Genomic DNA, 72,089 nt, shown 5'->3' with positions numbered 1-72,089 from the left:
CCACTGCCTTCCTCCGTCACATTTTACAATTGTGATTATTAATTCATTTCATAATTGTAACCCAACAACATAATAAGAATAAGATTGACCATTCCATTCCATTCCCAACTTCACTCCATTCTATTCAATTTTATTATACCAAACTAGGCCTATATGTATACATATGTGTGTGTCTATATATATATATTCTTAAAACTTTAAGTAAATGCACTCATTCATTATATATTTTTCTAATATTCAACGTTTTTCAAAAAAGAAAAAGAGCTTAATATCTGAGGTTAAAGACCATTAATAATTCCACTATATTTTAATTGCCCAAATTCACATAGTGAAATTGTTTTGAACATATGTCCCTTAGTCTTAGAAAAGCTTTGCTCACGTAATTATGTATGATTGTGATATTCAATTATTCATTATTATATTCATTATCTAGCTCTCTTGTCTACACTTAATTTGATTTTCTTTTTAAATGACATGACAAAATTACTTCTTAAAATTGAATTATAATTGTATTTTATTTAATTATACTTTTCAAAAATAAATTATAAGAGTATTTTTAATTAAATTTAAAAATGTATGTATGACCTTAAAGATAATGAAAGTTGTATATTAAACGAATTAATAGTACATAAGGATATGTATTTATTAACATTATATATATATATATATATATATATGTAAGTGAGAGTTAGTTCTATACAAATAAGCTATGCTAGATAATTGAATTGGTGGATGCTATACATGTATAACCTAACATGTTCTTACAGATAATTATGTCTTTTTTTTCTAAAAAAATGTAAGAAGAATGATAGCCGCATATGATTCGAGCATTGAGATCATTAGACATTGTTTATGTAAATTGATGACGATTATATTATTTTTTGTCTCACAAAAAAATGTCACTTTTTGAGAATTTAATTTTTTAAATGTGTAATTTTAAATTTTATTATATTATAGTGACTGGAAATGAATTTTCAAATATACTTTAATTGTTTTTATAATTTCAAGTTAAAAGGGTAAATTAGAAATTAAAAGAAAAAATAGTTCACTAAAATTTGAATTTGGACAATTATATTTTAAAATAATAAAAATAAAAGGATAATTTATTTATTTATTTTGTGTGAGAGAGAGTGAGTATGTATTGATTCGATAAATTATTTTGGGAATATTTTCTCTTGTTTCCAATTTGGGAAACTTATCACCGACGTATTGATTTGACAAATCTTTGAATTGTAAGCTGCCTAACAAAACATGGAAAATTTTCTCACGTACAGACACATGAATTAATTTCACAATTTTCACTGCTACAGTCTACAGTACTGTATTCTGTAGTAACTTATATATATATTATTATAAATATATAAAAATAATTTTAACACCAAATAATTACAATGAATTACTTAGACAGACTTATTTTTAAATTACGGGAGTTGAGTATCACTACTAACGCAAACATTACCTTTCTTGAAAAATTAATTTAACAATTAACAAAACAATTAGCTTTTTTTGACACCGTTATGGGTGAGTTTTTGACTTGGGGAAAAACCAAGAAGACCTTCTAATTTGACTTAAAAACAGGTTTAAATATTCTGAAATGTCAACTTGCCAAAATTATTAATATTATTTTTAACTTGACAATATGGTTAGTACATACTTTGGAGTGATCAAGGGCAATATAGTCATTATATACTTTTGCCGGCCTGTTACCAAGCTAAGACCTTGTTTGGGAGCTTACTAGAGACTTAAAAAGTCCTTCCAAGTTTAAAAAGTCCATTTGAAAAAATTAATCACGTTAGTTACACATTTTCTTTGAAAAGCTCGTGGCGGGAAACAAAAAGTAAGAAAATATTACTTTTAAAACCTCCTTTTAAGAAGCCAATTTTTGTAAAGGATAAATTTATTATTTTATTAATTTGTCCATATATTTTTCATAGATTAATAAGATTGTCTTATATTATTTCTTAGTCTTTCGTTACACCACCACCTTCCGCCACCACCACTGTGACCATCCATCCCCACACCCACTATTGCCATCGCCACCACCACCACCCTCCACCACCACCTTTCAGTACTACTACCTTCTGCCACCGCTACCATGACTTTTCACCACCACCACCATTGCCACTAACACCTTCCACCACCACCACTAATATTGCTACTTCCATCTTCCACCATTACCCTCCGCCACCACCGACATCAACCACCACCACCACCATTGCCATTGCTATTGCCACCGCCACCATTGCCACTGCCACCTTCCACCATAACCATAATCACCCTCCACCACCACCACCACCACCACCACCTTTTACTACCACCTTCTGCTGCCAACACGACACCTTCCAACACTGCCACCATGACCTTCCACCACCATTGCCACCACCACCGCCATCGCCACCATCACCTTCTACCACTACCACTTTCTATCACATCCGCCACTGCCACCTTCCACCACCGTGACCTTTTATAACCACCACCACCTTCCACCACTACCGTCGCCGCCGCTCTCAATTGTGACCTTTTTATCACTGTTACCACCACTGACATCGTCACATTCCACTGCCACCATCCTCAACCACCACCTTCCACTACCACCACAATTGCAATTGCCTTTTGCTACCACCACCACCAACATTGCCATCGCCTTCCATCACTGCCGCCTTCGCCCTTTTAATAAAGGCTTACAATAAATTGTCATTTATAAAGGATATTATTGTCAGAAAAAATAATCTAAAAGGTAAAGTAAATTTGAAAAATGTACTCGCTAAACGTCTTTTTCTTATGAATTCCTTCCAACAAAATTTCTTTCATGAAGGTCTCGTCAATGAAGGACTTTTATTATGTAAAAGTTCCCCCAAACGAGACCTTAGTCCTTAGCATGTAAACTATATGGCCACCAGACGATTATTTTTGGACTTGTTTAACAAATGCTACTAATAAGAAAAATAAAAGGTTAAATTATATTCATATCCTCTTAAGCTTTGGACAAATTATATACAGGTAATTTTCAATATTTATTATTTTGACATTTATTAAACTCGTTAGTTTGAATGTAAAATGTTAAAGTCATTTTATATTATAATATAAAATTTAATATATTATAATAATATTTTATATAAGGGAATAATAAAATTATTATTTTAAAATTTGGTTAATAAATATGTCCTAAAGAAAATACTAGCCCTATTCATAATGACACATTTCAAAATTCAAGAGGGGTCAAATAATAAACGCTAAACAGTTTGCTGGTGTATAAACAACAGGTGGCCATTTTAATTTATCAAAGATTAAAATAATATTATCAAGGAATTGTTGTGTTAATCGGAAGGCTGTAATAGGAAGGTGTTGGGTAATGAGATGATTATACCCACTTCTTATCCTTCCCCAATGTATGGACTGTGGACGGCAAGAGAGAGAAAGAAGAGAGAGAAAGAGACAGACAAGATCATGGGATCTGCATGTTTTTATTGCACAAGCCCTGCAAATATGGATCATGCAAATCCTATTCTATATTGGTTTTCTCTCTCTAATATAACATTTATCACCCCCTCAACCCCCATTTCTTTACACCCTTAAATTAGGCAACTTGGTTAAGCCTCAAGTCCCTCGTTAGCTTGAGGACTTTCCTAGTCATACAAGTTACCCACAAGATTACACTTTCTCTCTCTAAAACAAACAAACACCCAGTACTGTGTTTCTCTCTCTAAAACAAGAATAAAGGGGGATGTTTGGGTTAGTGTGCTATTAAGGGTAGGTTGTCGTAAGACTAGTAACCTCATAGAATCAGAGGAAAGAAAGAACAGTATCTTTTCTCTAACTTTGCTTGCTGTGCCAAACAACATGGGTTTTGGTTGCGTGAAGGGAATCTCTCTCTGGTTCTATACTCTTTAATTTCTCTGCCTATGCTATGCTAAAGGCCTAATTACAAAAGGGGAGCAAGAGAGAGAAAGAGGAGAGAGAAACGGGAATAATCCCACTCACTGCTAGTAAAAGAAATCAGAAAAAAAAAAAATCTATTATAGCTTTCTCTTTCATTGTCTTTGTGCTTTCTCTATCACTTGGTCTGTCTGTTATTAGTGTTTTTTGGTTTTTAATCCTTTGGTGGGTTGAGACTTTTGAAGTGTTGTTGGTGTCTTTTGAAACTAGCTAGCTCTGTATATTTTCTTCTTGGTGGTGCTTTTGAGGGTTTCTATCAATTCCTTTTTTTTAATATATATATATATATATATATATATATATATATATCTGAGTAGTTTTTGATTTTGGGGCTACAGCAGCTTGTTCTGTTTTTTTTTTTTTTGATGATTCGAAGATGTGGGTGTTCAAATTTTCTTGATTTGCTTGTTTTGTTTTGGTTTTAAGTTGAAGATTTGGGTTTTTTTTTTTAAATATTTGTGGTGTGTATAATCTCTACAACTCCAGGATATTTTTGTCATTTCCAGTGAGGTTTTCTTCTACCTTCTTCCTCATTTCTGGTGTCAAATCTGAATAGTGAAGCTGATTTTCCATTGTTGGTATTTTAAAAAAAAAAATGGAGGGTTATTCAAGGAAGGTTGAGAGCAGTCCTCAGTTGCTAGATTTGATGATACCTAAAGACAGAGAGTGGCTAGTGCAAAGAGATGATGAACAGAGAAAAAACAGGCATGGATGTTCAGAGGAGAAAAAGCTTGAGCTAAGGCTGGGCCCACCAGGGCATGATGAAGAGTGGGTCATCAAAGAAAGAGATGTTCTCTCTGTTGGCTACTTCTCTAACATGTCCTCCTCTATCACTTCTGGTGCAAAGAGAGGGTTCATGGACACAGTTGATCATCATCACACAAGCCAAATCACCCAAGAAATGAAGCATCACACAAAGGGTACTGGTCAATTTATTCATCAATACCCATCAACCCAACAAACCTTGCCTGTGATGGCAAAGGAATCATCACAGCCCTGTTGCCCTAAAGTGGTGGTAGACTTGCAGCAGCAGCAGCAGCAGAGGAGTAATGCAGAAAAGGAGGCATTTTCACCACCACCTTCTGCTGTTAATACAGCTGTGACCAACATCTCTCAGAAAAGGTAAAACAGCTTTTTTTTTTTTTCTCTTTCTTTCTGGCTTATTGTTTTTGTTTTGGGAACAGAGGATATGAGGATATTCAATCACAAATGCTAGATGTTGTGGTCCATACATATATAAATCTTTTTCACTTTTTTATGTTTATAATGTTATAATGGATTTCAAATATTGTTTCTTTGTTTTATGCCTTTTATATCTGTTTTTGTGAAAGACGAGTTTTTTGTATTAATTGTTGGTACTTACCTAGATTGTCATGTCTTTTTGCGACTGTTAATGTCCATCTTCTGAACAGCTGTTTGTTTGTTTTGGCTATTTAAGCTTTGATTCCTATCCTCTAGTGTTTGTCTTGATGTTTCTTCTATCTTATCTTATACTACATTAAACATCCACACATATATATGAAAATACAGATTTTTTATTTTTTATTTTTTATTTTTTATATGTAAAATAACTGTATAATCTCATCTATCATTTTTTCTATTGTCTTCCCTTTTTTTTCTTTTTCTTTTTTTTTTTTTGTGAATAGTTTTAATATATTTATTATAAAAATTCTTCGATATATAACTTGGTGTGTGGGTTTTGGACAATTTTACTTTCTGTTTTTTTTAGTACTTTGTTTTCATTGGGCAACATGTTTACTGTTTTGTTTGTGGAGTGCTTTGATTTTATCTTCCATATTCAAAGGACAATAATAATTAATAATAATGTTTCTTATACTTAAAAGAAAATGATAAATACTTGAGTAGTGTCCCTTAGTTTAAAATGAGTATTTATGAAATTTAAATTTCAAAGAAACTTGGTCAATATTTGTGAAATTAGAGAGAAAATTTTCCAATTAAATGGTGTTACTCATTTTAAGTTATGTTGTTTGGGAGCACCAAATCGGCGGTCGGATTTGGAATTGGAACAAATTGTGTTTTGTTTCTTTATTTTATGACTAATTGGGTAATTTGTCATCTAATTCTCTCCAAAAACTTGAAAAAAAAACACAATAGAACTGCTCCTGCTCCTGCTCCTGCTCCGGCTCCTGCTCCGGTTGTGGGATGGCCTCCAATTCGTTCATTTAGGAAGAATCTTGCAAGCAGCAGCTCTTCAAAACCTCACCCGGCATCACAAAATGAGGAACCAAGCAAGGTTGCGAGCGAAAAACCGGTGGAAAGTTGCCGAAAGGGTATGTTTGTGAAGATCAATATGGATGGAGTCCCTATTGGAAGAAAAGTGGATCTCAAGGCCTATGACAGCTATGAAAAACTGTCCTCTGCTGTTGATGAACTCTTCAGAGGCCTTCTTGCAGGTTACTACCATTACTTTATTCAATCATTGTACCCATATGGTATGGCTTGTTTAAACTAATACATGCATTGGCTAGAGGGAATGATTATGCGATTTCTATTTTTATAGAATTATAAAATGGCGCCATTTGATTGCTTACTCATAACCACATGGTCATTGCATGCATACAAGTAATTCTAATCCAGTAAACGTTTCTTTCATGTTGTTAATTCTACAGTTTTATCTATGAATAAAGTAGAATTGATAGTCATGTCCTATGGTAAATCTATGGACTGTGAGAAAGAAGATTTACTCTTAACTTAGTGTTCCGAACACCATCAATCAGTGAACATTGAGGACTAAGGTGGACTTCTATCACACGGTAAATATGTTCATACCAAGTAATTTAACTTTGAACGCCTTGGAAAGAAAAAGAGTCTTCTTCATTCGCATTCTAAAGGGGTTAGGGGCAGTAAAAATTATAGATAGCAGATGGAGATTTGGTTGTCCATCTCATTATGTTTGTCGTTTTTTAGCCCAAAGAGATTCCTGTGCCAATGGAATCCAGAAGAAGCAAGGGGGAGAGGAAGCCATAATTGGTTCATGTGATGGAAGTGGGGAATATACCCTTGTTTATGAGGATAATGAAGGAGACAAGTTGCTGGTTGGGGATGTGCCATGGCAGTAAGCATCTTTTACCTCATGCTATGCAGTTTACTTTATTCTAATCCCATTTTATATTCTAAAACTTTGATCATTCAACCTTTTAAAAGTAACCATGTGTTTGATTTATTTATTCTTTTCCTCGATTTTAACCTTTCAGCCATAATTAAATTCTTATATCATATGCTCTCTGTGCAGCAGATGCCATGTTTTGTAATGTGCTTTTTTATTTTTTTTATGTTACTTGCAGCATGTTTGTATCTACAGTGAAAAGGCTGCGTGTGTTGAAAAGTTCGGAACTTCCAATGCTATGCGGTAAGTTCACTTAGAAGTTGTATTTTGTTATGTTGCATAAGATCAGCTCCATCGGTCTGAACTTGCTCTAAAGATCCGAAACTGGCGAATTTGTTGCTGCAGTTGGCAGTAAACAAGAAAAGATTCAACATGGTGCTGCGAAGCAGTGAAGGAAGAGTGTAACTTCTATGAAAGATTCTTGGCTGAAGTTTGGAATAATGAAAGGAAACTTGATTTGTGTTTTCTCATTTGACTACCCTTTTTTTTTTTGGTCCTAATGATGTGTGGGAAAGCATATTTAGTTTACAATGGCAGCTAATTGTTGTATGTATTGGATGTGGACTTGTTTTCCCTCGGTTTTTCCTTGTTTTTGCTTCCTCTTGGCTTTATACTATGTAGAAAGAAGAGGAAAGATTGAATATATGATTAGGCTTATGATTTCGAAGGATATGCTATGTCATAAGGTTGCAAGAAGCTATTACTCTATGTTGTGTTTCATTGATACAATATTCGAAAATACAATAATGTCAGTCATCATGATTATCTCATCCATCCCTCACCTAAAACATAAAACAGTGGGAAGCCTCCGAAAGTTGTATGCTAGTGTATATTTTTGTTATGTCCATTTCCTTTGGCCCTGTTAACACCTCCTCCTCCTCCTCCTCCTCCTTGATTTTTTGTTTTTTTATTTTTTTTCTTCTTCAATCCACAATGTAAACATTCAAAAGTTCTTAAAAAAGAGGCCAAAAATGCTTCCGTACTGCAACAAAAACTATTAAACACACTCCAAAGCAGAAATGTTATTTCTATTTCGGGTCGTACTAAAAATACCAAACAAAAATGATTCTCAACAGGCTCTTTGTGTTTTGTTCCGAAACTAGTCCTAGGGTTAAAAATATCAAATCAAGAACAAGGTTTAAATTTTTTAAGAGATAATGTATTTATTATTAAAATGTAGTTTCTTTCCCAACCACCTAGTAAGTTTTTAAGGTGGCCATTAGTATTTAAATTTTTTTTTTCTTTAATTGATACTCAGACGCATATACCTCTAGTGAGGTTCGAACCCCTGACTTCATTTTTCTACTGAGGTTTGAACCTCTAACTTTCCTTTAAAAATTAAAAGTTTGGTACCACTAGGCCACAGACCTATTGCTATTAGTATCCAAATTTAAAACCAAAACTTTTTTTTTTTTTTTTCAATCATTGCAAAGAAAATCATACGCACCTTCAAATAGAAGCTTTTAATGAAGAAAATGTTGAATTCAAAGTACTTAAATATCTTTAAGCACTAATGGACCATCAATTTCTCCTTTGATGAAAACGTTTTTAATCACCGACTGTAACCTAATTCAACTCAACCTCAATCCATTACTAATTTTCTAACGGCAGATTCAGCTCTTCTCTAACTTCTTATATTTGTTGGGTTTTTAATTATTAGCTTCATTCTAGCAATTTGCAAATTTGCAATTGAATCCATGTTTTTTATTATCCTACAGTAGAAACAATAGATTAAGTTTTCACTGAAGACTGAAGATAAAATTTGGTCTAAAGAATTATGCTTTAAATGCTCACTTTAGACAATCCAAATAACAGTTCGGTTAGACAATTCACTGCAAATGTTCTATGTTAGTATCACTAATCTTTATTTATTTATTTCCAGAAGGTCAAACAACTGTATATAATGTGTATGGAATTTATTCATTTATAATGTTGGGATGTTGAGGCCTGGACTCCTTTAGTGATAACCCAAGGAAAAACAAGCTCATTAGAAAGTGAATAATAGACTAAAGTTAGATAAACAAAAGAGGCTCAACAGTTTAGGCCCAAGTCATTAAAATAACTGAAGCTCAAACCCAAAAACAACTTGTTTTCCTACACACACACACACAAACACACACAAAAAAAAAAAGAAAAAAAAAAAAAAACAGAGGTTTTATTTTCCAATGGTGCATGCCCACTAGTGTTTATGAGGCCTATAAATTGGATTGAATTATAATCTCATTCATATTTAGAACTGTGCAGACACTTATTAGACTTGCTTTCCAATTTTTGTGTGAGATAATATTTTGCACTTTTTACTTTTTAATTTTTTTATAAGCACTCTGATTTTAAAGTGAAATGATATTATTGTATGAACATCAAGTATTTGACATTTTTTTTTTTTACATTTATATTATTGATTAGACCTCTTCGGTAGCCACAAAAGGTGGATCATGTAGAAAAATAAATATTTTTTTTCTCTGTATCACCTCCCTATTTTTTTTTGGTTACCTGACAATATAAAGGAAGCGCTAAACATGAACACAAAAGAGGTGATTAATTGTGCCACCGCAACTTCCACACCCCCCTCTCTACATCACTGGTCCTACTATCAGGAACCCACTTGGGAAGCTCATGGGCCATTCTGTTACAAACTCGTGGGGCCCTTTACTATACACGCATGTGGGTTAATGGCTAATGTCTTTTTCTCATCATGTAGGTCCATTACATGTAGGTCCATTATTTGCATTATTGGCTAATGTCTTTTCCTCATCATGAAGGTGGGTTGGCATAATTTATGTACTCTGTAGCGGTCGCAAAATAATTGTACAAATTGAAAAGTGAATGAACTAATTTTTTTTTTTTTTTTGGTAACTTTACTAATTTAATCTTCTTAAATTAAATTTATAAACAGTAAATTATTACTACCTCCATTCCAAAAAAAAGTGTCGTGTTTTGGGAACCGTGACTGTTCAATTTGTGAGAGTCACGGTTCCTTAAAAATAACACTTTTTATGGGACGGATGGAGTACATTATTGTGGACTTAGAATGGATAAATTTAGTAATTCATTCACTATCAATACAATAATAAAAAAAATACTAAAAATCATCTTTAAAAGTTAGATTCCGAAAGGGGACACGTTATGGGACGGAGGGAGTAATATATAGATAATGTATTTTCTCATTGTAATCGTCCCTCTTTTTATTTGGGTAAATTATACTTTGACTCCTATGTTTTCCTTTATTATAGTCAAACTCCCTACGTTTGCATAATTACACTATTACCTCTTACTTTTTTTGACACATAACAAATTTCCCCTCATGTAATGGTAAAAGATGGTTAAACGGGTGTAACGACCCGAATTTCCATAACCCGACGCTGGCAAGGCCTGTCAGTCGACCGACAATGCATCTCGAGGCCTGGCAGAGAGTTGAGTTCTCAGAACCATTGTTTCGGTCGGTTAACTAACTCAGTCAGCCGACCGACCCTGCAGTTTCAATCGGCCAACATAAGGCTGTCAGCCGGCCGACGCTATCTTGCCATCAGCATTTGTGATCCTCTAGTCATGCTAGTAGTTCAGTGTGTTATGACCTTTGGGATGATGTGTATACAGTGCATTGACGTTGGAAATAACTTCTTTGCCCTTAGATGACCTCGGGTTCATGTAAGGACTCGGTTAGGGATTCTGACCCCTGGGTTCAGATCGTTACAGTATATTTTTTTAAACTCTTATTGAAGTTGAGCCCATGTAGTGATTGAATTGACCGGTAGGGAATTTAACCAATACTTTACTTTATCTTTGAGTGATAATGGGAAGAGATGCATTCTTAAACCATTTTCTATGAAGTTTTGCAATCAGGTAGTGGAGCAAACTTCATGGAATTCATTAAGATGTTTGTACGGATTCTCCTTTTCCAAGCCATAAAAGGATAGCAACATTTGGATTGTGTTGGCCTTAATTTTGAAGTGCATCAATGCGCAATCCAAAAAACGAATGCATGAGGGAGAATTATATGTAGATGGAATGTAATGCTCCCTCAAAGGCATAGGAGAAGGTGTCGGTACTACCGTTCTTAGCGGAGTAGTGTTTGTATTGTCGCCAGTCATGTTTTTAGTTAATTGTTCTCCTAACAAGTTAGGGTTCCTATTAGTTCTCCTAAGTTCTTTGAGAGTTCTTTCAATTTCTGGGTCGTATGTATTCAAAGGAAATGACCATACATGATGACCTAACATAAACCAACTTCACCACAAGTAATAAAACAAAAGAAAAATGTTAAGCACAGAAATAAAACACAAAGAACTCATAAAAGGTCCCGAAACTTCAGCTTTGTTCCCTAATCCGCACGATCATTGCACCTATATACTTGCATTTGAAAAATAAAACAAATAAAGAGAAAAATATATACAAGTCCTAAACTAAGAATCAAACTAGAATTAATCTTCAACTTAACAATATAATTGTTACACGGTCCCCGGCAACGACTCCAAAAATTTATGTGTGTTTAAATGATAAATCACTTACAATAGAACGAATCCTTGTAGGATAGGGTTATATTAAGGGTGTCGAATCTCAAGAACTATATTTGCATTGTTAACTATAAAATTATTCCTGATTTGATTCTAAAGAAAATATTGATATTGGTTTTTCTATCTCTAATTGTAATGAAACTAAAACTGAAATTAAAACTAAATTAAGTGAGAATAGGTATCAAGAGAGAAGGGACTTAGGGGATTCATTTCACTACTAGCCTCGTAACAATGGTCAATCATATTAAATCCTAAAAAATTCATTATATGTGTACTACAGATCATGTGGCTACAAGCTCACGATGATGATGTCAAGAAGATAAATATATTAGCAATCAATAAGTGTAGCTTATCTTCAGTTTGTAGGAATTTTTTACCTAACTACACTAATCTAAGGTGTAGAACAACCCATCTTTCCATAATCATGAATTATCAAATTATTTGCTAACAAAAACAATAAATACTACTGCATAATAATCATTCTCACAATCACATAAAATAAGAACGATATGAATTTAATCAAAATAAAACCAATTTCTAAAACAAGACAATGACTCATTGAGATCAAGTTTAAACATTGAAATACAATTGCAATTGGTACAACCAAAGCAATTCCCAAAGTTCTGCAATTCATACACATATATATAGAATTTCCTGAAAATAAATACAATTAAACCATATTACTTGGCTAAGGTTACATTAATTCCCTAAGAAGGAGTTTAGCTACTAATGGAAAATGTAGAAAGCTTCAATGATGTGATGAATACCATCTCCATGAACTGAAATCTGACCGGAATCACCTTCCTCAAGCTTCAACAATGGAAGATTGCTCCAAGCCACCAAAACTCTTTCTTCGTTCTTCTCTCCTTTCAATATTCTTTAATTATCACCTATAGTAGCCAAAAATAAGTCCTAAACTCACGCTCCAACTTTTTAAGGAAGTCTGGCCCAAGTAGGATTAGAAGATATCAAAAAAAAAAAAATTCCCGCATCAATTAGGATTCCCTTCAAGAGTTGGGAGATCGATCCCCCCAAGTGGGTGCTTGAGCACCCTTTTTTGGAGGCTCGATCCCCCATTCTGGAAAATATCTTCAAGCCTCGTTTGAGTCCTAACTTTCCCCCGAGCAAGCCTGTTCACTCCTTTACCTTTGGGAACATCATAGAAGGCCCATAATAGGTAGAATTGATCGCTTTTGAAGGTAAATACCTAAAAATAACCAAAATCATGAAATTGGTATAAGTAATATGATATAAGCATCATAAACGTGTTAACATATGCAAATCTAAGGGCTTGAATGCGCAACATTCAGCACTTATCACGCCACTAACTTTAACACCATTCAGCAGATCTGGCGAATCTTCATCTGCCTTATATGCATTCTTTGCAACTAAACTTGAGGCACTTCTCAACCAGGTTTTGTATTGATATATATATATATATTTATTCTTTGAATTTATGTTGATGATATGATTATCACTAGAGATTATTTAACGGAAATTCAGAAATTTAAACAATTTCCCAATCTTGTGCCTCTTAGCTATTTTCTTGGTCTCGAAATCGCTATAGTTGCTGATGGTTATTAGTGAAGCACAGACATGCCCAAGAGGGGTGTCGGATAAGTGTCCTTTTTTTTTTGTTCTTTTGAAGTCAGACACATCAAATGATACGATGGGGACACGTCGAAGACATGCGGGAGACATTCTTGTTTGGATTTTTTAAAAAAAGGATAGAGGATGAAATTGTATATATATTTTGTGTGTGCGTGTATGTGTATGTATTCATTCATAATGAGATCTATGAATTGATACAACATATCTAAAAATCTAAATATATGAAAAGATTAAGGGGATGAGAGTAACCACCAAAAAAAATGAGGAACAATGTGTAAATGAGTCAGATTTATATTTTGTGGGTGTTAGGCTTTACCGTTCAAAGTAAATGGGTGGAGCAATTGTACATACAGTATGACTGAAAGACAGTGAAGGAGAGAGAGATGGAGTAGATGAGAGAGACGTTTGGCTGAGGAGGAAAAAACTTGGGAAGTGACAATGTGTGGACGAGAGAGATGGGATAAGAGATTGCAAGGTTATAATCTAAAAAGGGATGCCTGGTTATAAAGATAACTATTCAACTGTTGGATACATTAATTTATTTTTTAGAATTTGGATTTACAATTTTTATGTTTTAAGAGAAGCATGGTTGCCTTAAGGGTGGCAATTCGTGTTGGCGTGTCATGTTCGTGTTGATACGAACACGATTAGGGTCAATACGAACACGACATGATTATTAATCATGTTTAGGACCCTTGACACGAACACGACACGATTATTACACGTGTAACATGACACAACACACGTAACCTGTTTAATAAATGGGTCAAGATTTGACACGACACGAAAAGACACGTTTAAGTCATTTTCGACACGAACATGACATGTTTATTTTACACGTTTAGTTAAATAGGTCATTTTTGGCATGAACATGACATTTATTTAACACGTTTAGTTGAATGGGTTAATCATATTATAATTGTGTTTACAAGGTTAAACATGAACACAATACGTTTAGTTAGCGGGCCAAACCATGTCGATACGATTATGATACGAACATGATTAGCCCAAACCCAAACCATCTTATCTTGTGTCGTGTTAACATGTCGTTTCAAATATTGCCACCCCTAAATTGTCTCTATAAAAAAATAAATAAAGAGAATAGTAGTTTGGATTATTTGGTTAGCCTAATTTAAATAGGTTATGTTTATTAATATAGATAAAAAAAATTGAGTAAAAAAAAAAAATTATATATAATAAAAATATATTCTTTATTATTTTATTGTTGTATCCTTGTCATGTCTGTGTCTTATGTATTTGAAATTTATCGTATCTCCATATTCGTATCGTGTCGTAGCCGTGTCCCATATCCATATTCGTGATTTATAGATAGTTATCATCTTTCTTAGGCCAAGTATATCTCAGTTATTCTTTTGAAAATTGGGATAACTGATAGTAAGATTATAGATACCCTACTTGAGTACAATGTGAGACTTAATCCACATGATGGCAAACTATTTTGTGATTGCACCTTGTATCTACAGTTGGTTGGTAGCCTAGTATACCTTACTGTCACTCATCTAGATATCTCTCATGTTATTCATATTGTTTGTTAGTTTATGGCTGCACCAAGGTCCACTCATTTTGTTGTGTTTTTCACATTATTCACTATCTTAGGGGCACTCTGTTTTATAGAGTTCATTTATCTTTTCAGTCATCACTTGTAATTTGTGCTTATACATATGCAGACTGGGTGGGAGACCCAATACATCATCATTTCACTATAGGTTTTTGCTTCTTTTTTGGTAATTCACCTTATCACTTGGTGTGGTAAGAAGCAGGTTGATGTTGTTCGATCTAGAATAGAAGGTGAGTATAGAGCACTTATTGATACGATTCAAGAGCTTTTATGTATATTGGCTTCTTCACGATATGGGGATTTTCTCATTTACTGCCACTCCTATTTATTGTGATAATTGGAGTGAAATTCATACTACACACAATGATATGTTTCATGAATACACCAAACACATTGAGATTGATTATTAATTTGTTCATCATCATTTTCTCAAAATGTCTTATAGTTGTAGTCCATTGCTTCTCATGATCACATAGTAGAAATTTTCACCAAATCTTTCTTACACCAGGCTGCTTTTAAGATCTTGTCTCTAAACTTAAGATGGCTTCATAAATTCCAACTTGAATTTAAGGGGGGCTGTTAGATTACCTGACCATTAGAGTTCCAGTAGGGTTTTGTGTGTAACACTCCTATACCTACCCAGTTACCATATGTAATTAGCTTATATATTACTCACCTATTGCCATTTGTATCTTATATATAAGATAATTGTATACAATGTAATTCATTCAATACAATATTGTTGGTCCCATCTTTGAATTAGAGTTTGCCTTTTCAAATGTCAAAAAGTTGTCACAGGGTCATTCTTGTGTGTTTTAAGTGGCTCTAGTACACTCATTGCATTATAGAGGCTTACAAGGGTAGCATTGTCATTTTATATTTATGAGATATCACTTAAGATAGCTTGATGAAGCTACATTGTATTGACAATGCTCTTTACAGGCAAGTTAGGGTTTACAAGTGTAATACCCCTAATTTTCAAAAGGATAGTCTCGGTATTTTCATTAATTGTTTTTTTTTCATTAATTTTTTTTTCTGTTTTAATTGGTTTAATTGTAATTAGTTGTTTGGTTGACCTGTTTATTGATTTTAATTATTTAATTGTTTTACTTAGTTTAATTTTGTTTGCTTAATTGTGTTCTTTGATTTTTTTTTTGTTAATTGTTTTATTTAGTTTTTTGTTAATTGGTAATTAAAATAAATAAATTAAAGTTACTTGTTTTCCTAAATTCACGTTACTGTAGGATTGGTGGTAAGTAGCCGACATGCTTTCTTTTTCTCTTAGATGGTGTTATGGGCCGATTAGGTTTCACATTAGGGCTTCAATTAGCTGTAGGTTTTGTATAACCTTATAAATAGATGTAATAATGTTGTACTAGGGTTTTTTTTAAAAAAAAAAAAACAAACAAACAAAACCCAAAACACGTCTGTGGAAATAGAGAGGAGGAACAGAGGAAGTTTGCCGTAGGAATCGCCGGAGATCGTAGAAGACAACGTAGAGATTTTTTAACAAAAATCTCAAAAGGCAAGTTCTATCCTCACTCTCTCCCTTAGGTTTCGTGTTCTTTGCATTCCTAAACAGTTTTAGGATTAATTGAATCAATTAAACCATTCTCTGTTCGTGCTTAAACTGAACTTTATCTGTATGTTTTTATGCTTTGTAAAACTGTTAAAACATGATGGATGCTTGCATAAATCTCTGTTTAAAGCTATGTATGTAATGTTAACTGGACTTAAGCATGGATTGGGAATGTACTGGGATTGGGTTACAGCCTCTGGAAATTGTGACGGTGAAGTAACAGAGGCGTAAAACGGAGACGGAGGGCGAAGAAACGAGACAGAGAGGGAGAGAGCCGGCTCTCCCTTGGAGAGAGCCGGCTCCCTTTTTATGTGGAGGCGGCTCCAAAAAGTGGAGCCGGCTCTAAGGTCTTAAGGAGGCGGCTCCACTTTTTAGAGACGTCTCCTTTGGTGAATTTTTATTTTTTTCCTTTGTTCTCCGGTAAGTTTTGCATGCAGTAGTTGTTTCTGGAGTATTCAGTTGAATGCAGGGTGATTATGGAGGGTTTAATTGATGTATATGGTTAGATTAAAGCTTCTGTTGTGGTGTTAATTAAGTCTACTTGCTTAGATTAGCTTGGACAGTGGGGACTTAATCAGGTATTTAAACTATGTTTAAATCTGTGAAGCTTGTAGTGTTTAACTATCTCTGCAATAGAAATCTTGTGAGACGGATGATATAACTGGAACTTGTTAAACTCTATAACATGAGCATGTATCTGAATTATACTCTTCTGGGATGTGTTAGAGTTGAATGAGATTAAGTCTTAAACTTGGCACTAAAGGAAATTTTGTAAAACAATTTAAATTAAGTATGTTTATGTACATACTGTGGTTTCTGCTGTTGATGCTTATCTTACCACTGCTAGTATCACTTGTTGGAGGAATGGACATAGTTAATGGTTATCTTAACTGACTGTAATACCAACTGCTGGATGTTGGATGCTAATAAGATTTAAACTTAGCACTAAATCAGATTTTGTGGAACACTATAAACTGAGCATGTGTAGAAAAATATTTTGACTGTGCTTAATTGATAGTATCAGTAATGGATATAAAACTGAGCCTGTTTATGGATATGGTTGACTGTGTTTATTGATGCTTACAATATGACTATTAGTATCAGAAAGGGAGATATGGATTGAGTTGATATTTATGGTAGTTGTCTGTATTATCAACTGCTGGATGATTGGATAATATACACCGGTATGGGACAGTGGTATACTAGGGATGGTTTGGATTCAAAATACCAAAACCTACCTACTCTGGATTAAGAATTGGATTAACTAAAAGTTAAGTCCTATTGATTGTAGTGTCATGGCAACAACTAGTTGAGCGGCACTACTAGGATTCAGGATGGATTTTAAATATATTGTTATGGTACCTCGATATGAGCTTGAGTCTCAGAATCGACGGTTAGGGAGCGTATATGTGATAAGTGCTTAAATGTTGCACATTTCAGCACCTAAGCTAGGGTATTTCAGTCTTTGCATCTATCTTAAGTTTATGTTTTAGTCCTAATTTATGTTTATGTGTATTTCAGGGCAATAAAGTTAAAATGAGCTAAGAACGGTCCAATTAAGCCTTTTTGGAGTTAAGCAAATATTTTCAGAAAATGGCACAAAACGGTCAATCTCGGGCCTTTGATGATGTTCCCAAAGATGGAGAAGCAAACCAAATAGCCCGGGGCAAAAATGGAGCTGAATAAGGCTTAAAGGAATTTTCTAACTGTGGGGGATCGATCCCCCAGGGTGGGAGATCAATCCCCCAGGACTTGGCAACATTGCATATTTTTATTTTAATGTTTGGGCTTATTTTGTAACCTAGTGGGCTTTATTAGGTTTATTACTTAAGCCCAGTGAGGCCCATTGTTTTTAGGGTTAGTATTTATTAGTTTAGTGATTTATTATTTGAGGAATGAAGTTTTGATTATTATTTTGAATCTGTATCGTGATATTGTTCTCTCTGAAAGAAAACGAAAGGAAGAAAAAAAGCGAGGGTTTCAAGAATATTTTTTGCAGAGACTTTGTCTACAATTGAAGGAAGAAGAAGAGGGAGCCAAAAGATGGAGATGGAGCTTGTTGACACCATGATCATCTTCTCCATGAGCTAATTCTTCACTTAGGGCTTGGATGAGCCCTAAGTTCATGTAACCTAAACCTTTGTTTTTCTTTTCTTGGGGAATTATTAAGTTGTAATTAAATATTTGGCCTTGTGATTTATTTATATATACATGCTTGATTTGACAAATTAGGGCTTGTATTGATTAATTCTTCCATTGAAATCTCCAAGTTGATTGTATGTCTATATATGATTAATTAGGGATTTTATTCTTCATTAGATGTTTGAAAATTAATTCTTCCATTAATTCTATATGAAAATTGCATGTCTATGTGTGATTGATTTAGAATTATACTCTACACTAGATACTTCTTTTAGTTGTGTTTAGTGATGGCCATAGCATGAGACTTAGTTGATACAATTGTAAATTAATTTGATGGATAAAGGCTTAATCTTGATGGGTTGTTCTACAAATTAGCTTATTGTCATTAGGTAATTGTAGTAAAGTAGGCAATTTGTGCTTGATTATGTTAATCCATACTTCTAATTACAATTAGTATTATCCTCTTAATTGATGTGTGCTTTTATCGAATACATTTGTGAATGTGTATGGTGGGTTATGACGTAGTCTTGAATGGGTTCTACACTTTAGTTTAATTGTCATTAGGTAAACAATTCATTCTTGATGTTGATAATCTATGCTTACAATTGTGATTTGTGATGATAATGTGACCACATCTATAATTACACTAATAAATTCCCCATTAATTGAAAGCATATGGTTAATTGCATGGGCTTAGTGGTGAATCCTAACCCTAAGACTCTCTTCCTATCTCTTTAATTCTTAGTTTAATGTCATTTCTATTTTCATGCTTTTAATTGAATTTTAGTTTAATCACTCCACCAAAATATTTTTCTCTCACACTCTTTCTCTTCTCTCTTTTACAATCTAATTAGCATTAAAATCAAGTTTAGTCCCAACACGTGTTCAATCCCTTGGGTTCGATCCCTTCTCACTTCATACTACATAGTATAAGTGTCTAGCGGTTTACAAATGTAAACTATGATGCCCGCTTGATACCATTTCCAAAACCAAAGTGTTGTGCATTATTTTGTGCACACGCTCGGGTCGCATCAATATGCATTGGGATGCATAGCTGGATACGATGGTTAGAGGTGTACCCTGTTTAGGTTTAGGTACACATGCCCACTTCGTGTGCGTTTTTAGCATGTTACCTCTATTCAGGTTGAGACCGGCCTGTAGTCCAGTGAGAGTCCTTTAGTGTGACTATATATATATACACTTACGGACTATTAGCTATTGTTAAATTGTTTAGGATGTACATGCGTATCGGGCCTCTGTTTGGATTGTAGTAGTATAGAATTTGCGCGTGGGCCTGACCCACTTCTATTTTTCAGGTACACGACAGTTCCAGGCTTAGACGTGTTCGTGCTGAACAGAGATCTCTATTCACTCTTCCGACGATGTAAGATTCTCTCCATAGTTTTATTTCTGGATGTTTATTACAGTTGTTTTATCTTCCGTTTGGATGTTTAATAGGGGTCCACTAGAGATGGGTTCCCGAGTTGTAAACTGATGGAGTTTTGGAGTTTGGGTTATCAGATTCTAAGTATTTAATTATAAAGGATTTTACTTTTAGTTTCTTCCAGCTTTAATTTCATTTCTTAATTCATTTTGTATTCCGTGTTCATTTTAAAATATTAATTGTTTGATATTCCCTCGGGTTTGGGCCTGGACCTGATCAACCCGTGTCTCGGATCCGAGGGGTATCACAACAAGGGTGGTTTAGAAGGTGATATTTGGCTACAGAGTCATTCAAGGGCAATTAAGTCTTTTCACATATGTATTCTATCATTATACATTTGTGTTGGGATACTGCATTGTATTACATTGCTCAGAAATGCACTTTGATCAAGTGTTCACATTTGTAGCTACATGATTTTGTGTATATTGACAAGTATCTATCATAGGGGTATATTGGTCATTACAATTATTAATCAAACATGTGACACTTGTTCTGTGATCTTAGTGTGAGAAAATGAGGCTTGTTATGCATTTTTTAATGGTTAAGTTTGATAGATATTGTTATATACATACATACAGAAGCTGTCAAATAGCATGCTTACTAGTAAACAAAACAGCGAGTTGTGCAAGGGGTATTGTGGTCTTTTTGCTGAGGGAATGTCAGAATATTCCTTATCTAATCATTGGCAGATGGCGCCATGTGTATTTCCTCATTAAGGTAGGAATTTGAGCACAAGGTTCACTATGTATATCCTGTTATAGCATTATGTCTCTTTGAGCTTTAAAAAAACATCCTTGTGACCTACATTGGGAGCATACTTGAGACACCAAAACAATAACCATTTCCTGAGTTAAAAAAGATCCTATAGTGAGCTAAATTTACCTAAAAAATGTGTATTGAGTGTACGAGTACTTAATGATGATGAAGATGCTTAGTTGTAGTTGTTTTCTAGTGCAAGAAGGCCTTATTTGAGTAGTCCAATTCTGTTCCAACCGTTTCCAAAGGTGGACAAGGTCTAAGGCAAGTTTGGTTCAATTTATTACATTTGCAGAGTGCTTGGTTGTGACCATTTTACTGCTGCAGTTTCATTTGATATCTCAGACCTGTGTATATGCATGTTTTAATGGTTTAACATGTTGATTTTAGCTTATAATAATTATATCTTGTTGTGAGTTGCTCTATTATCATCTAAGCAAGTTTTTATAGCTGAATCAAGGCTGTTGAAGTTGATCTCTGTACAAAAATATGGCCATTTGTGTTTTTGACCTAACAAAACCTTAGTTTTGAAGTTTGCTGCTATATAAGGCCTGTTTGTGGACTGTGATTGTGTATACATGCTATATTCATCTTGATTATCATCGGAGCATGTTTATATTGAAGATATAAGGCTTTAGAATTCATCTCTTGGACTGTCTTCACACGAAATTCCAATTTTACCCTCAGACCACAGTTTCTGCAGAATGAAGACTAAGCGTTGTTAGTTGTTACTTTGAGCTGTGTATTTTACTCCTTTCATTTGTATAAGATAAAATAGAGTTGTTATTTACATATTTTATGTATTTGGTGAGTTGTGAGAGCTCAAAGGGTCCAAGCAGGGGTGCTTAGGACAGTGGGAGTGCTGTTGAGCACCAAGTGGGGTTAGTGTGTGTGTAGAGGCTGTAAAAACTAATGTTTCGACTTGTACAAAGGTGTGTGCAGAGTGTGAGATAGTTGAGTATATAACTACTTGCATACAAGTAGTGGATTTGCATTGACTGAGGCCAAGAACCAATATTTTGGATCCCTACTGAGAGGGATTTTCCTTGTAAAACAACTTTGTACTTGTTGATGGCTATAAGGTTCTACAAACAACTTTATTTGCCATTGCATTGATTCTGAAAGTTATCTAAGTGCTTAAGAAAAGAGAAGGAAGAACCATTTAAACCCTCCCCCCCCCCCCCCCCCCCCCCCGCGCGGGGTTCAATATAAACAATTCTTCATCATGTTTAACATTAGTATTGCAAACAATAATTGTTTCAAGCTATTTTACAGTTTTGGTGAGACCTAGAATGAAATCTGATGGAATTGAAGAGAAATTGTTATTTGGCAGTTGTAAATTTTAAAAGCAATTTTGTTGAGAGTATAGGATAGAGAGAAAAAATAGCAAACTTCGTATAGAATTCAAATTCCAATATAACTTAATAATGTGAATTTAATTTCTTCTAAATCTTTGTTTGAGATCCTTTTTCATTAAATTTTCAAATAATTTAAACTAAAACATTTTCCATTAAATATTCAAATAATTAATTAAACCTTCAAATAATTTAAACTAAAACATTTTCCATTAAATATTCAAATAATTAATTAAATCTTCAAATAATTCATACTAGAATTAAGTTTGAGATGTGTAGTATTGTTAGTCGTTCAAATAGTATGATCTCTTGTGAAAAAGATAGATTGAGAGTACTAGATTAATATTATATAATATAAAATAAAAAAGAAACAAATAAATCTCTAAGACAAATATGTTTATTTTTCTTTATTCGTTTTGGTGGAATCTACTACATATATGTCATTACCCTTAAATTTGCAAATTTGGTGAATTAGCCATGTCTTAAGTTTTTATTATTTATTAGGTTAAAGTACAATAACACCTCTTGAGATTTGACATAAGGACAGATAGACACAAGTTGGTCTATTCTTGAACAATGATAACCCCTTGTCAAAAATTGAATCCAAATAGCTCCTTAAAAATTATAAAAAGTTAATATTGCCCTTTAATATTTTACTAATTTAAATTATAAAATATCAAAACTCTTAAATGACGCTTTTACCCTTACACACTCATTACAACTCTATATATATGTATGGGTGGTGGATGTCGTGGCCGATCGGATCTTTGAGGCCAATTTGGGTGTATAGTGGTTTAAAAGAAAATTGAGTTTTTCAAATGTGTTGTACTCCGTAATCCATTTAAATTTATTTGATCAAAGAGTATTTAAGTCAATTGTATTTGTCAATTTTATGTCAAACTTGAGGAGTATCCAAAAATAGATCAACTTGTATCTAGTTATCCTTATGCCAAACCTCAAGTGATGTCACTGTACTTTACTCTCTTTATTATTATTATTATTGGTCCTGCATGTATCAAGTGAAGTATTCATCGTTCAATAATGTTAGAACCTGTTTGGCGAGCTTTCTGATAGCTTCCAGGTTTCCAATCCTATGAAGCCCTTTTAAAAAAAATGAGTGTTTGGTTAACTAAGATAAAAGTAATTCCAACAAACGTCAAAGTCCTAAAAAGCAAAGCTCGAAAAACTTGCTTTTGGAACTTATTTTTAAGAAAGTCATGCTAATTTTAAGTAACAAATTTTAATTACAATTTTATCTTTATTTTAAAAGGAAAGAACACAAGACGTAGAGGATTTGCAGAAAAAAATTCCTATTGATTTCCATTTAATCTAAGACTTGGAGGATTTGTAGAATAATATTTTGATTGATTTCCATTTGATTTAAAAAATTAAGGAGCAAAAGAGTTATAAAGATATCTGAACTCTTATCCAAAAGTCCAAAAAAAATCCAAAAAAGTTCAAACTCTCCATAGAATTGTGAACGACGTTTCTAACTCTCAATATATATAAATAATAGATTTTTTTTAAGACCTTTCTTTTACTTATCAAGTTAGGGTTTTGATATAACTAGAAATAAGAATGAAAGTCAGTCTGAATAATTATGCTAAACTGTAACAATATCTCTCATCGTTTTATTTTTTTCCCTTCAACTTCTATCGATATGTAAATGTTGATCTTCACTTTGTCAACAACGTATCTACAATAAAAGTATGAACAGCATTGATGTGCCAATTAATTATTGCTCCATCATCTCTGATTTTCACTCTATTAATCTAATTATCTTTTTTTCATTTTTTTTTTCTTGCTAAATCCCGATTAATTCAACTATGCTGTCACGTTTGTACTATTTATGATAATTAAGGATAAAATTGTCCAGTTAAATAATGTTTATTCAAAATAATTTTTTTAAAAATACATCAACCAAACAAATTTTTTTTTTTTTCTTTAAATTCCTTCCATTAAAATGTATTTTGCAAAGCCCATTAAATGAAAGGAATTTGAAGATCAAGAAACTCCCCCCCAAACAGAGCCTTAATCTTTTTGGTTGACCAACTTGCGGATTTTAACTTTCATTTTCATTTTTATTTTGTCTTGCAGCTATGTCTAACTTCCCATTTGTTGTTGCTAGACCTTCCTCTGTTTTTTTTCGAAGACCTTCTTGGCAAAAGAAACGAGCGGATAAGTACGAAATAGAAACGAGCGGATAAGTACGTATTCGTTGTTGCCAAAAAAAAAAAATATATTAAACAAACGAGCGGATAAGTACGAAATATATAATGAGAGAGTAGAGAGAGACGCAAGTGCCGGAAGGTAATAAAACCCCATTTGTTTCAGACTTTTGTTTTTTATTTTATTTTTGCATTAAAATTTGTTGTCATTGACTTGACATGTGCAATAGATCGAACGATACACGTCTATGGAAATTATTGATATCCCGGCGTCAGTTTAATCAAAGATAACTAAAAAGACATTTCACTACATTTAGCAGTGGGGTGAAAATGATTACATTATCTTAATATTGCTTCAGTCTCCCAAAAAAAAAAATATATATTTTGTTTATAATTTATAATTTTTTAAATAAAATATTTAATTTAGGAAGAAAATAATATTTATAAATAATAAAAAGTCATCTTTTTACCTACATAAATAAATAAAAAGATGAAATATGTACAACTCTTTGATTAATTATTATTTAATTTTTTCATCTTTTTAACTCTCACTTTAAAATTTAAAGATATACTATATTAAATGATTAATTTAATTTTTTTTTTTGAGATCTCAAAAAATTGCTCAAATCCGATAGTTAAATAGGAAGAATACATGATTCTCTTAAAAGCAATACTTTCAAGTATTATCAAAAAATGTAACTTAATAGTTCTTCCTTGCATATTGAGAGTTTATTTGGTCCGAGGAATGGATTGAAAAAGGGAAAATTTTATTTATTTATTATTTATTTGTTTTGGAGGGAAGAAAAAAAAGAAGCATCCCACCTTGGTTTATATTTTTTTTATCCGTTCAAAAGTGGGGAAAGGGGAGAGTGAAAGAAGGAATAATTACTACAAATATGTAATTTTTATTTTTAATATTTTCAAAAATTTGAAATGAATATATATTTTTGAGTTATAATTTTATATGATGAGTGTATATTAGTAAAAAAAATATATATATTAAAAATTCTCTTTTCTTTTCTTTTAATAAAAAAAATAATTATGTCTACTGTCTATTATATTCAACCAAACAAAAGGCCTGAGACATATAACATATTATCCATCATTTTCTTTTTTTATCTTTTTTATTATTATTAGCTCCTTTAAAATTATTAGAAAAATGATTATCATCCCGTAATTTTCCGAGTCGATCTCTTAACGTAGCCACGGACATGTGAGTGCGTGCATGTATTATTTATTTATTATTTTTTACTCCGTATTTTTTTATTTTTTATTTTTATTTTTATATTTTTATCAATAATCAAAAAGAAAAATTTCTCTCAGACATTTATAGCTGGTGGACATTGTGATCTCATAGGAGTAAGGGGCAAAAGAGAGGCCAAAGACTTACACAAATCGACCTTAGCTTTGCTCTGATTCAGTTAAAATCCAAAGCATAGACTGCCAAAACTATATATGTGTGTGTATATATATATATGTATGTACTTCTAAATCCATCCATTTTCAGCTGTGATTATCTATCTAAAAAATCTGCAATTAATGGATTTCTATCTGCGATGGATCGTAGATTACACCGCCGCTTTTCTGGTTTGTTTTAGCTTCGCAATTGAAGTCTTTCTACTACATTAGGAATATATATATATATATATATATATATATAATTGTTCTCTTTTTGTGTGATACAGAATTAAAAGGGGAAGATGAATGTGTCCAAGTCTCAGGTATGGCAGCCTTGTAAGAAGAAGAGATCTTGATTTCATATATCCAATATACATGTATATATATAGATAGAGATGGAAGAGCTTAATTTTTAGTGAGAGATAAACAATGGATGGTATATGTATCCAACTAAGTGTAAAGTGAGGGCAGTTTTTGAAACAAATAATAAAAAAGATCGATCTCGAAGCTGGTTATATATATATATATATATATATATATTGAGAAAGAAAGAAAGAAAGAAAGAAAGAAAGGAATGGGTTCTCGCTCTAGCGGAAGTAGTAGGACTAGTGTGGGGAAGTACGAGCTGGGACGGACGCTTGGGGAGGGAAGCTTTGGGAAGGTGAAATTTGCTCGGAACATGGAGACTGGTGACAACGTGGCTATCAAAATTCTCCATAAAGAGAAAGTTCTCAAGCATAAGATCATCGCCCAGGTACCTACTTTTTTTTCTCTATATTAATTGATCCCTAACTTTTATTTTTTTGTTATTATTATTTTTTGGGTATAGTTTGTGTTTTTTTGTACGGAAATCCTATTTCAAAAGGTTTGACCTGAAATATCTTTTTGCTTTTCTAGTGTATTTTTGGATGTTGTCATTAATTAACGATGCTGAGAAAACCACTTCAAGCTTTATCCTTGGATAAATAAATAAACTGAAGCTTTGTTTTTTTAATCAGTGTTGTGCAAATTAGTACAGTATTGCTTAGTAATTTAGGAAACTTAGAGACTATAAGGTTCAGTTTCCTTTCTCTTTCTTTTCCCCCTTCTGATTGTCTGGTTCTACTTTTCAGCAACCAAACAGAGCTAATTAGTATTCTTTCTCCTTTTCCTTGCATTATTATGTTGATCATAACAAACAAGGCTATTTATTCTTTTTCCATATATATTGAAAATTTTTATATGAAGCTCAACTTCGTTTTGTAATTAATATTTATGGTAATTAACAATGTAATCGTGTTTGGTTATTGCAGATTAAACGTGAAATTTCAACCATGAAACTAATCAGACACCCAAATGTCATCCGCATGTACGAGGTTAGAATTTGTTCCAACGTGTAAAACCGCCCTCTTGTATAAACATCTGACATTGCTTCTGATTTGGTTTACCGCCCATATACATTTTTCATTTTTAGGGTCTGTCTTTAATGTACTTGTATCCTTAGAACACATATACTACCAATCTCATGTTCTTAACTCGACTATTATCGCTTACAACTTTTTTGCAGCCGCTTCAGAGTTTTTTTTGTTGTTGGAAATGTAGTGTCATTGTTCTATGTATGTAGCCTTGTTAGTTCTATGTATGTAGCCTTTGTGGACTCGTAAATGACGAACTTGCTAAATTTGTAGTGCTTTATTTCTCTGCTATATTTTTACGGTAGATATATCAATGGACAAGTTTCTGTTTTTTGATGACCGACCTCATACGTTTCTTGTGTGAATTGATCGAGATCTTCCGCTTGTAGGTTATGGCTAGCAAGACAAAAGTATACATCGTTATGGAATTCGTGACTGGTGGTGAACTATTCGACAAAATTGTAAGAAACTGCTAGTTCAATTCTTCATTTGCTTCCAATTCAATCCTGTTCTTTGCAACCAGTAATAAAGTGGCATTGCATATTTTAAATATTTTATCTGAACCAGGCTAAGAAAGGAAGGTTTAGAGAAGAAGAAGCTAGAAAGTACTTTCAACAGCTCATTAATGCGGTGGATTACTGCCACAGCAGAGGAGTTTTCCATAGAGACCTCAAGGTGAGAAAATTTATATTTTTTCATCCCCCTGTTTTCCCCTACATGTTTCTTCAATCGAGCCTCCAAGGTGATGAGCAAATCTGTTATACAGTGTTAAATAAACCATCTATGGTTTGTAATTCACAGCCAGAGAATCTACTGCTGGACGCAAATGGAGTTCTTAAAGTTTCAGATTTTGGATTGAGCGCGCTACCTCAGCAAGTTAGGGTGAGCGTGTGAAGCTTAATTCCTGTCATTTGGGAAATGTACTTTTTCATTAGTAAATTATTATCTGCATCCTAGTATTAGAAGATGTTCAAACTTGCATCGGCATTGCCTCATTCTATGTTGCCTCCACCTTCTTCATCTCATTAATTCAAATTGACTATAGTTGTTGTACTTTCACAACTTAAAACACACATTTCATCATCCACAAAAGAATTCAGAACTGAGTTTTTGAATCCTTGCATTCAGGAAGACGGGTTACTGCACACGACATGTGGAACTCCAAATTATGTTGCTCCTGAGGTATGCTTTTAGCTTCTGGTTATTACATCATCTCTCTTCTGAACCATTCAGATCTCTTAACTCTTTACCTTCTAGGTTATCAATGATAAAGGTTACCATGGTGCTAAGGCAGATCTGTGGTCCTGTGGTGTAATTCTTTTTGTCCTTCTGGCAGGCTTTTTGCCTTTTGAAGAGCCGAACCTTGTGGCATTATATAAAAAGGTGATTTCTTACCGTTTATTTGTTTTCAAAAACCCTCTCCTTTTTTTTTTTTTTTGTTGCAAATTTTGTGAATTTGCATGGTGTTCTTTTGAGGCCAGTGATTTTTTTAGAGTACTGTTCAATCTTCTATGTTATTTTTAGGACTCAATCAAAGCATCTTCATTGAACATCATTCATTAGTGCCCATTTCATTTACATCTAGTTCTAACATTAACCAATCAAAAGAATGACAAAGGACCAAAAAAGAAAAAAAATCATTTAGGCATGAGTTTCAATAATCACGGTTTACACGTCTAAGCGAGCATTGTAATAGAAGTGACATATTTGCCAGACATTGGTATAAGCTATAGATTACATGGACTCTTCAAAAGTTGGTAAAGTACTCCTATTGGACACATATGAGATATGTGTCTGACACCTTTGGTTGAACATGCAGCTAAAAAGATATATCAAATAATTCAATTTTATTATAGGGAAAATTGCAGTGACACCCCCCTAGGTTTGCCTCAAAGACAGGTAGATACAACTTAGGTCATTTTTGGACAATGACATCCCCCAGGTTTGCAAACTTAAACAATGACACCCCATTCTATAAAAAAGGAGCCAAACATTGCCTTAATTGACATGAAATGTCAAATATGCCCTAAGATATATTTTAATTCTCTCATAAAATGACCAAACTACCATTTCCTTTTCTTTCTCTTTTCAATCCTCTTTTTGCCAAACACATATTCTCGTCTCTCTTTTTCAACCTCTCATCTCAGTGGTGGTAGCGAAGGTTGTGGGTGAAGATGTGGTGGTTGGGTGTTGGCGGCGGCAAAGGTCGTGGGTAAAGATGCGGTGGTCGCCATCTCCCCAACCACAGCCGTCGCCGCCATCTCTCCTCAACCACCACTTCTTACACCATGACCACCACATCTTTCTCCCTCTATTTCTTCTGTGTTTTATATACCATACATATATTTATATACACAGGCCCACACACAGATATCCAACTGAAATCATATACTGCCCAAATGGAGACGATGGATTCTTTTGATTGCTTTTATTACCACTTGATGGGGCTTCAACGAGAATGGATCAATATGAGAGGGGTTGTTGTGTACAACAAGAAGATTTTGGGCTCCGACGAAATAGCGCAGCCAATTATTGCGTGCAAGAACTTGATCGCAACCCAGCTATCGAACGACTGGTACAGATCCCTGACGCCGCTGCCTTCACCTTCTTCTCTCCTCGTGACACCTACAACACACACACACACACACACACATAACCCCAGCCGACACCGGAATCATATCGCCGCTGCTAGCCACCATCACCGAAGTCCAATCACATCACTTTGGTCGTCACCGTCGCCGGATCCCAAGAGAAAGACTTGTAGAAGTTTCAAGTGAACCAATCTTCTCTCATCAACTGTGAATGTTTCCATAAAAATTTTGAAGCCAAAGGTTGTGGGTGTCTCAACCGCAATCTTTTTGCCCTCGCCGGTGGCATAAGTGGCCAAAATTCTGAAATTGGGATCGGTTTGGGGGGGTTGTTTGGATTGTGGGTTTGTGAATAGAGGAGGAGATGAGATGAATGGTATAGAGTGAACCCAATTGAAGCAATAACAAGCTTTCAGTGAGATTGAGCTTTATACAAAAGGGGGTATGGTAGGGCTGTGATAGGGTGGTGGTGGGTTCGTTTAGGAGTGGTTGTGGACAGTGGTGGTGGGTCGAAATTGGTGGTGGGTTCATTTGGGAGTGGTTATGGACGGTGGTGGTGGGGCGAAATTTGTTATGGGTGTGATGGGGTGGTGGCTGGTTCATTTGGGGGTGATTGTTGACGGTGGTGGTGACTGGTGGGTTAAAATTGGTTGTGGGGGTGGTTGTGGATGGTGGTGGTGGGTTGAATTTGGTTGTGGGTGTGATGGGGTGGTGGGCTATGTGTGTAAGAAGGGGGATAAGGCCAAATTTGGGGGTGGTTGGGCTCTTGGTTTCTGGACGGTGGTGGTGGTGGTGGTTGGGTGTGATAGTTGTGAAGTGATCCAAACAGAGAGTTGAGAGTTATTTTGGTCAATTTATAGAAAATTATAAAGTTAATTAATCAATTTTGAAGTCAAAGGGTAAACATGTACTTTCATCACGTTTAAGGTGTCTTTGTTCGGTTTAGCAAACCTGGGGGGTGTCATTGTCCAAAAATTGCCTAAGTCGTATCTACCTGTCTTTTAGGGAAACCGTCCCCGGGGGGGGGGGGGGGGGGGGGGGTGGTTGAATTTACCCTTTATTATATTATTCATTCAAAATGAATGAAAAGACTTTATTTTACTTTCTTTTATATATATATATATATTAAATAATATGAATATTTTGCAATGTCCTTGTGCCCTTTTGTTGGGGAATTTGACATGTCTGATACTTAGATACATGCTCTTGCCCTACCACATACCTGAGTCCATATAACAAGTGTATAAGATTATCTTATGCATAACAGCATAAGGATGTTATCTTCCATGGTTTACTTCTTAAAAACCTGACTGACTGCACATAATTGCAGATATTCAAGGCTGACTTCACATTCCCTCAGTGGTTCTCCTCGAGTGTAAAGAAACTAGTCAAAAGAATCCTGGACCCTAATCCCTTAACAGTAAGCAAACTTTTCTGTTGCTCTTTGATTGAAGTACTGTATAGTTTGAAAATTTTACATTTTTTATTAACAGATTTGATTGCCCAATGCCTCATGGGTTACGTTGCTGGTAAAATCTGTTATCCTTTGTAATTCATCAAGTCTGTATAATTTTATGGTATGAAACAGCGCATTACAATTGCTGAGGTCATTGAGAATGAGTGGTTTAAGAAAGGATATAGGCCACCCAGTTTTGAACAGGCAGATGTTAGTCTCGATGATGTGGATGCTATTTTTGATGAATTAGAGGTAATGGGATCTTGTTTATGGCAATGCTATTTTCTTTTTAAGTTATTATCATGTATCTTCCTGTTTAATATAAATGGAGAATTTGACATCAGAATGCCTTTGTCAATGTTGTTCCTCTTGCCTTATAGGACTCTCAAAACCTTGTCATGGAGAAGCGCAAAGAACAGCCTGCAACTCCTGTCACTATGAATGCTTTTGAGCTTATTTCTACATCTAGGGGTTTGAACCTTGGATCTCTTTTTGAAAAGCAAATGGTATGTCATCAGCTTGTAGCTTTGATTATTGAATTTGGAACATAAAGTATCATGTATGTCTTTGTTGCATCATGAATGGATCAGGATGATATTTGCAATCCTGAATTCCTGATCCTTGAAGTATCTTCAAACTGTTCAGGACACTTATTTTCTGACAATTCAAATGATTTAGATGTATACAAATCTCAGTTGAGAATACAGCTTGGTTTTTCAGAAATAATTACTAACCAAAAAGTCTTAGTGTATTATAATGAATGTTGCTCACAGTCTCATTGTTAAATGGTGCAGTTTGTCGCTTCTGATCTGATCTGGTTTGGTAATGTGCTTTAAACATGAAGCTGTGCATGACTGACATTTCCTTTGATGAGCAGGGGCTTGTTAAGCGAGAAACAAGATTTACATCTAGATGCCCTGCTGACGAGATTATTTCAAAAATTGAGGAAGCTGCCACGCCTATGGGTTTCGACGTAAAGAAAAACAAGTACAAGGTAGATTAAAGCATCATGTTTCTCCGTCTTTTTTCCTACTTATAATTTTTCTCAGTCTCATCCTTAATTATATTTAGTTTTGTTTCATTTATGTTATTCCCATAACAGTTCAGCATGAGTTTTTTAATTTTTTTTTAGAATAGCTAGGTGTTTATACCAAATGATGTGTTTTCCTGCATCCTGATTTCACTACCTGTAGCCTTTTATTTATTTTTATTTTTTATTTTTATACTTGCTAGTTTCCAGGTTTGATGGATGTCAAACAACCCAGTGGTACTTGGTCCTTAGCAAGCTCATAATACTATTGGAGTAGATAAATATTATTGATGAACAAGTTCAGTACTATTCTCCCGCTTAGTAAATCCTTTTTGTTATTTATCTCAGATGAAGCTGCAAGGGGAGAAAACTGGGCGCAAGGGTCATCTAAATGTTGCAACAGAGGTACGATTTTTTGTGATCCCGTTCTTCAGGGGTCTTGTTTACTGAAAACTGACTTGTGTATTAGTCAAAGCAATGTTGAGCTGGTTCTGAAGATAATTTGCTCCCACAGATTTTTGAAGTCGCTCCCTCACTTTACATGGTTGAGCTTCGCAAGTCTGGAGGGGATACCTTAGAATTTCACAAGGTATTGTAATAAAATCCATTTGAGTAAGCATTTATTTGAACCTCTTTTGTTCTATTTTTTATTTAATTTTTATATGCTTATTTTGTTTACCATGATATGTGTACGTACCGATGGCTATTTGACCATATGGGTGCATTGTCCATGTTTGATCTGCCAGTGGGCTGTCTCAAACTTTTTGATTTCAGGACTAGCAATACCAAAGTGCTTAACTATTGGTTGCATTTTGTCGGGTCCTGGTCAAGGTTGATTAGGGCCATTAGATGCATATTTTCAGGCAGGAGCAAGGCCGATGATTCTAGCATAATCTTTTGCCCTTGTTGGTCCTCCCACATATACATTATAGTAACAGAACCAGACATTGAATACACATCGCCTCTCTCTAACCCTTCCGCCGCCCACCTTCGTTCTCTCCCTCTGTTTGCTCCCCACTCCTTCCCATGGGAGTGGGGAGGTGCCGATCCTCTCTAACTCTCTCTCTTTGAAACCCACCCCTTCTTCCCCTCCGTTTTTTTCCCTGCTCCCTTCTCTGGGAGTGAGGAGGTGCCGTTTTGTCTTCTCGCCGTCGTCGAGGATCTCTGTTATCTGAGTCTCTCTCGTTTAATTGAGAGTTTGTGTTTTTCGATCTCATGTTCTGAGCCGTCTCAGCGGATGGATGGTTTTTGGGTCGCCGAAGATGGATCTGTTTGGATGATCCTTTATGGAGCTTCTTTTTGTGAAGCGATTTGCAATGGGGAGTGGATCTGCTGCTTCTGAGCACTATGCCGGAGTCCGACGTCTCTGGTGCTTGCGATGTTGTGCTCGGTCGTCTCCGGCAGTGCTATGACGTCATGGCTGACGTTTTGGGCCGATATTTTTGATGTTCTATTTTCTTTACTGGTGGGCCCGGTCCTTTTTCTATGCTAACACCTTCTAGATATCAGTTGTTGTCAAGGCTGTGATCTTGACATCAGTGGGGGGCAGTCCTATGACGTCATGGCTGACGTTTTGGGCCGATATTTTGGATATTCTATTTTCCTTGCTGGTGGGCCTACTCCTTGGCTATGCTAACACCTTATAGATATCGGTTATTGTCAAGGTTGTGATCTTGACATTAGTGGGGGTTAGTTTTGCTTTGGATAGTTTTGTGTCTTTTGGCTTCGTATGTGTTTCTTTGTTGTATGTATGGTCTATTGTTCTTGCCCATGTAGATGCCGTACCGCGGTTTTCTTGCCAAGTTAAAAAAAAAAAAAAAAATAGATATTGAATACACATCATATAGTTGTATACATTTACCAGAGATTACGCATTTCAAAATACAAAATAACATATATTCAATGCTTTTGCATGATATATTTTGATGTAACATCTTTTACCAAGTAGAAAGAAGCAAGCAAGCTTGTGTATTTCAGTGGAGAGTATAATAAAAGATATAAATGTTGCTCCTAAAAGAAACTGTCTTGTGCTTAATTAGATCACATGACACATGTTAAGCCCACAGGCCACAACTGCGATTCAACGTTTTAGAGTACACATACGATTCTACATTTTCTGCCTGTGCAGGATCCATGATTGCCACCTCTTGCCTAGAAATATGGCCCTATGTTGTAAAAAAATTCTACCATGTGCTTGCGTATTGTTTTATCTGTATTATAAATTTCATGTTTTGTTTTTTTCTTCACATTATCCAGTTCTACAAGAACCTGTCAACTGGGTTGAAGGATATAGTCTGGAAATCAGAAGATGAAACAGTAGAGGAAGCAAATGAAGGTTAGTATATGATACCATGGCAGTTGCAAGATATTTAGTTCAAGTTGAGTACTCTTTAATGGTGTTGTAAGTGATGCAACGGCCAAGTTGGAGAATATTTTTCTGCAACGCAAGGACAAAACTGTGTTTGTACCAAAATTGTATGTTGGATGATTGGGAATGTACGCCCTCATGGTCGCAGCTTCTATTGGCCTTGGAGATTGAATGGGATCCATCACATGTTTATGGGCATGATTGATTTACTTTGCATAATATGTTATTGCTGTCTTATAGACAATTAATTACTTTGAAGATGGTAATTGTTCTCATTCTGTGTTTACAGGTTCTGGTATTGTGCCATCTTGATTATTACATGCCTCTTGTAAAAAGGTTTGTGGTATCTGTGAAATCTCGCAGACTTTTTTTTTTGGTTAAAGTGAAATCTCTCTGACTTTCTTTTTTTTTTTTTCGGTTAAAGTGAAATCTCGCAGACTTGCTATTTGTATCTTGATTGTTTGTATAGTGTTTTGAACTCCGTATTTTGATGTTCCATTCTTTCGGGTTAGGACTTTGTGAAAGAGGACGAGCATTTGGCTTGGTTTGTATCTCTGGTTCAGTAGTGGGATTAAAAATATTTGCTAACTCAATTGCTCGGACTCAACTAAGAAGGCATTAGATTTCAATAATTTAGAGAAACATTTGAAAGAAGCATACCATCTTTCCTTTCCTGTTAAGCAGATAAAAAAGATTAATTTAAAGTGAAATAAATTAAAATTTCTAATTAACTGTAATCCACTAATCACGGAACCGGAATTACGAAAGGAAGTTGAGCAAGAGTAGGAGGATGTGGTGATTTCCATCATTCATTTGATCATATTGTTTGATCATTTTAAATCATGACCAAGTCTCTTACGCTACAAAATACATCATCGACAAGTGCAGAATAATAAATAAGTGAAGGATAATAATTATGAGATATTATAGTTCAACCTTGATGAGTAAAAATTACCTGAAAATCATTATCACAAATGACTAATAGTCAACAAATTTGCAGCTAAACTCTTAACCAAGTAGAACATTCTTTAATCCAACACCCGAAAATCTAATCTTACGTTTACCACTTACTCTAGATACACCATCATTGTTTGGCTTAAAAATGTTAGGAAACGTGTTAGTTTTAAAAACTTTTTGAGAGATTTTGATTCATAGATCTTGATTCATCACATAGAGACAAGTTTTATGCAAAAATAAAATATGATGTATCATTCAATTAATGAATTGAATACTTACATCAAAGGTCTGAGTAAACCTTTAAATCTTTCCTCTAAAGTGAATGTTCTCACTTATTGTAGATCCCTTAGCAAGATGCCTTCTCTTTGGATCCCCATCTTCTTGGTAATTGTTTTGCCTTTAGGAATCACTCATAAGCCTCCATGAATGACCTTGGAAAATTAGGCTTGTGGGAGCCTCCATTAGATGAGAACATAAACCCTAATTTTCTAGAGAGAGAAAATAGATTCCTTTTTCCTTCTTCTAAAAAAATCACCCTCAAAATATACATAGACCATGTATATTTATAGGCAACATAAAGGTAAAGAAAAGGAAACAACGAATCCTTCTCAATCTCTAATTTACATGTCTCAAATCTAATATGATTCTAATATCAAGTTGGGCTATGAGTGAGAATCCATTGGGCCTATTATTTTATTGGCTGCAATGAATTAATAATTGGCCCAGTCCATGGACCCAATTTAATTAATTCATAAATTAATTTTTACTCCACTAAAAGAAATTAATTGAATTCCAATTAAATAATAAATAACTTCTAAGTCAATATTACACTTTGACCCCTCTATGCATAATTAGTTATCGGATAAATAAAGCCATCAATCCGACTACTTAATTAATATATATTTATTTTGGTACCTTTGATTATTTCTAGCTCGATCACAATAAAACATTTGTTTGACAAAAATAATAATTTAAATAAATAAATATATAATAAATCATTTTGTCTAAAAACACGCGAAGGCCTTCGAATTTACTTTGTGATCAACCATAATCAATACAAAATAAATACAAGTAGCAATGATGCAAATATTGAAAATATAACCCTCTAACTATTAATTACATAACTACCCAAAGTGTCGGTCTAAGGATCCCGAAGAATCCGCCGAACAAATCAAAGTAATTATTAATTAATAAAAGAGTTTATACTTTTCTCATGCTTAAGAGTCAAATGCCATGACGGTGATAGGGAGCAATTGCATACGACGGCTCTCGCAATATATCTCAACCTAACGCGGATCCAGTTCAAGTCTTAATTAATTATGAGTCCATCCATAATTACTGACTAAGAACAATTTATGATTACTATTTATATATCATGCATTGATTGCCATCACATACATATATATAAATATCTCTTGTAATCAAATGGACACTATCAATTCTATAATGAATCGAAATATAATACATTGAATTCACCAATTGTATAAAACATAAATATTTCAAAAACGTTAGGAACATATGTCACTTAATCCAAACAGGAATTTGCTATGTCAGGGCATATAAAATCCCAACAGCTCCCACTTGCCCTCATAGCCAATTCAAATTGCACATAACTCTAAGGTTATCCAGATGATGATCAAAATTATTGATCAATGACACCTTTGATAATGGATCAACAAAGTTGTGTTCCAATGCAATGTTCTAGCTACAAGTACATTTTCTTGCCGGACAATATCATGTCGAACATGATACTTCCTCTCAGTGTATCTTGTTCCTCTATAGAACCTTGGGTCATTGGTTTGGACTACTTCTGCACTATTGTCACAACATAACTCCATAGGCAGGCTAGTATACTCCACAACTTTAAATCAGTGAGATCAAACCAATAGGCTTCCTTTGCCGCCTTTAAGGCTGCAATATATTCCACCTGCAGGTTTGAGTCAGCAGTTGAAATCTGCTTAACAATCTACCAACTGATTTCCCTTTCATTAAGTGAACATACACTAAGTCATGAACCTCATAGTATCTACTTCTGATTGAAAATCAGAACTAGCATACCTGACTAGGACCATATCATCACATCCATAAATGAGTATGATATCATTGGTTCTCCTTAGGTACTTAATGATATTTTTCACAACAGACCAGTTATCAAGTCCAGGATTGGACTGATATCATCTGACTATCCCTACAATGTAGCGGATGTCCTGTTCGGTATAGACCATGGCATATATGAGACTCCCATATGCCAAAGCATATAGTTCCAGTCTCATTTGCTCAATCTCCTCTCCCAGTCTTGGAAAACTACTTACTAGAGAGAGCAATCCATATCAATAAAGCAAGAACTCATTCTTTGAGTTATGCATACCAAACTTGATAAAAACTTTTCCAATGTAGGATTATTAAGATAAACCTATTTTACTTTTAACCTGATCTTGCAAAAGCTTGATCATAGAAATATAGCTTACATCTTGAAAATCCTTCATTTAAAAGTAATTGAACAACTACCTCTTTATCGATGACAAAACTTTCACATCATTCTAAATGAGTAGGATGTCATATATATATATAGAATCAGAAAAATAATGACATTCCCTTGTACACTCATGATTTATTCACTAAAAAATCTTCTGGTATCTTTTTGTAGATTAACTTGCCTTCCATAGCAATCACCCTACTAGAAAGTTCTACAAGATCCCAGAATTTATTAGAATACATAGATTCCAACTCTGATTTCATAGTAACTCGCCAAAACGATCTGTATCCATATCGATTCACGCTTCCGTATAGCTTATTGGGTCCAACTCATGTTTAACAGGGATGTCCATAATGGTCTCACCTAAAAACATGATTCTGTCGGATTGGATGATAATCCTCCCATTACATTAATGTACCGATGCAGGAATCTGTGTACTAAATGATGCTGACGCATCAATAGGGAATTCATTTATTATTCTCAATCTCTATAATAAGTGTGTTCACATGTGGTACATCTGGTACTCATACCATATTCTCTAACGTTATGCTACTAGGTATGTAATTCATAATATGATCCTCCTATAGATAAACAGTGAGTGTAAACAATCAACTTTTATCATTGAGATCTTAAAATAATCCATCCTAGTGACTTTTAGAGTAGCTATCAAATCTATCATGCATATGATCTGTTTCCAACTTACTTGTCCATATCAAGCGCACATGTGCAAGACTACCACATATGTGCATGTGATTCAAACTAAGATTTAGTCAAAAACACAGCTCAACGGTATCCTTGAGACAGACTAAGATGGAATGCACTTCATAATGCGCATCGATGTCATTAACGCTAAACTCTTAAATTAAAGAGATAATATAGCATAACTGATCATAGATCTAACCATGTTAAGTGGAATTCTGTTATTCCTATTTGACACCTAAATGTATTTAGCGTCAATTGCGGAAAACTGGTACACAACACCCTCATTTACCATATAGTCTTTGCACTATCCCAAGAAATACTCATATCCTCGATCAGATCGAAGTATCTTGATAAGTTTACCTAATCTGTGCTCCACATCAGTCTTGACTCTCTCGGAATATACCAAAAGTATAAGACTTGTGTCGCAACAGGTAAATTTATCCAAAACGTGAGTAATCTTGCTTGGATGTTCACAAGACCACACGTGTTTGTGTGTACCGACTCCAATTGTCCTTTATATCTATTTCATTTGGCTGATTAAGCCCTTAGAGTTATCTATCCTTCAAAACAAGATTCACAAGTTTGGTTTAGGCTCCTCTGCCTCACTAGGTAATAAACCTTCTTTGACCAATCTTTGAATCTCATTTTGATTGATAACAACCCAAAAATAGACATTAAAAATACAATGAGTCAGAAATAACAAATTTTCTCTTAACCTTCAATCTAGAAGATTCAACATTAGTTTCTACATCCTGCAAATCTTAAGAGCTTGTGGTTATAGTATATTAACCATCTTTCAATGCACCAGAAGTAATCGCATATCTATTCAATTTTATAAAACCAGTTTTACAAAATAACAACACAGTTTTTATAAACCAAAAGTGAAACAAGAATTAGATTGCGTTTAACATCTGTACATAAAGATAGTTCTCTAATACTAATATCCTCATACTCTCTAATTTCAGATGTAATACTCCCACTGACTTAATTACAACTTTGACATCAGGTTAAAAGACAAATATATATCCATATCATCGAGGCTTCTGGATTCCTGAAATCCTTGCAACGAATTGCAAACATGTTTAGTGGCTCCAGAATCTATCCATCAGGAATTAATAGATACAACTACATAACATGGCTCAATGATTAAATATATATTTTCCTATGCCACGTCATTACTTAGACAGTTCGTCCTTGAGTGTCATAGTTAGCGGCAAAAGAAACAATTTAATTTGCCCTCAACATACACTGCCTTATTCCCTTTAACCTTTTGGATACCCATGTTTTGTGCTAGCCTAGTCCTATTATCATCCTTCTTCTTTGCTTTACTCGTCCATTTGGGCCTAGAAGAAGATGGTATAGACTAGGTTAGATTGATAGGAACGCCCATACTCTTGATTATCCCTTCATCTGTTACCAATTCTATAAGAATATCAGCGAGTGTAAACTTAAACTAATTCCTTATTTAGTTCACTCTAACAGAGTCGAACGAGTTTGGTAACAAGGCAATAATCATATCAACTTGAAACTTACCACCCAAGTCAGCCCTATTGATCTCCAGCTAATTTTAAATAATAAACAATCATTTTCCAAAATTCGATTTCATACTGGAGTTCCTTAGGCTATCTTTATGCTATTCAAGTCTGACATAGCACTTTGGCATACTCTTTATCTAATCTCACCAAAACATCTTATTGACATTTAACATGATGCTTGAAGAAAATAAAATAATGTAAATGTTAGTTTTGGAGCGTATTCGAGGTAAACTCTAGAATATTGCACCAAGTCATCTCATTTGCCTTATTTTACTTTTTCAAAGCATTAATGTTCTCTTGGGTATCTTAAAGTAAAAGGATTAGGTTTAGGAGTAGTAAATACATTTGTACCCTTACGTTGTAAATAAAATATCTAAGTTCTTTTTCCAGTCAATATAAATAAGTTCAAATACATTAAATATATAAGCAAGCAGATAAAATGGACTAGACATAATATCTAAATATAAATGCATTCATACAATATGCAAGGTGAATTATTAATACTATCATGCATATTTAAAATTAAAATGAGTTTGTTAACTACATAATATAATAAATCTCAATAAAATAAGAGATCATTATCATTATTAGTAAACAATCCCTTTTAATTAATGCGAGTCCCTCAACCCTGTAGCATAATAAATCAACCAATCAATATATCAATAACTTATCCTGATGGAGGAGTTCATTATTACTATTGTTGGGATTCATTTGCTATTTGATGAGCACTTTCATTAAAATAATAATATGTGGGTCCCTTAACCACTGCATGAAAAATCGGATAACCAATACGCCAATAACTTATTCGGTTGGCGAAGTTCATTATCGCTATTGGCGGGCAAATCCCATCATTTCCATATCTCTTAAGACAATGCCTTGTTTATCATATGAAATGATTCCCAATTTTGTTTAGCCTTTCTAAAATCACCTAGTGTAGACCACTCCGTTGGGGAACTAACACTATTGATTTTAGATTGAGTGTATAACGTTATTAAAGCTCTAATAAAAAATAAAATAAAATATTAAATATCTTGTCATTATAATCTAGACTCTTCAAATCATGCGTAGCCTTATTTTTAAAGATCTAATTACAATGAACATTTAATATTATTATTTTCATGAGATAACCATTCTTGTAATATTAAGACTCTTCAAATCATACGTGGGACCTTATTTTTGAAGATCTAATTACAATGGTGTTAATAACGAAAGCCATGGGGCAATGTATAAAAATCCCCGATCCCACTCAATTTTTAATCATTCATAATTAGGGTTTTCAATTTATTCATTTACATGATATAATGCATGCAAAACGTCTTAATTTTAATCCAATTAAATTTAGAAAATATTTGGACTTTAAATGATTCACTAATATTTAATTTGAGGCACACTTTAAAAATAATTTTTCGTTTCCTAATAAGTGCTCTCAAATTAATTAGTAATCAAATCCAATTAATTTTCATAATTTAATTAATATAAATCAAGTCATTTAATTAAACATCATGGATCCAATGCATGAATAATAATAATAAACAATTAATTATTCCATGCATCAGTTAAATAAATAAATAACAGACAGAAGCAATTTAAATGGCCAATGGATTCAGCTTTTAACATTTAATTACTCTAATAACTGCATGAGGGTCTTCCATCAGCTTGTAAACACCCGCAGGAGATTGATACGTGCTAGGAGAAGCAAAACGAGGCTTGAAACGCGCCCGGATTGTGTCTGGCATGTCCCCAGGCGCTGGCACGCACTAGAGGAGTGGACAGGGTGTCTCCACGCGCCATCACGCGCTGGAGAAGTCAACAGCAATGCCCCACGCACTCGCACGCGTTGGGGTGGTGTATAGACGCGTGTCACGCGCCTGCACGCTCCTGGATAAGGTTTCACACGCGCCGGAATGTTGACCTTGTCTGGCGCGTGATATACACGCGCCAGAATGCACTTTTCCTAGCTCCATTGGCGTGTGCACCTCACGCGCTCCATGAATGGTCCCCACTGACGACGGCCGTTCCATACGCCAAACTGAATGTAGTGAATGTGTGGTTCAAGAAAAGCCTTTTATGTCAAATTTAAATTTATAAAAACCACTACCAACACTACTACTAACGTAGTAAGAGTGAGTAGGGATCGTCCCAAGGAATTATACGTGTTGGAATTTCAACTTCGACTCTAGCGTACCAAATGATTGCAAAAGAGAATTGGGTTGGTTGATTACTTCTAGAAAAGAATTAATTAAAATGCATTAAGATAAAGAGTAAGTAAGAAGGAAAGGTCTTGGGGTGTAGAGATCACCACCAAACAATACTATTTCAAACCATAATCAAGTGACTAATGAGGGAAATGAATGTGTTGCAACAATATTGTGTGTATAAAAGACATTCAATTGGTAAGGGTGACTCAACAAGTGCAAATTGTCTCAATCAACATGTGTGAGGCCACAATACATCTATTGGTAGAGGAATATATTATCTAGACATCATGTGAAGAGAACAAAATATCAAATCAAGTCATTGAACCTTTCATTAAGCTCATAGTCCAAGCAATCCATAAGGATGACTTAGTTAAACATGCATTATCTAAACATCATGTGAGAGGCCACAATTTATCTATTGGGAGAGGAATAAATTGTCTAAACACATGTGAAAGATACAACATATCATAACTAGTCATTAATCTTTCATTAAGCTCACAATCCACATGCAACACAATATTAGAGGAATATGCCATTTGGACTCACAAGCATGGAACATCAAATATCAAGAGTAGATTGTCCTCCCATCTAACATTACACTACCACTACACTAAATCTACACTACTAGCATGAAAATAAAGCTATCTAGACTAGGGGAGAGGCACAAGCCATCAAGAATAGGCATAAACCATCAAATGAACCAAAATAGCATTCATTAAGCATATCATCTTGATAATCTCTAGATCTATAGCATCAATACACATAGACATGCATCAAAAACACTAAATCTAGAGATAAGCACATGAATATCCTACTTTAGCATACATAGACATATGGGTAGCATAGAATAGTCAATTGGAAGCATTAAACCATACAAACCATGAAATAATCAATATTTATATATACATGAATATCAAGATGTATCATACAACACTAATCCCTCAATAATACACAAGATTAGAGTGTAGAAAGCATGCTTGGGGCTAACTCTAGCCCCAAGAGGATGTCTAGACACTCATGGTAGTGATGATCCAACCCTCAAGGGCTAACTCCATGGCTGCTCCTTGTTGGTGAAGATCTCCTCCAATGGTGCTCTAGCTTCCCCCCTTCCTCCTCTCCAAGGAGAGCCTCCAAGATGATTTTCAATGTGTGTTAAGAGACTCTAGGCTCCTCTCCAAAAAGTGTATCATATTTCTTATATAGGTAGGTCAAATACACCCTATGATGAGCTGTGGTCGTGCAAGGCATATTCTCCAATGATTGGGTGAAGGACGGAATAAATGAGCTGGACTTTAACTTTTTCTCGCTGGAGGAAGTTCGATCGATCGAACCTTAACTTGGATCGATCGAAGATGGGTTCGATCGATCGAACTGCATCTTGGATCGATCGAAGTGGTCTGACTCCTCCGGATAAGAACAAGGCTGAGATATTTCGAAGATATTTATGGGGAAAAGGACAAAAGTGGTTGGTAGGCGTACAGCTGTGGATAAGATCAATCATTTGAATAGGACAAAATAGGGTTCGATCGATCGAAGGTGATGTTGGATCGATCGAACTTGGAATTTCAGCAAAGGCCAAGGTTGGATCTATCGAGAAGTACTGTGATCGATCATAGATGTTCGATCGATCGAACTCTAAGTTGGATCGATCGAACTTTTCAGCTGCACAACTTTAATTCCTTTTTGCTCCTTGCTTTCTCCACTTTGCTCCCTCCTTTGGTTTATCTCAGGATTGCTTCAATTAAGCTCTTATTTGGCTGAGTTAGCTCAATTTTGGGATTAGTGCCTGAAAATATAAATAACACGTAATAAGTTTAAAACGGCAAAGTAAGATAGATAAAGGTACTAGAATACTCAAGCTTAAGGGGTTTAAATGTGTACTTTTCAGCTCTCATCACACCCCCAAACTTAAATATTGCTAATCCCTAGCAATGAACTACGAAGTAAGGAATGAAATGAACAACTAAATAACTATGAACTAGAAAGCAATAAAATGATAGCGCCACTTTCGTAGGGAACACGATTACATTTAGCATATGCAACAAGCCTTTTAAACCCCTAGGTTACCCCTAGTGGACGAGTGAAGTCTCGTGAGGGTTTCCAGAAATGATACCCACAAACATTAAGCTCATTCTTTCAAAAGAGGCACCAATATTACAAACAAGCATTGGGAGAAAACTACCTCAAGTATGCAATTTTTCAACCATTTCCAAACAATCTCCCAAAATCTCAATATCAAGCAAGCAAGTATGGTCCTCCACATATCAAGAAAATTATCATGAAAATCGAAACAAGTCTAGAATCCATGTGAGAGGTCCGGCATCAAGTGTGTTGCTATCTTAGCCAACTAGAGAAGTAATCACATCCTTACCCTCAAATTAGCACATAAATCTAGTACCGATCATCAAGATAAGAGAGTGGACCTTTTATTAAAGCTTTATTCTTCTAGGTGCGTTTATTCTTTTCACTCTATTTTTATTTTATTTATTTTTTTATTTTTTATTGAGGATCAAAGATGGAAATATTGTGCAATGTGTTGATCTCTTAAGCTTTCTAGAAGATTCATGTAGCGAGCGTTAGGTCAATGACTCCCAAACCAGATGGCTTTAGGTCATTAGGTGTTAAGACACCCCTACGGACTTACAAACTCAAATCAACTAGGTTATAAATCAAGACAACAACCATCTAATCATTTCCTACTTCTCACCTTTTGGGAGAAGTCCTCACTTTTATTACTTTTGCAACTTTTTCTCTTTTTTTTTTTTTTGAAATCAATTATTAACCTAGAGTTTGGGCCCTCCACCTTTTGGCGTGAGAAGTTCACTGCTTAATGAGGCAAGAATCCCGGCTACTCAATGAAAAGGGATTGTTATCCACCTTTATGAAGAATGAAATCTTTCAATGCACTACTAGCCCAATTGGGATATAACCAATTCAATAATCAACAAAGCATGTACCCCACAATTGAATGCTAGCATGCACCGGTGCTAGTGTAGAATCCTAGAATGAATCTCAAAACAATCACAAATTCAGGATGATGTGGACCACAAATGCAAGCAAGATATCAATCTTTTGAAAAATTTACTCCTAAATGGCATTCTCAAGGCATACAAGGAGTATTGGACTCTCAAGTCAAGCAATTTTTAAATTTTAAGCAATATAGTTCTCAAAAGATCAAAATCATAGCTAACATCAATCTCAAATCTCAATCATGCATTTAAAGCTCAAATCTTAAGTAGAATGCAACAAGACACCTTACCCCCAAACTTAAACCGCACATTGTCCTCAATGTGCAATGAGAACAATGGAAAAAAAAAAAAAAAAAAAAGTGGAAAGAGTATACCGTGATGGTGTAGACATGAAGCCCCGTCATGATCCAATTTGAAAGACGTCTCCCCCAAACTTGGAATCAACAACCTATTTGAATAACCACGCTAGCAAACTCACATCAAATATCAAATGGAATAAGAATAATCAAATCAAGCATTCTAAGGCAATGTAACACATGATGCAAGAGAGATATAAGATCAAGCCCTAACTAAAGCATAAAGTATGCATGACTACACATAAGGGCACAATGATGAATCTTTTTATATTTTTCATTTAATGAAAGCAAGTATATACAAAATGTAAGAAAAACAAAGAATAAAATGCATGAACAAAATACAAAAAAGAAAAATAAACAAGGCAAAATGTAATGAAAGAATATGTACAATGTAAGAAATGAAAAAAGAATATATACAATGCAAAAAATGAAAAGGAACATATACAATGCAAAAAATGGAAAGAATATGTACAATGCAAGTATATACAAAATTTTCTTACTTTTTGTTTTTCATTTTTTTTTTTTTTTCACAAGTTAGAAGAATTAAAAATTAAAGTTAAACAAAATATTTTTGGATTTTTGGAAATAAGATAAAAGGAAATAAAATAAAATAAAAGAAAAATATTTTTGGGATTTGATTTTTTTTTTTTTAATTATTTGAAATAAAAATAAAAATAAAGCTTGGAAATAAAAGTAAAAATGAAAATAAAATAAAAATCTTTTTGGAATTTTTGAACATAAAATAAAATTAACAAAAATATTTTTGTGTTTTTAACAAATTTCCAAAAATTTCTTTTTTTTTTTTTTTTTTAGTCAAGAGAGAGAGGTAACTAAATGAAATAAAATAAAATAAAAATAGAAATAGGAAAAAGTCAAAAAGTGAAAGGGTCAAAGGGGCAAAACTGTGATCGATCGAACATAGCTGTGATCGATCCGAGATGAAATTCGATCGATCGAACATGTAAAATTTTGGAGATCCCGAGAGCATACATTTTCAGAATTGAAACATGTCCAAAAGTTTTCTAAGTGTTAGGACTCATGATCGATCGAACCACATGTTGGATCGATCGAAAGGTAGTTCGATCGATCGAAATGGTTTACGATCGATCGAACTTTTGAAAATTTGGAGATCCCGAGAGCATGCATTTTGGAATTTGGATGCAGGTCCAAAACTTTTCTAAGTGTTGGGACTCATAATCGATCGAACCACATATTGGATCGATCAAAGAACAATTCGATCGATCGAAGGTGATCTTGTGATCGATCGAACTGGCACCAAATGCCTAATTTTGAACTGAAAGTGCAGAAAATCCTATGCTAAGCCCCAATGATGGTAACAAGAATGAAAATTTGAAAAATAGATGGAAGAATGTACACAAGAATGAAAAATAAAAAGAAATGGGGGAGGAATAGAGTTGTGAAACTCTACGAATACTAGTGTTTAACGTCTCTAGCAAGACGTTAGGTCAACTCGCTAATCAAATGAATCAAAAACTGGATATGAAACATCCTTATTGACCCTCTTTTCACTTTTCTCATTTAATGTCCCACTTATGACAATGAAATCATCCTCCAAAAGAATGACTTGAAAAGAAATAAAAGAGATGATATTGTTCCTTTCATCCACGGTCTTGAAAACAAAATCAATCATGGTTAGGCTTGCCTCTTTGTTGTGTTCTTGAAACACATTCAAATGATCATCCATATTGATAATTGGTGAGGCATTGTCTTTCAAAGACTCATTTGGATTAATAAGAAACACCCTCTCTTCATCCCTCTTCTCCTCCTCATAAATTACCATTTCCTCACCTTCTAAGTAAGCTAAGGAGTCCATTAGAGAGTTTATTTCATTTTTAGAGCTTTTAAAGTCAAAACCACAATTTTTATACATTTCCAAAAGACACTCCTCAAGAGTGTCATTAGAGATAATAGAAGGAAGGCACTCTTCAACAAGTTCCTCCTCCTTCTCTCCTACCTCAAGTGTGGTCAACATCTCCTCACTCTCTAGAGTAGCCATGTCCGAGATAAAATTATAATCAAAATAAGGAAAGTCCTCATTAATCATGTTATGTTCTATTGGATTAGCCACTAACTCACTTGCCACTTCCTCCTCTATACAAGATAGAGTGCTAGGCATTAGCTCACTTGTTTCATTCTCCTCACTCTCATCATCCTCATCTATATACATTGAAGTTCTTGCCATTTTTTCATTTGCCTCTTCCTCCTCCTCTTGATGAGAAAGAGTACTTGCAATTTGCTCAACTTGAGCTTCTAAGTTGGCTAAAGCTTGAGAATGAGAATTAATAAGTGAAGTGTGTGAAATATGCACATCAAGTAAAGTTAACATTTTTTCTTCAAATCCGGGTGAGTACTTAGAAGGTGGTGGAATTGATTCATCATAAAATGGTAGTGGAGGGCAATAGTCATAAGAAGGATTAAATGAGTGATCAAGTCCATAATAAGATGATGCATGAAATGAATTGGACTCAATCTCATAAGGATTAAAATGTGATGGATGAGCATAAGGTGAAGGGATGTAATTCCCCCCCCCCCCCCCTCCCCCCCCAAACTTGGATCAAACAATTCTTCCATTCACAATTAAAACCCAAATGCAAGAAAAAATTGGCCTCAACAAGGGCTTATGCTTGGACAAAAATTTAGCAATAAAATGAGCCTCAACAAGGGTTATCACAAGCATACAAAGAAGTGAAACAATTAAAATACAAGAGTGCCAAAAATTGCTCACAATGGTCCTTTAGCACTTCAACTCCAAATTTAGCTTTTAAGCTCCAATGATTGCTTTAAGTTCCAAAGTTCACCTTCCTTGCAGTCAAGTACCTAATTAAACAAATAATAATGAAAATTAAGAGAAAAGAATATACAATGGAAAATAAAATAAAAATAGAAGTAATCTAATGAACACTATTGTCTAGTTTAATTCCAACAAAACCGTTAATCCCCGGCAACGGCGCCAAAATCTGACGACGGCCGTTCCAATACGCCAAACTGAATGTAGTGAATGTGTGGTTCAAGAAAAGCCTTTTATGTCAAATTTAAATTTATAAAAACCACTACCAACACTACTACTAACGTAGCAAGAGTGAGTAGGGATCGTCCCAAGGGATTATACGTGTTGGAATTTCAACTTCGACTCTAGCGTACCAAATGATTGCAAAAGAGAATTGGGTTGGTTGATTACTTCTAGAAAAGAATTAATTAAAATGCATTAAGATAAAGAGTAAGTAAGAAGGAAAGGTCTTGGGGTGTAGAGATCACCACCAAACAATACTATTCCAAACCATAATCAAGTGACTAATGAGGGAAATGAATGTGTTGCAACAATATTGTGTGTATAAAAGACATTTAATTGGTAAGGGTGACTCAACAAGTGCAAATTGTCTCAATCAACATGTGTGAGGCCACAATACATCTATTGGTAGAGGAATATATTGTCTAGACATCATGTAAAGAGAACAAAATATCAAATCAAGTCATTGAATCTTTCATTAAGCTCATAGTCCAAGCAATCCATAAGGATGACTTAGTTAAACATGCATTATCTAAACATCATGTGAGAGGCCACAATTTATCTATTGGGAGAGGAATAAATTGTCTAAACACATGTGAAAGATACAACATATCATAACTAGTCAAGCTCACAATCCACATGCAACACAATATTAGAGGAATATGCCATTTGGACTCACAAGCATGTAACATCAAACATCAAGAGTAGATTGTCCTCCCGTCTAACATTACACTACCACTACACTAAATCTACACTACTAGCATGAAAATAAAGCTATCTAGACTAGGGGAGAGGCACAAGCCATCAAGAATAGGCATAAACCATCAAATGAACCAAAATAGCATTCATTAAGCATATCATCTTGATAATCTCTAGATTTATAGCATCAATACACATAGACATGCATCAAAAACACTAAATCTAGAGATAAGCACATGAATATCCTACTTTAGCATACATAGACATATGGGTAGCATAGAATAGTCAATTGGAAGCATTAAACAATACAAACCATGAAATAATCAAGATTTATATATACATGAATATCAAGATGTATCATACAACACTAATCCCTCAATAATACACAAGATTAGAGTATAGAAAGCATGTTTGGGGCTAACTCTAGCCCCAAGAGGATGTCTAGACACTCATGGTAGTGATGATCCAACCCTCAAGGGCTAACTCCATGGCTGCTCCTTGTTGGTGAAGATCTCCTCCAATGGTGCTCTAGCTTCCCCCCTTCCTCCTCTCCAAGGAGAGCCTCCAAGATGATTTTCAATGTGTGTCAAGAGACTCTAGGCTCCTCTCCAAAAAGTGTATCATATTTCTTATATAGGTAGGTCAAATACACCCTATGATGAGCTGTGGTCGTGCAAGGCATATTCTCCAATGATTGGGTGAAGGACGGAATAAATGAGCTGGACTTTAACTTTTTCTCGCTGGAGGAAGTTCGATCGATCGAACCTTAACTTGGATCGATCGAAGATGGGTTCGATCGATCGAACTGCATCTTGGATTGATCGAAGTGGTCTGACTCCTCCGGATAAGAACAAGGCTGAGATATTTTGAAGATATTTATGGGGAAAAGGACAAAAGTGGTTGGTAGGCGTACAGCTGTGGATAAGATCAATCATTTGAATAGGACAAAATAGGGTTCGATCGATCGAAGGTGATGTTGGATCGATCGAACTTGGAATTTCAGTAAAGGCCAAGGTTGGATCTATCGAGAAGTACTGTGATCGATCATAGATGTTCGATCGATCGAACTCTAAGTTGGATCGATCGAACTTTTCAGCTGCACAACTTTGATTCCTTTTTGCTCCTTGCTTTCTCCACTTTGCTCCCTCCTTTGGTTTATCTCAGGATTGCTTCAATTAAGCTCTTATTTGGCTGAGTTAGCTCAATTTTGGGATTAGTGCCTGAAAATATAAATAACACGTAATAAGTCTAAAACGGCAAAGTAAGATAGATAAAGGTACTAGAATACTCAAGCTTAAGGGGTTTAAATGTGTACTTTTCAGCTCTCATCACCCACCATGCCTACCATGAACCCTGCCGCATAGAATCATCTCACGCCGCTGATGCAAATCTAGTGGTCACCGGTGCGCGCGTATGTGGAGCGCGCCGCACCGGATCAGTCCCTCTCCCTCCGGCAATTCCCTCGCCGGCGGCGAACCTCAGGTCGACGGAATTTCGCCGAAAAACCGCCGAAAAATCCAGAAAAATTAATAAAAATTTTCAGAAATTAAATTTAAGCCCAAAAAATTCCAGAAAAATTTAAAAAAATTCCAGAAAATTCTTGAAGCCTAATTTAACCCTCTTGGACCTTCTTGAAGCTTCATAGCATCCTTTGACGAAGATTACATGGCTTTAAAAATATTTACAATTTGAAATACAATGGAAAAAAATTAAATTACATCATTGAACTTTCAAACGCTAAATCAAAGCCTTAATTACATTCATCCAAAGATAAAATTACATTCCAATAACCTATAAGCTTCATCCATGACCCAAACATACATCATCATCCATTCACAATTATACATACATTATCAAAGGTCTGAGTAAACCTTTAAATCTTTCCTCTAAAGTGAATGTTCTCACTTATTGTAAATCCCTTAGCAAGATGCCTTCTCCTTGGATCCCCATCTTCTTGGTCATTGTTTTGCCTTTAGGAATCACTCATAAGCCTCCATGAATGACCTTGGAAAACTAGGTTTGTGGGAGCCTCCATTAGATGAGAACATAAATCCTAATTTTCTAGAGAGAGAAAATAAATTCCTTTTTCCTTCTTCTAAAAAAATCACCCTCAAAATATACATAGATCATGTATATTTATAGGCAACATAAAGGTAAAGAAAAGGAAACAACGAATCCTTCTCAATCTCTAATTTACATGTCTCAAATCTAATATGATTCTAATATCAAGTTGGGCTATGAGTGAGAATCCATTGGGCCTATTATTTTATTGGCTACAATGAATTAATAATTGGCCCGGTCCATGGACCCAATTCAATTAATTCATAAATTAATTTCTACTCCACTAAAAGAAATTAATTGAATTCCAATTAAATAATAAATAACCTCTAAGTCAATATTACACTTTGACCCCTCTATGCATAATTAGTTATTGGATAAATAAAGCCATCAATCCGACTACTTAATTAATATATATTTATTTTGGTACCTTTGATTATTTCTGGCTCGATCACAATAAAACATTTGTTTGACAAAAATAATAATTTAAATAAATAAATATATAATAAATCATTTTGTCTAAAAATACACGAAGGCCTTCGAATTTACTTTGTGATCAACCATAATCAATACAAAATAAATACAAGTAATAATGATGCAAATATTGAAAATATAACCCTCTAACTATTAATTACATAACTACCCAAAGTGTCGGTCTAAGAATCCCGAAGAATCCGCCGAACAAATCAAAGTAATTATTAATTAATAAAAGAGTTTATACTTTTCTCATGCTTAAGAGTCAAATGCCATGACGGTGATAGGGAGCAATTGCATACAACGGCTCTCGCAATATATCTCAACCTAACGCGGATCCAATTCAAGTCTTAATTAATTATGAGTCCATCCATAATTACTGACTATGAACAATTTATGATTACTATTTATATATCATGCATTGATTGCCATCACATACATATATATAAATATCTCTTGTAATCAAATGGACACTATCAATTCTATAATGAATCGAAATATAATACATTGAATTCACCAATTGTATAAAATATAAATATTTCAGAAACGTCAGGAACATATGTCACTTAATCCAAACAGGAATTTGCTATGCCAGGGCATATAAATCCCAACAAAAAATGTAAGCTTGAGCATGCGTATGCTAAGTGGTTGTTTTATCTGCGTGCGGACATGCCAGAGCCTATCCCCTATCCCCTATCAACTTTATGTTAAGTAGTGGTTTTATCTGCATGCGGCGGGCATGTAAAAAACATTCTATCCCCTATCATATGCCTAGAATAATCACTATAAGCAATTGCTCTAAATGTAGTGTGCATGGGTAAACATTTTAGACTATATTTCTTTGCCCAAATAATCCATGTGAGACTAATAATTCTTTGCTTAAAGACAGTAGAAAAATGATATGTCCATTGTGAAAGTGGTTAGCTAATTTAGTGAAACGGAGTGAATCAATAACCTAAAGGGAGTGAAAAGGTCTTCTTGCTTCATTTTTGTGTTTGAGTAATTACCCACAATAATTAACAATTACACATCCATAATCACAATGTAAAATGATAAAGTAAAGCAAATGAGGAAAGAATACACTAAACACCAAACTTTTTACGTAGGGAAAAAAAAACCCACGGAGAGACTTCTTGTCTTGGGAGAAACCAATCCACTATGTCGAAGCTAAGTTACAAACTCTAACATATGTGTGCTCTCAAAAATATAAAAATAGATTCTCTCTCAAAAATCTTTCTCAGCTCCAACAGTGATGTCTCTGTGTTTTCTCCCAATCTTACTAGCACTAGAGATTAGAGAGGTTTAAATACCCTAGAGAGTCCCCAAAATAGTTTTAAGGGTTTTATAAACATTGTAGGACGTCTCAAGAGGTTTGGTTTAAAAAGGAATCAAAAAGTTACCAAACATGAAATCCTGCACATTTTAGGCAAAGTGCGACTCATCTCTTCCTGAAGGTTCCAACAGAGAAATATCAGACAGGTCGCCAAAAGTCCTAGACCACAAACCTTCAAACCAAGTGTCCTCACTCACATACCTGTTCTAAGTGATGTCATCATCCAATTTCACTTACAACATTAAGGCACTCACCATTCAGTTCCAAAGACCGAGACAAAAGTTAAACAAAAAATTACAACTCGATCAACAAATTTTGACTATGAAATTTGCCAACATAAAATTTAAATGTCTCACATCTTCTTCAGCCGTGGACTTCCAAATCAACTATTTTTGAACTAGAAGCTAAAAATGTTGTCCTTGTAGTTAATGGTTCCCATTCTCCTAATCTGTTAGTCTTGAATTTGGTTCCAACTCGTTTATGTGCCTCGTGATGCAACGAGTGCGGCACATTTGTTGGCAAACTCTGAAAAACTTCTCAGTTGGGTTTTAGTTGGTGAGGATTTTGAGAATCTCCCTTCCATTGTCTTGTTGGAGATTAAGAATGAATCTTTTGTTAGGAATTATGTCTCAAATTATCATTATTATTAGTTTCTATTTTAGAGTGTGTTTTTATGATAATTTTTTATAGAGACGTGAATTGAGGCTCTAAGAAATTGTAATCTTTGTCCACAAAGGAATTAGGTATATGACTCTATAAATAGACACTTAAACTATTGTTGAGAGTTATGAGTTGAGAGAGATGTAACCTCATGAGGGAATACGTTGATGGTAGAGGTGAGTTACGGGTTTAGTAGAGTGAACAGTGATGGCGAGAGGGAGTCTCGTAGAGTACACGGAAAACTCAGTCAAGAATTTGTGTGCATGGTCTGATGTTGAAATTCCCTACTATTATAATATCTCTACATATATAGTGAATCTCTTCTCATCCGTAAATTTAACATTGATTTTGGGTGAACCGCATATATATCTTGTGTTGTGATTTGAATTGTTATTTTCTTTCTTTCTTTTGCTTCCGTTGTGCCCCAACATGTTTGAAATTGCCCTCTTTGCCAAGAAAAGAAAGGAAAAAAAAAAAAAAAAAAATGGTGGAAATAAAATATTACTACATCTTTGAATATTTACAAAATTCAGACTAATAATTTTCTAAACCCTGCAAAGCTTTCAATTAATATTTCATAACATCCAATACGGACAATGTGGACATTATCTCAAATCTCTCTGAAAGGGAGTTGAGGAATTCAAAGCCCTGCAAGGGGCAATATTTTAAGTGTGTATATTTGGTTAAACTTTTGGAGGGAGTGGGGGAGGAAAAATTAAAACAACAAGAACACTTTCATAAAATTATAACTATAATCCTTCATAAATTACATAATAAAAATGATATGACTTCTAATGATTTCTTATTCATAGCAACATCCTCAACACCGTCCCCAAGTGAGTTGAGAAAATTCCTCACTACCCTTTGCTTCTATAGAATTAGAACCTGCAAAATGTTATGATTAGCTCAACCGTCAAGTAAGAAAAAAACTTTAAAATCATATTATACTATAGATAGAATATAAAAGGACAATATTACAATTTGAAATAGTTAAAGGCTCCATACTATAATGGTACTTTCTCGCCATATGTGTGTGTGTGTACCTATGCAAAGGCTAATTGAAATTAGAAATGAATAAAAACAAAGTAAACAAACTCCAATAATCAACAAAATCTCGATATTAATTTAAAGCCAAATCATAGTCAACAAAATGACACTGATACGGATACCGCACATCCACAGTTTCTTGTAATTCTCATAGCAGACCGCCGACCCCTAACAAAAGTTCCGTAACATTTTCTCGATCTTTTAGCCAAAAGACTTCACTCTCTACCTATTTCCAGCCGGTTACGCATGAACAAGCATGCGCAACCAAATCGCATTAACGACAATTTCACATAAAATAAAATAAATAAATAAAATAAAAATAAACAGGATACACCTTTTATGGAATTCACAAGATGCAATTTCTTTCTCACCAACCATATCCTACAAATCTTGTACTGTTCATGTGCTCAAATTTCACTTAAGAAAGAATCATTCCAAAAACCACCAAAACAGTAATTTGCACACCACGTAAAAGGGATGGATCTATTAGGTAATTCAAATCACTATTAAGCATACTAAATTCTATATACTTAATATATATGTGTGTGTATTTATATGAATATATATACTGAGACATTGACTAGAGTTCCTACTACATGCGGAGAAACTAGTGAATTCCCTAACAAGTGGGGCTACGCTAAGGATCAGTGTCAAGTCCATACATATTTGTGATAATGTTAGACGAAATAACAAAAAATCTTCAAGAAAACATTCCATGGTGTATGCTATTTGCGGCCGACATAGTCTTAGTAGATACCTCTAGGGAAGCCTTAGCAACAAATTGGAAATATATGGAGAAAGACACAGACACAAGCAAGAGGCTTAAAAATTAGTAAAACAAAAACAGAATATATAGAATGTAAATTTGATCAAATAATAAATGAGGACAATATAAATATCACAATTGTAGAACCAAAAAGTTAATCAAAATAGCTATTTTGCGTTACAGAGGATCAAATTTACAAAAAGATAGGGCGATAAATGGTGATGTAATTAGTGGGATTGGAGTAAGGTGGACAAAATGAAAACAAGCTAATGGTATCCTTCGTGACAAAAGAATACCAAATAAATTAAAAGCAAAATTCTATAGATTATAGAAAGGTTATTTAGACCAGCTATATTCTATGAAGCAGAGTGTTGGACATTGAAAAAGACACAATAATAATGCATCTATGTAGCAGAAATGTGAATGCTACATTGGATGATAGAAGTAATTGGAAATGATAAGATTAATAATGAATGTATGAGGGGAACATTAGGTATATCGCTTATAAATGATAAAATTAGAGAAAGAAGACTTAGGTGATATAAACATATTTAACGTAGATCTGATGATGTGCCGGTTGGAAGAAGAAGAGTTGTTTGCCTAGAAGGTAAACGACAAAGAAGCCTACCAAAACTTAAATTGAAGGAAGTAATTAAAAACGATTTTAAAAAACTAAATCTAAGAGAAGACGTGGTATATGATAAGAAAGAATGGAAAAAGAGAATTCATGTGGCTTGGCCCGTTCATTGGGGATAAAGGTAAGGATGACGATGACGACGACAACTACGACGACGATGATGCATGAATTTATCATGCGACGGGTGAACTTGGAACACTCAATCATAGGTGAAACACATACAACAATGTCAAACCATGATCTTTGGTTAAGAAAACCTAATCAACTTCTTAATAATAAAAAAAAACATTATTATAATATAATAATATTATATATACATATATAACAATTAAAATCCTCTTATCTTAGTAATTTTAAAATTTTGGACCATTTCTCGAATTGTGTCATCATTGCGCAGGGGGTATACTAATCTTCTCTGTATGGTTCCAATTTTATCGGATGTCCCCAAAGAGGCAACAATTAAAATATTTATAAGACAGAAAATATAAAAAATAGGTGGGTGGAGCTAATATACTGGAAATGAGCCTGAACACCCACACATAAACATATACACATATCCTCTTACAATAGTTCAAATAACTTCATTCACGCAAGAGTCAACACGCCCATATAATTTAACCGTGTAAAACAGAAGCTAAAACCATATCCATAAATAAATGGGCCAGTGGTACCATACTCTTATTTTTCAAAGGGAAGTAAGGGTTCGAGCCTCAGTGAAGACATGTGTGTGCGAAAATCAACTAAGAAAAAAAAAACACCGTATCCATAACAAACCTTCACACAACACTAACCATATACATGTCATTCAAATATGTATGTATTTATGTATATATTTATATATCTGTGTCTGTGTGTGGGCTACAAAAAAGAAAGGTAAAATAGTGTACTTCTAAGTTTATTTCTTCTAAATTTTTTTTGAGTAATTCCATCCATATGCATATATAAATCAGAAGTATATCTCCTACTTGTTTCAAAGAATTCCATATGCTAATCTTGTTTTCCGTTTGTTTCACATCTACTGATCTACAGTGCAATTTCCGCTAATCTTGTTTTCCATTTGTTTCTCTCTCTCCCTCTCTTCTTGTCTCTTTCTCTCATTGCTAGTCTACTTACCTTATTTCTTCGTTAACTATCAATTTTGAAAGTGTTCTATATTCAGACCATATCGGTTTTTATATAATTCAAAATGCCCCAAAAAAATGCTCAAAAGAAAAGACAAATACAGATATAAACAGAAACAGAGCTATAGAATTCCAGATGAACAGATGAATGGAGGAAAAGCAAATTCCTGGAAATTGTCAGAGATTATTTTCTATATAAGGAAGGAATTTTCCCAGTGATTTAACAAGCCAAATAGCAGGAATTTTATAAAAATAGCAATAAAAACCCTAATAAATTAGTTGTAAATAAAATCATGAAAATTCACTCGTATCACTAAAAATAAAACCTGATTTAACAATACAACCTACACAATCCAAATATCATCAATCATCTATTAACACATATAGAACTAAAATCTAATAAGAAAAACATCAAAATTTCAAACTAGAAAAAGCATAGCCCATAGAGTTAGTAGTATACATAACCAATATATCAAATTTTAGAAAGAGAAATAAAGGAGAGAGAGGGAGAAGTACTGAATATTGCCTTGTGAAAGCTAATCTGAATCTGATCTCCAACGCATGCACAAAATAGACTTGCAGTGTTTGCCTGGCTTAACCCTGTGTGCCGTGTATATACATCGTGTAACAAAGTCGAAAGACGCAATCGGTCCATGGACGCCTATCAAGGTGTGGAAAAAGCGGAGCTCAAATGGTGTCTCCACCAATGGAATCGGAGGTGGCTCCGCCGTATACGGCGGAGGAGGTTTAGAGAGAGAAAGCACTCGATTGCCATTTGAAATCAATTTCTAGCTCTCTCCCTATTTTTCCTTTTTCTTCTTCTACTGATTATTTTTTTGGCGCTTTAACTCTTATATTTGAAGGAATATAAAAATGGTTTTGGTCACGGCTTAGTTTATTAATAAGGTGTGTACTTTGTTTTAATTACAGAAAGACCATTTACCACTTTTTACTGATACTCACTTTCCTTGGTCCCAGTTTATATGTGAAACATATATGTCAACCCGCGGGTTTAAAACCGTTATGGAATGATTAAATGGTTTTAGAGCAGGAACGAGGTAGGGTTGAAAATTGGCATGGTTGCGAGTGCAGATAAAAAAAGGTTACCCCCAAGGTGGATCCAGGATTTCAGATAAATATTTGAATTCAAATATTACAAAATATGTTGTGCTCGACAAGCCTTTAAAGAATTGAATTCGTTAATAATAAATTCTTAGTTAATTTTCCAAACAAGCTCCCGTTCAAGATTAAGTAAGAAATTTATCTCTAGTTACGCATCGTAAAACATGTTTCATGCTTGGATGAGAGGCCAAAATATGTTGTGCTCGACGAGTCATTAAAGAATCAAATTCGTCAATAATAGATTCCTAGTCAATTTTCTAAACAATTTCCCGTTCAAGATTAATGGTCATGCAATAAGTAAGAAATTCATCTCCTGTTACGCATTGTTGTTTTAACACCTTTCATGCTTGGATGAGAGGCTAAGGTGGGCTAATACTATATATATATATATATATTTGGGCTACATTAATATTAGTATAGTGAAAAAAAAAAAAAAAAATTGGGTGGGCTACAGCCCACCTTTGCTCACCTCTCTGTCCGTTAAAGAAAATGAGAGTTTTGAGTTCAACTCACCGAAGAGGGCTCGGAAGCTAAAAATTGGAGGCTTACCCTGTCTCGTTTACTCTGTTTATAGTGATAAATTATAATTTTATCCAAATATTTTATTTTATATTTGTTCCAAACCGCCTCGTTGCCACCCTACTTAGGATGTCGTAGCAGTATCTGATACTCAGACACTTGTTGAATATGCAAAAATGACCCCAATATGTGTCAAATATGACTAGAAGTATCCTGACAATTGAATTTTTTATTTTCTTAGTGAAGCACGGCTGGAACATAACATGAACACAACAAAGATATGCCTGGGACATTTTCAGGATATGGCAGGATAGTTTTGTAATTATCTTTTTGGAGAATCGGATTTAATGCAATTTAAATATATAATGAATTAATTAGAAAAATAATTTAAAATTTAAGAAAAGAAAATTAATAAACATCTAGTCCTAAACTCCAAATTAATGATTTTATTCGTAATTATATGGTTAAAAAGGACATATATATATAATAATATATATTAATTATATTATTATTTTTTGATGTAGTCATGGCGTACTCATGTTTGATAAGGACAATAAAAATCTTCTTGCATTGGAGCAAATTAAACTGACCTCCTTGTTGAATGTCTAAATAATAGGGATCTTTCGTATAATTTTAAAAATAATACTGCCCTCCCTATTGAGTGTTGACTTTGACCCGACCCGAATGTGTTAAATAATAGTTATACCCATTGTATTTTTATTATTAATTACCATTACAACATATGGATAAAAATGTCTTTTCAACCCTTTAGGAAAAAAGAATTTCAAGCACGATATCAATGGACAATGCTGACGGATTTTATGGCAGGAGAGGTCAGTACCAGAACTACAGGGAAAGTCAGTGTTGTTTTTAAAAATAGAGGGAAGGTTTCTGTTGTTTAGGGATTCAATAGGGGAGGTAAGTGTAATTTATTTAAAGTTAAATGTAAATTTTAGTTATACTTTTCAAACAAGTAGACTAAAATCTATTCATTTAAAATTTTAAATCCTCTTAATCCAAAAGTAACCTAAAAAAAAAAAAAAAATTGAAAATTCCAAAATAATACAGTAAAATGGACACAAGACGAGGGTATTATTCTTCTACAATAATTAGTTGTAGAATAGACACTAAAAATAAATATGAATATCTATTTTGGGTGACCCTGGATAGTGGAGATGACACAAAACCAATCTTCACAAATTTCAACTTGTATTCATTCACATTTGGACCCAAAAGAAAGAAATTCTACTCATACATGCATACATACATACCAATAGAGAATACAGACCCCTCTCTTTAGTCAAAAGACAATCAATATGTTTCATTTGTGTGTGTGTGTGTATATATATATATATATACATGTGTGTAATGATAGGGGAATTTAAAAGAAATTCCCAAATTAACATCAAATTTAACGTGGTTGGCTATATTTATCACGTGTTAAATAATATTTTTTTTAAAATTGTGTAAGTAGATGAAATGGATAAAAATACGTCAGATTCGGGATTTATTCGAAAAAAATTATTCCGTGACCCTACCATTTTTCACGTATATATATGTATACATGTATATATGTTGGTGAGAAATAGTATATGCGCATAACACTTGGATGATTTTATATAGAATTTTTTGTAATATTCCTTCCGTTTTTTCAAACTATTATCATTTCTAGTACACTTTATATTGTATATTTGTCGGATGGACCACCATCATATTGTCTCCGATCAAGGTCTCACCAAGTAATTACTTTATTGAAACACCTTACACAAACACACGTGTTATTACATGTACAACCACAGTCTGTAATTGTATAAAATAAAAAAAAAATAAAAAAAATGTACGTTTTATTCAATTTTTTTAGAAACTTATGTGACCAATTTGGATGCCATCTAAAAATTTCATTTTTCTGTTTTACAGGCGAGATATTATTACATGGCCCTAGACCATTGGTCTTTGGCCAATCACTAACTCATAATGAAAGCAAATGCATTTACTTTGTACTAACTTTAAATAACTTTTTGAAAAATTTTTAACGCTCTGTCTTCAAACTTTACCTGAACTTTTATCAAATAATGAAAAGTAAAAGATAATATATATTTCCCCAAAAAATATTTTATGTCGGAGAAGTGATTCACTTAGTTCATTGTAATGCATTACAGTAAGGGACGGGGGAAATAAATTGCCCCCTGAATTTATTTATTTTAATTAATATACTTTATTATTTTTGCCCTTTTTCATTATATACCAGTAAAATATTGTTATTGCTCCCCTAAAATGATTAAAAAAATTCATTCTTAATCCCCTAACCTGGGAAGGATCTAGAAATTTACATGAAGGGGGACAAATTTATATAAATGGGTTTTTTCATAATTTCTTTAGGGGTAATTTTAAAATTTTATAAATATAAATGTAAAAAATTATAAAGTTAGAAATATAAAATGTAATAATAAAAAATTTCAGTGTGGGCGGATACCCTCACTGAGCTCTTCACAAATCCGTCCATACCCCTAACCTTATGTTGTCCGTCAGTCCGTGATGATGGAATGTGGTAAATGTATAGGCTTGGTGTTGGTGTAGAGCATGGAGCATATCGGCTAATATGAAATAAATACTTTGTACAAGGAATATGGTGAGAAGCTTGTAGAATGTGGTCACGTTTGCCACTGCTTTTGTTTTAACGAGGTAATTTTGTTTCAACTTCAAACCTCTTATTCCGTCATATTTGTTCTCATAATTCCATGTTTTGAAAGGAAAAATTGGAAATTCTAATGAGGTGGTAATATTTGATTTCATAATTTTATTCTTTGAAAGAAAAGATTTGATATTTTAATAACCACAAATCAAATAAGAGTTCGGATAATTTATAATACATGCACTTGTTTACTTGGCCATACTACATGATGTGGGATGACATTTCAACTCCCAGTTTTCAGATTCTTTTGTGAAATGATTTTTTTTCTTCTACAGATTTCTTTGCTCAACCAATTTGTTTTTAGCTAAACTTTTCTTTGGGTTGTCAAAATTTAGGTTGAAAATATTTTACACGGCACGCCCTATAGACTCTTTATCTTTGCCAAACATCGAATAAACAGTATGTTGTATTTGTAAGTAGCAAAATAAGAGGATTTTTTAATCTCCTCAGCAAAAATACTACATTTCCATCTGGGCTCTCTTATTGCAATGAATATATTTTTCTTATTTTAATTTTTCCGAAATAAAGATCGGCAAGTGAAAAAAACTGAGTGCCAAATTTCTTAGTAGTACTCTCGGACCAGTGCCCAGATTTACCCACCTGGAGGAGCATTTAACGATCTCAAAATTTTAAAATCACAGCAACATGGTCATGGGCTCAATGAACCAAGGATTAGGTAGTGACCCCCCTGTATGACCACCATTTCAGTGGGGAGAGAATCAACAACACGATGCAAGCCACACACACACCCAGGGAGGGAGGGAGAGAGAGAGAGAGTAATTTGAGTTTTTATTTATTTTTTATTTTTTTTATTTTATTATCAAGGCAGCAAATGTACAAAAGGAGGTTGCTGTGGGGTACACACAAAAAAATAAAAATAAAAATATGGAAACAGTTACTCCTAACGACCGACTCCGGCCCCTGCAGTCATCAAATTGGACTACATAAACATGGTACCCAACATGTTTTTTAAGGACACTTCCTAGCCTACTTAATTACTTTAAAAAAAACAAAAAAATCCTATAACTGTACATAAAATATCAAAGTGAAATCCCAGAGCTCTTCAGATTGCTACCATTTGGTTTCCAATCTGTCGGATAAAATGTGAGCATGCCTGGAAAAAAAATTAAGACTGAAAGCCAGCAATTAATGGATGTACTTACCTGAATGCTGGCTCTCTCTCTCTCTCCAACAATCATGCCAACAGGTCCAGCCTTCTGATCTTTCATGCGGTCGATGTCAGACTCAACCGACTACAAAACAGCCAAAACAAACCAAGAAAAAGCAGTATATAGACACAACCGATACAATTAAAGAAATTCAGGAAATAATACTTCGATTTCAGAACATATGCCTTATCACTGTCGTCTCCACAGGCTTTGAGTTCACTCCACTCCCAGATTTAAGCAATATCTCAACTGCAGAATTTGGCTTCATCAAACAAAAGCAACAAAAAAAATTAGGTAGTTGGCAAGTCGGTATAAAACAAGATAAATCACTTTCACAAGAACATGCAAGTTAATGGTCAATCTTTCAACCAAGCAATGACCCTGATAGAGTTCATATCAGCCCAAGGCATGACTGAAAAATCGCAACAACAAAAGAAGAGCTATGGAAAGAACTGAAAAAGTGAAGGGAATACGGAAAACTAAATCTAGAACCTCTAACTCTCCCTGCAATCTATCTTGATACATTCTGCAGCCATTGTCACACCTATTACCCAGAAGCAATTCACAATCTGCCTTGCGTCTTCCCTGGTTGTTACTCCCTGCCACACTCACTGCGTTCCCCTCGCTTCTACAAACTACTGATTCAAATCCGTCATCCTCACAGCAGCTGATCTCACTAGTAAGGTTTGTGACAACACTTGAATCTGAAAGGCATCCAGCCTCAGCATCTTTAGTACATGGTATCTCATTATCTGATTTGACTACCTCTAGGAAGAAATCTTCATCACCTCTCATTCTCTGTGGCTCACTCTGGATAGACCCAGCCTCAGCATTCTCCCCGTTAATAGAGACACTATCACTCACATCAACCATGCCAACCTGACATTCTCCATTAATTTCCGCACTTTCTTTTGTTCTAATAAGCCCCAATGGCAAACACTGCTTAGATGAAATGCAAAACCTGTGACTAATAATCTCAGGAGAAACTGAATGCTGCCTCTGGGGGCTAATCAATTGCCGTTTCGCTAGACTTTCTTGCTTCACGTCTACCCCTTCAAGATCCTTTTTCCTCTTAAGGTGTCTTTGACCAGATCCAGACGTGTGAACTTCACCATCTGGCGAACACTGCTTAGATGATTTTTCAGGCTCCATCTGACTCATGAACCGTGGTCGAATTCGTTTGTAACCATCTAGAAAAACATAAGACGGAATCTGCCGTCTAAGACGATGACAAACATAGATTTCCATCTGCGGCTTCCAAAACATGTACATATTCACTATATGCCTAAACTCATCAACCGTCCGGCGAATATCAAACTGCTGGCCTTCTTGACTTATCTCTCCTTCTTTCCTTTGCAAACCCAAAAAGAAGGCACAATGGGCACACTGCTTAGAAGTATCAACATAAACACTTGGATACGGATGGCAATGCAACTTGCCGAATGTGTCCCGCTCTATCTGCAAACATTTCGTTGAGAACATAAATAAGTAAAATAGAGAGAAGGTTGAACTAGCTTCTTTTTATTATCTTTACCAAAAACCCATATGGACAGAGAGGCACAAACTTAAACATTAAAAAAAGCCTTTCTAACAATAAAAAAGGGAAAATGTGGTTTTTTCCCGATCAATTAAAAGGGAAAAGGCATTACCTTCAATATCAGCTGCCTTAGCCGGGATTCAATCCAGCCTTTCCACACACGCAAGTCATCAACATCAGCTGCAACTATGTCAACCTGCAGAAAGTTTTTATAGCTTTCGAAGAACAAATATGGCTCAAACAGAGAATTCCATTGGGCTTTGCCCAGCTCTATCTCCTGAATGCAGGCAAAAAGAATGGCAGAGGTCATCAGTAGAGAGCAGGTGTACTAATACAGCATGAACAGATTGAAAGGAGGCTCTCCATGTTCTTACCTCACAGATCTTGTTACCAATTCGGAACTGCACCATCATAACCTGAAGAGTACTCACTGAGACATTGTAGCTAGAATTCATGCAAGGGTAAGCAGGCGTAATAATTGGCATATGATGAGTTCGGTCCCGAGGATGCTTACGAGGATCCCACACATAAAATCCAAGTTCATCCTCTTCTATTGCACAAAGCATCACAGGATTTGGCCAACGCCACAGTGTATAAACCCTGAAAAATCGGGAAACCAACATACTGGGAGATGCATTTGGATAAAGCTGACACACCCGGGCTACAAGAAGAGCCCAATTCACACCACCGAGAAATCCAGTCACCTAAAGAAAACAGGAGACAAGAAAAAATCAGAACAATAACCTGAGATTCATATGAGAAAAATACCACTGGAAGAAATAACAAACTTACATTTGAATAAACACCACGCCTTTTAGCCCAAAACTTTAAACATCGGAGTGTCATGCGGAAATTCTAACATTGAAAATAATTTAGATGTTAGTGTGGGATCAAAAAGACTAAACTGATAAAAAAATAAAAATAAAAATAAAAGATCTATTTTCCAAAAATATGAGGTTGAAGAAAGTACTAGCAAGAATTCAAAATAATCACCTCAACATTTGGAACCAGCTTAAGAATTTGATCCGCAACCCTACAGCCATTAAGACTGCGAACAGTTGGCTCATCAACATTGTACAGCACAGAGACGTCAGAGATGTCTAAGTCCTGTTCAATAATCAGTTACCACATATAAAAGTGTATTAGCATAGTTCATAACCAACAAACTTGCTAAGATAATGGAGCAGAAGTGACCAAAGAACACAAGTCAGTAAATTGGAATCAAACTGATTATATAAAGTTTTTTCCCATTTTCTCTTCCATTGAGGCATAAATTTTAATCACGTAAAAAAAACTCAAATTTAAGTGTCCTATTCTGTTGAAATATATAGAGAAAGTCGGATGATTTTGTTGAGAGAAAGTGTGTGTGGAAGAGAAAGTTGCAAGTAATTAAAAAAGAGCGAAAGATAGGAGAGGTGAAGTTCACCCTATGTTAAATGTACATATATCAGGCTAGGGTATAGCTAAATGTTTGAATTTGTAAACCCAAGGACAAGGAGTCGGGGAGAGATCAAGGAAGGGGTTCTCCTCCTCCTTGCATGATTTGTTCACATACATGACATATATAAACTATAACCCAAACCTATATATATATATAAAAAAAACTCTTAATATTTTACATGTTTTTTTCCTATCTTTAAGCACATCCCACAACTTGTCCACAAAAGAAATGCAATTTAAACCAAAAGGCTTCCCCATCCCATACCAAACCTCCCTAGATAGGTGAATGTCCAACCATACGTGTCAGACACATATTTCATAACCCCATATCAAAGTGTAGAGTGTCCAACAAGAGTACTTCAATCATTTAATAGAGCAAAGTCCATGTAATATCGAATGCAACATACATGCCACCCTTCAAGTTAAAAGGAAAAAGGAAGAAAGAAAGAGCAGCAGTGAAGGAAAAGCATTTTGAAAGGTCATGCTCCATCAAAATTCCATCTTCACACTACCAGAAAAAGAAATAATGTTGAATAAGGTTACTCAAAAAATTAAAGCATATTAAATATAATTCAAATAACACTCACCTCTGGGACAACCAAAACGGAAATACTTGAATAGAGAAGATCAACTGATATTCCATCAAACTTAAATTTCATAACGGGAACATGAGCATCTGGGACAGGTTGCAATTCTGTAACTTCTTGCAAGTTTGCCAAAATGTTGTGCAGTATAAAGAAGAAGTCTTCCTGATAAGAGGAGCCAGCATTAGATGGATCAACAAGTAACAGAATCAGGGCTCAAGCTTCATAACAATAATTAAAAAAACAATTAACATAAATTCATAGTTTACCTCTCGATTCACATAGGATGGCCCAACACATAAGGTGTCAATGTCAGCTCCAGGACCATCTACCTATCAAATGATTGAGTCATATGCAGTACAACCAAATTTCATAAATGCAGCAAATCATTATCACACATAACTGCCAAGTCACGGCAATGAATCCAAGCCAAGCACTTGTATAGCCTAACCAACCCAAACGCCAACTTGATCTTTTCAGATCAAACACAACCGGAGTTCAAAGATTTGAGTATGCACGTGGGATGGGGTTGGAGGAGGTTGAATTGAAGGCTTCATACCTTGAGTTGAGCCTAGGCTAACCCTAAACCCGCAGAACCAGCCAAGTTGTATACCTAATAACTGTTATATTTCAACGATATCTCTCGAATAGCTAGCATATGTCAAGTATTGTATTCGATACAAAATAAATTAACCTTTGTATACCCATCCAACAGAAATAACTGGAGAGTAATAGGGAGGCCAAGCACCACAGATAAAAGCAAACAAAAATATGCTTACCCCAAGTCGATAAGAACCGAAAGTAAATATGACAGCGTTTGCATCCTCCACCATTTGATCAGTATAACCTCTCAAGCGAGTGAGTTGCTTCACCCAATCTCTCACGATCTAAAATATTACAAAACAATGTTACCGATAATAAGCATGAACATATATTATGAATTCAGAGTCTATAAATGAGAAATATCTATAACAGATTAGGCTGGATGTAAATATATGAATAGCTGAATAAATGTCATGCTTGATATGTTGAAATGTAAAAAGAGGTCAGATATATATAATTCACTGAGTATACATTTTTTTTTCCCAAATTCTAAACAACCAGTCATTGATTGTCTTTTCCAGTTCATTTTTTGTTACTCATAATATATTTGCATTACTTCCACAATTGATTAAACATTAATAAGGGCATAATACCGCAAATCAGCCACCACTGAAGTTATTCAACCATACAACTTATCACATTGTGTGTTAATCCATTTATCAATACAGTTTAATTTTTGTTCCTTAATACATTTACATTATTTCTAAAATTCTTTAAACATTAATATGGTGTGTCATAATTTATCAGCCAATACTAACCCAGACAATTAATAATAAAATCATTCCTTCGACGTTGCCAAACTTAAAACCATGGTAATCTAACTACATCTGGTAGGAATCAATATTTTGTTAACTCAACTCTCTTACTCCTAGTTCATTCCAGATAGGGGTGCACGCGGTGCGGTTCGATCCGGTCCTGTCAGGCTAAATCAGAACTGAACCGATCCCATCGGTTCCTAAAAATTAGAATCGGAACCTAACCGTTGGAACTGTAGAACTGAACCAAACCAAACCAAACAAAACAATGGAATCTTTAATACATGGTAAGGATGCCTTCAAATGCATTGTTGTGATGGCAATCATAGGTCGAGAGATTGTCAAGAAAAGTTAGAATGAAATGGTAGAAAGACAAGCTAAAATTTTAGTGCATCTAGCGCCATGCAAACTGTGATGCGCAAGAATGTCCTCAGTATTGTATTAGGTGTGAAGGGAAACACGTATCAAGGGGCTATCCAAAAAAAAATGAGAGAAATTCAAAGGCACATTAGATCAAAGCGGACAAGACCATCCTCGTCCTCGAGTGTGAGGATGACTTAAGCAATGAGGAAGTGGATCCTCTCCATGGCAAACAAAGAGACCATGATAGGTGCATTGAAAAGGCGTCTGAAAATGGCCACTCAAAGAGTATGCCAAGGTTTGGTAAAGAGGCAATTATCATGGCGCTTGCAGCTGATTAGGTTGGAAGTCCATTAGAATTATAATAATTATGAAGACGATCCTGGCCTTTAAAGAGACCTAGATACCACACCAATAATACAGCTGACCAATGGAGGACATACAAAATAAAATTAAATCAAAGTCACAAAGAAAAATGGCAAGTTTGGGCAGCCAAGCTATGTGTGAAGGGAAGCGTTGCAATATATCAGGATCCAACATGGGAGGCAAGCACACAAGCCATAACAGCAACATAGAGGCAACTTGCAAACAAACAAAATATGCTGCAAGAGTATCTTGTCAGATGGAATGGATTCTATGAGGATATGGATGACTCGAAAAGAAGAGAGATGCTATTGGACAATCTCATTAAACGGAAGCTATTTAATAAAAAGTGGTCGAGACAACCACAAAACACTGAAAAGATCACTGGAAACAAGGTAGGATGCCACACCCTGCCAACTTTTGAAGAATAAGCCATGCAAATGTCACAAAACTGCACCTACATGACATGTAGCATGGCATGTCTGCATGTGAACAATGTATAAATCATATGGAGTACTCTAAATAGTTGGAGTATTATAAAATCATGTAAATATCTAAGAAATTTAGTAGAGTATTCCAAAAAGCATCCCCTAAGGCGGTGAAAATGTTTTACGCCCCTGAATTTATTTTTGGCTAAAAGTCAAACATTGATGATGTTAGTGCCTATATATACAAATATAGCTAGGAGTCATTAAAAAGGGTAAGATGGATTTTCTAGTTTATCTCTAAAGTATCCTTGGCATTTATTATTGACAGATCTCCATCTAGCTTCTTCAGGTGGAGCTGCGGTTTGAGACAAGTCCCTTAGAGCCTAACTTTGACTCCGAGTCATGGAAATATTCAGCCTGCTTTTTACAGGAACGTAAACGACAACCTAATCACCCGTTCAAGAAGATCCAATGAACTCTACGTTTAAATATGACAGAGCAAGTTTAAAGACACCTACAACATTAACAATTAGATTATAAATTGCATTAGCAAAACATTGCCAATTTATTTATTTATTTTTTTTGTCAAAAATCCTAATTGGTGGATTACCTTGTAGAAGTTTTCGTTTGTTACAAAAACCCATTATGTGTGATTGCACTTTTCTTGAGTAAATGATCAAATTACATTTTTTTTTTTTTTGATAAATGTAAATGATCAAATTACTTGACTCTACAACAATGGAAAACTATATCAGTAAATTCGATTTGGATCCTCACCATTAGTTTTTCTCTCAAGTATCTTCAAGTCATAATCCAACATGTTTATATACACAACTAAATCGAAACAAAAGTGAAGATGTGACACGTTCATAATTGTTGGATGATGGATTGGACATGATTGGAGTGCAAAAACTAATAGAAAAGATCCAAACTCAAACCCCCAGAACTTATATACACAAAAATACCTGTTTAAGACGACCCAGAACCTCCTCTCTCTTCGCAGCTTCTTCCTTGCTCTCAAAAAGCCCAGCATTAACCAAAAACTTGCATACACAAAAATAACAAAATGTCAGAACATTGACATCATAACATGAATTAAAAAAATCAACCTTTTCAGACAAAAGACGATTATACAAACCTTCTCCAAGTCCAAGCTTCTCCTTATGTCAGCCTTCGTAGGTCCCGCAAGAGATATCGGTTTCGTCACGCCATACTGCCTCGGCGAAGAAGGATCAATCAAACCCCCAGAACACACCATTCTCACACTAATGAAATCATACGCGAACCCTAAATTGAATGTAACAGAGCGATGGAATTTGTAAAATCAAGAAACCCTAAAACGCCGAAAAAAGGAGAATCAGAAAACCCGAAAGCATTGGTAAATCACTTTGGAATCAAAGCCTCTCAATTGATATTTACCGATAAAAATAATTGACAAAACCTTAATGTAATAAGAAGGAAAAGTAAAGTAATGGAACCCTAATATATATATATATATATATAAGTTTTTCAGATAAGGAGAGGGAGTGAACGCGTTTACTTAACCCCAGTCAACAATTTACTTAACTCCCAGTCCGGAAAGGAAGATTACCATATTTGATGGTATAAAAATGGAAGTTTCTATATTTGATTAGTGGAACTCCTTTATAATATATATATTAAAAAATAATGTGTTAAATAAACAACTCTAATCAACTAATTCTCTTAAACATATTTATACCTATATATATATATATATATATATATATATATATATATATATTTATATTATACTACTATAAATAAAGAGACATTTTTAAAATTATTTTATTATATATTAAATTATAGCTAATAAATATGTATGGAAAGTCTTTTTGAATTAAAGGTGAATTACCCGAGGTGATTTTATGTTACAAGGGGAGAGAAGTGACATGTATATAAATGGATGAGTATGTAGTATTACTCAATAACTTGAGATTTTGAATAAATGGACAAGCGCCCATTCGTTACAGTTGGTATCAGAGTTAGATCCAATTTTTAATTCGGTGTCACGCTAAGCGCCCGGTTCGGAGGGCGTCTGGATTTTCACTCTGGGTAGGCAGGGTGATTCGACCACAACGAGAGCGTTACGTGGGTTCGGGTGGAAGAGAATGTTATAAGGGGAGACTTGTCTCACATCAAATCCGGATGAAAAGTGACATGGCTATAAATGGGTGGGTATATAATACTACTCAATATCTTAAATTTTTTAGTAAATGGACAAGCGCCCACCCATTACATTTCACCTCTTCACTCATTGATGAAATTTGTTATTTGGAATAATTATACTTACCTTTCTTTAAAAATGCCTAATTATATCTATTGTATTATCATTATTATTAACCATTATAAGACATGGACAAAAATGTCTTTTCAAGTTTTCTAAGGATAAAATTAAATTTTAAGTATAACATTAGCCAACAAGAGTATTATATTTTAGAATTAGAAAGAAGACCTTTATTATTTTACAAAAGAGGTAAATATAATTATTCCAAATTATTTCAATCATCAAAATGTCACAAAGGTTGAGTGTGAAAGTTGCCACAACATTTGGTTGGCACAGGTAATGACAATCGGATGTTAGAATTATTTTGGCAAAAGTTTTATAGAAGGGTGAAGAGGTGAAATCACATGGGTGTCAAGATAATTTTAGTTTTCAATTAAACACTTGTGCTTTTAGCTATATTAATTAAGAAGTTTTAAAATTAATAACTTGGTTATTGAATTATATTATAACATAATAAAATAAGATGATTTTATCTTCTTATTTATTTATTTTTTTTTTTTTTTGGTCACGGGTAAGAAACACACACCCGATGCTATTCACTTTACCCCTTTTGAGGACTCAATTTTCACCATCTACTTTAAAAGATAGATGATATATTACTATGCCATAAGGCCTTTATTAAGAAGAGTGACGTTGACAAATGTACGTCAGGGAGAAAAAGAAAAGGAAAAAAAAAATCAACCATTATTTGATCAATTTTTTTGGGTTTCATTATATATGAAATAAGAATTTTGCTATGCTCATCATTTTTTTA

General features: G+C 34.4%; 3 protein-coding genes and 1 non-coding gene across 5 annotated transcripts; 2 read left to right on the top strand and 2 right to left on the bottom strand.

Moving 5' to 3' along the window:
* Positions 1-3,913: 3,913 nt before the first annotated feature.
* Positions 3,914-7,320, top strand: LOC132285462 (auxin-responsive protein IAA26-like). The gene is made up of 4 exons (XM_059787655.1): positions 3,914-5,058; positions 6,052-6,350; positions 6,865-7,012; positions 7,242-7,320. The coding sequence occupies exons 1-4, from the start codon at positions 4,532-4,534 to the stop codon at positions 7,318-7,320; spliced, it is 1,053 nt and encodes a 350-aa protein (XP_059643638.1). The 5' UTR covers positions 3,914-4,531.
* An 18,086-nt stretch (positions 7,321-25,406) lies between these two features.
* Positions 25,407-35,035, top strand: LOC132284348 (CBL-interacting serine/threonine-protein kinase 23-like). The gene is made up of 16 exons (XM_059786447.1): positions 25,407-25,795; positions 25,894-26,360; positions 26,899-26,961; positions 27,390-27,461; positions 27,568-27,675; positions 27,802-27,882; positions 28,129-28,182; positions 28,258-28,383; positions 30,919-31,008; positions 31,177-31,296; positions 31,425-31,550; positions 31,922-32,038; positions 32,423-32,479; positions 32,589-32,663; positions 34,331-34,409; positions 34,732-35,035. The coding sequence occupies exons 2-16, from the start codon at positions 26,181-26,183 to the stop codon at positions 34,752-34,754; spliced, it is 1,371 nt and encodes a 456-aa protein (XP_059642430.1). The 5' UTR covers positions 25,407-25,795; positions 25,894-26,180; the 3' UTR covers positions 34,755-35,035.
* A 21,657-nt stretch (positions 35,036-56,692) lies between these two features.
* LOC132287253 (U6 spliceosomal RNA) lies at positions 56,693-56,791 on the bottom strand. Its single transcript, XR_009472970.1, has one exon. It is a non-coding gene; the product is annotated as a U6 spliceosomal RNA (small nuclear RNA).
* Positions 56,792-62,563: 5,772 nt separating this feature from the next.
* On the bottom strand, positions 62,564-70,516 carry LOC132283564 (nuclear poly(A) polymerase 4-like). 2 transcript variants are annotated; one of them, XR_009472057.1, is made up of 13 exons: positions 70,169-70,516; positions 69,996-70,073; positions 67,301-67,408; positions 66,791-66,853; positions 66,525-66,686; positions 65,491-65,604; positions 65,290-65,352; positions 64,872-65,201; positions 64,610-64,774; positions 63,453-64,418; positions 63,146-63,222; positions 62,955-63,044; positions 62,564-62,712 (listed from the first exon to the last, which is right to left on the bottom strand). XR_009472057.1 is itself a non-coding variant. In XM_059785536.1 (12 exons), the coding sequence occupies exons 1-12, from the start codon at positions 70,286-70,288 to the stop codon at positions 63,017-63,019; spliced, it is 2,274 nt and encodes a 757-aa protein (XP_059641519.1). In that variant the 5' UTR covers positions 70,289-70,516; the 3' UTR covers positions 62,564-63,016. The 2 variants fall into 2 exon arrangements, 1 of the variants encoding a protein (XP_059641519.1); XM_059785536.1 differs by having other exon boundaries at positions 62,564-63,044.
* Positions 70,517-72,089: the final 1,573 nt, after the last annotated feature.

This window comes from Cornus florida, unplaced genomic scaffold (genome assembly GCF_030987335.1).
Source record: "Cornus florida cultivar Cherokee Brave unplaced genomic scaffold, ASM3098733v1 CherokeeBrave_3.0.0_Hap2_Chr11, whole genome shotgun sequence".
Lineage (NCBI taxonomy): Eukaryota > Viridiplantae > Streptophyta > Magnoliopsida > Cornales > Cornaceae > Cornus > Cornus florida.
The sequence above is the reverse complement of the archived record's forward strand: the minus strand, read 5'-3'. Positions and strand labels throughout refer to the sequence as shown.

Coding starts and splice junctions, on each gene's coding strand:
- LOC132285462 (XM_059787655.1), top strand. CDS start 4,532: ATGGAGGGTTATTCAAGGAAGGTTGAGAGCAGTCCTCAGTTGCTAGAT. Junction 5,059..6,051: donor ACCAACATCTCTCAGAAAAG/GTAAAACAGCTT, acceptor AAAACACAATAG/AACTGCTCCTGCTCCTGCTC. Junction 6,351..6,864: donor CTTCAGAGGCCTTCTTGCAG/GTTACTACCATT, acceptor GTCGTTTTTTAG/CCCAAAGAGATTCCTGTGCC.
- LOC132284348 (XM_059786447.1), top strand. CDS start 26,181: ATGGGTTCTCGCTCTAGCGGAAGTAGTAGGACTAGTGTGGGGAAGTAC. Junction 27,883..28,128: donor CGCTACCTCAGCAAGTTAGG/GTGAGCGTGTGA, acceptor CCTTGCATTCAG/GAAGACGGGTTACTGCACAC. Junction 28,384..30,918: donor TTGTGGCATTATATAAAAAG/GTGATTTCTTAC, acceptor ACATAATTGCAG/ATATTCAAGGCTGACTTCAC.
- LOC132283564 (XM_059785536.1), bottom strand. CDS start 70,288: ATGGTGTGTTCTGGGGGTTTGATTGATCCTTCTTCGCCGAGGCAGTAT. Junction 64,775..64,871: donor TTGGTAACAAGATCTGTGAG/GTAAGAACATGG, acceptor GCCTGCATTCAG/GAGATAGAGCTGGGCAAAGC. Junction 63,223..63,452: donor GATTGCAGGGAGAGTTAGAG/GTTCTAGATTTA, acceptor TGTTTGATGAAG/CCAAATTCTGCAGTTGAGAT.